Source organism: Mercurialis annua, linkage group LG2 (genome assembly GCF_937616625.2).
Source record: "Mercurialis annua linkage group LG2, ddMerAnnu1.2, whole genome shotgun sequence".
NCBI classification, from domain to species: Eukaryota; Viridiplantae; Streptophyta; class Magnoliopsida; order Malpighiales; family Euphorbiaceae; genus Mercurialis; species Mercurialis annua.
The window spans coordinates 44,881,644-44,953,732 of record NC_065571.1 but is presented as its reverse complement, the minus strand read 5'-3'; the positions used below and the strand labels follow the sequence as shown (position 1 = coordinate 44,953,732).

The 72,089-nt window shown below is 33.2% G+C and overlaps 1 protein-coding gene across 2 annotated transcripts; it reads left to right on the top strand.

The window, feature by feature from the left end:
• The first annotated feature begins 37,391 nt into the window (after positions 1 to 37,391).
• Positions 37,392 to 63,720, top strand: LOC126667025 (protein FORGETTER 1). 2 transcript variants are annotated; one of them, XM_050359969.2, is made up of 32 exons: positions 37,396 to 38,128; positions 39,313 to 39,378; positions 39,554 to 39,727; positions 40,783 to 40,913; positions 41,098 to 41,174; positions 42,189 to 42,370; positions 42,522 to 42,599; positions 46,571 to 46,703; positions 49,656 to 49,716; positions 49,798 to 49,879; positions 50,333 to 50,461; positions 50,603 to 50,746; positions 51,204 to 51,303; positions 51,377 to 51,508; positions 55,184 to 55,254; positions 55,779 to 55,951; positions 56,514 to 56,607; positions 56,946 to 57,043; positions 57,130 to 57,265; positions 57,642 to 57,748; positions 58,521 to 58,616; positions 58,733 to 58,820; positions 58,903 to 59,023; positions 59,449 to 59,548; positions 59,631 to 59,754; positions 59,825 to 59,902; positions 60,033 to 60,151; positions 61,645 to 61,698; positions 61,817 to 61,919; positions 62,596 to 62,724; positions 63,127 to 63,238; positions 63,357 to 63,720. In XM_050359969.2, the coding sequence occupies exons 1-32, from the start codon at positions 37,553 to 37,555 to the stop codon at positions 63,386 to 63,388; spliced, it is 3,900 nt and encodes a 1,299-aa protein (XP_050215926.1). In that variant the 5' UTR covers positions 37,396 to 37,552; the 3' UTR covers positions 63,389 to 63,720. The 2 variants fall into 2 exon arrangements, with proteins under 2 accessions (XP_050215928.1, XP_050215926.1); XM_050359971.2 differs by lacking the exons at positions 61,645 to 61,698; positions 61,817 to 61,919; positions 62,596 to 62,724; positions 63,127 to 63,238; positions 63,357 to 63,720 and having other exon boundaries at positions 37,392 to 38,128; positions 60,015 to 60,124.
• Positions 63,721 to 72,089: the final 8,369 nt, after the last annotated feature.

Genomic DNA, 72,089 nt, shown 5'->3' with positions numbered 1-72,089 from the left:
TCAATAATTTGGGTCGTGACAAAGTTGGTATCAGAGCAGTTGGTCCAGTTACCTCTGCTAATATATGATTTGAGTGCAGTTAGTCCATGATACCACTGCGAGTCTGTGATTGATGTTTGTTTGTTCCTAGGTATTAGGTCATTAGACTAAGCTAGGAACTACTGCAGCTATAGAATTGAGCCATGTCTGATCCAAGTCGTTTGTATTATTTGTTTTAAGATCGAGCTGATTGATTGTGAATTTTTGATTGATTGAGAATTCTTGTTTGTTTCATTATGATAAGTATGATCGATGGATTGTGAAATTTTTGTTTGTTTCTTTGCGAAATACGTATATGACGTATAGATGGTATCGAAATCGAATTATCGAAATGTCGAGATGTGCATGAAGAAGAAGTATGAAGTTACAGAAGTGGAAGAACCTACCGTGTACAGAGTTTAAAGGTCTAGAGAACTTACAAAACTCGAAGTTTAAAACTTTTTGAAAGATGTTTGTGTAAACGATTTTGAAAACATAGTTGTGCCTAGACCCGCGATAGTCATCGATAAGTGCCACGACATTGATAGAAGTGCATCACTACATATATCTGTACATACATCAATAGGACATGCATCATATGCATTATGTTCAGACAAAGAGGTGAGATGTGGCAACTCTATGGGGATGAGAGACGTCATCACCCTAGTGCACAATTTTGTTAAAATGAAAATGAAGTTTGATTTAAAGTTCAAGATGAATTGTTTTATCGAAAGAGTTTTGAAAGAGTTTTGTTTTCATGTAAGTATACCTAGACCAGAACTCTGTAACGGAAGTGAAGTGCTCGCGAGCAAGCTGCGATCAAGACCAAGAAGCGAATGAATACGTATAGTTGCGAAAACATAGACGTTATGCTTCTAGGATATGAACTTAGTTTCAAGTTAACGAGCTAGTATATAGTTAAGATCGTGAATACGTTGGACAGTGATATGTACCCGATTAGTGATGTGTTAGAAAGTAAGTATCTCTTTGACGGGATGTCAAAGATCTTAAACAAGGATATAAGAGAAGAAGTGGATATGAAGGATGAAGTTTGTATAAGAGAAGTGAATGATAGATGTACGTGAATAGCGGAATGAAAATGATTGGACGGTGAACTAGGACGTTCATATTGTATGATAGGAGTATGAAAAGAGGATAGTTGAGTATAGGAATCGATTTATAGTTTATGCTTTGAAGATAGAAGATTGCCCTTATGATAAGATGAGGTGGATATTGTGTGATATTAGAAAGACGTCGGATTTAATAAGGATATCGACGATGGATGTACAAGGATAGGAGCGACGAGTCAAGAAAGCGTGTGATGGAATACAAAGTATATAGTATTGAATGTTAAACAAGGAACAAATGAAAAGGGTCAAGGGTTTAAGATAAGTAAAAAGGTTGTATGAAAATTCGAGGACGAATTTTTATAAGGGGGGAAGAATGTAATACCCCGTAAGTTCAGGTGCCGTTTAGTACAACGTGTCCGGTAGAGAAGGACCGGAGTTACAGAAATAAAGATATTGGATATTAAAGAAAAGGATAATATGGAGTAAGACGTATATGTTTGAGGATTAGAATAAGAAAATAAGGAAAAATATCAAGAAAAGTCACAAACTTTAGATCAGGGACTAAAGTGGTAATTTAACCAGTTAAGTCCGAAATTGGAATTATTTCGCCAAGGTCCGCGAAATGTTTTATAGTATTGGTGGTAAAAGTTTCAGGTCAATCGGAGACCTTTTAAAATTTGGACGCGGATTCATTTTGGGCTAAATTGTCAATTTTGAAGAATTCAAGGATCAAAGTACAAATTAGCCAATTTAGCCTCGAGAATAGTAATTGGAAGATTATCGACGAGAATAATTATATTTGGAGTAGTATTGTTTATTAGATATAAATAATACGTATACAAATTGGTTAAAAGGTAAATTGATTAAGCGAAGGACTAAATTGAACAAAAGAAAAGTTCAAAGGATAAATTGTAATAAAGGAAGAAAAGAAAGATCAAAGCTAACCTTTAGCCATGTTATATATATAAGAAAATGATTATGATTAAGGATCAGAAGAAGGATCCAGAAATCATTCGTTCTTACCGATCAAAACATCGTCACTCCGCCGTTTCTCCGTCCGGCGTCCGTTTCGGACGATTTTTGCGTCGATCTCTTCGGAATTCAAGCCTCTACCTATCCCAAGCATCAAAACAAGGTTAGTTACACGTTTTTACCACGAAAAATGAAGAATATGGGGCTGTTTTTCCGTGTATATCGTAATTATATGGAATTCGACGTTTTGAGGCGTTTATGGTTGATTCCGGAGTGATTAAAGTGTTTATAACATGTTTAAATGAATTGGATATGAATTGGTATAAGTTTTGGGGTATTTGGAGCTTCGGAAATGGTCCAGAAGCATCAAAAAACGCTGCCCCCAAAGTGCGCACGACGTGCTGCACTTCAGCACGTCGTGCTGGTGCGCGACGTGCACCAGAAGGGTGCACGACGTGCACCACAAGGGTGCACGACGTGCACCAGTGAAGGGCACGTCGTGCCCTTCATGAAAAATGAAGGGCACGAGGTGCCAAGCTAGCACGACGTGCCCTACTTCGATCGTGACCTCCGGGGGACTTCCGGGAGCGAAAATTGGCCTCTGATGGCATGATATGGGCGTAGAACTCTGACAAATGTCTTAAAATGAATATTAATAAGACATTATAGCAATGAACATTAACATGATGAGTAATAGAGATATGAATAGAGATCTATAGAGAAAGATACGTTTAGAACACGACGATTATATTTCGTGCTTTTGTCGTGTTAGGTACCTAGTGCAGTTTTTAAGAACAAGATTCTCTAAGTATATATTTTAACGATGGAATCCTGTGATAGATGTGACGGACTATCGATCTACGAGTATGACGAACCAAGAAGCTCGACGAGGATTGACGGACCAGTCTCCTGGAGCTTACGTTTGGATATAAGGAATAGCGATCGTTGTGAGTTAAACTTTACTTTGAGTATTATTACGCAATAGATAGTTTTTATATTATAAATATAATATTAAACTACATCGCATGCTATAGTATTTTATCGATAGAAATGAATTTGTGCATCGTATTATCGAATATATATAGATTGTGAAAACTAGTATATGATCCGGGGGAAACAAGCTACCTATTGGGTGTCAATAGGCTGTGTGATCACCAGCGTCCGGGTAAGTCATAGATAGAGATTTCATGGGTCGTCTATCATACTTGTTTGTACATGCGATACAGAGCCTATCTGGTTGAACTATCCCGGGGCCTGTATCTGCGAGTCGGCTGGTTGAACTATCCCGGACTCATATCGATCGATCGTTAGATGTTGTGATAATGTTCAATATGCATACTAAGATATTAGGGTTTCGATCGGATCAAATGCTTGAAGTATAATATGTTTGTATATATGTGTTTGTTTTAAATGCGATGTTATTTTCTATAATACCCTAGTAATGTGTTTTCTCACTCAGTATTTCCCCAAATACTGACCCCTCACATTGATGTTTTCAGGTGTTTAGAGTCGGATCAGACAGACCGTCTTTGGTGTGCTGAGTACGAGTCCCCTTGGTGCTGCAGTAGTATACGTATGGCGAGTCTTAGCATAGAATAGTCAGGTCTTATAGGTTGTGTACATATTTAATGTTTGTTTGATGTGACGTCTTTTGGTTGTCAGTTTTGTATTGATCGATAGACGGGCTAGTACGTACAAGTTACGGAAGTGAGATGCCCACTATGGTTGTATCGATGATGTGATATATATGATGTACGTTATGATTGTAAACGTGTCTTCTTATTACATGTTTATAGGATAGTTGTGTTTGCGTTTCCGCGAAAAAGTTAGAGTGGTTTTAGGCTTGCTACGGGTTTCAGAGCTACCACTCCCATTCCCTAGCGCCGGTCTCGGCTCAATAATTTGGGTCGTGACAGTGGCACTCATTCATTGGTGAAAAATTACCGTCACCTCAGCGAATCACACTAATGGAGTCGTGACACCTCAGCATCGTGTATGAATTTGAAAAAAAAAATGTTAGTTTGTGCATGAAAATGACAAAATTTAAACTGCGTGATTAAAATGAGAAAACATGTAAAGTTCGTTATTTTTTTTGACATTATCCCTTTTTATTTTAAGGATTGCTACGTAATTCAGAGCAACCACTCCCATTCCCTAGCGCCGGTTTTGATCCGAGAATCAGGTCGTGACATGATCACACAGCCTATTAACGCCCTATAGGTAGCTCGTTTCTTCGGCTCGTTAGACAAAAATCATACTTTACAAACAAACTACTATATAGCACACACAAACTGAATCATATAAAATGCGATGCATTTACTTCTTTCATAACAAAATTATATCGTATGCGATGCATTTACTTTAATCATAACATAAAAATTATTTTAAACAATATATAAAAGCAAATAGTAAACTCAAAAAATTGCTATTCAAAACACTTAATCTCGGCACGTCATTCAAAACTTTGATTGAATAATCCTGTCAAGATCCCTGAGGTCCTTGCCCGGTAGCTAGCTGCCTCACAGAATCTAAAAGGATTCGAATATCAAAATACAACTCGATACGATCTTTAGGTTTACAAAATAAACCTTACGTCTTAAACGTCTAACTCCGTACTTCAAAACCTAACATTACTTATGATCTATGTCCAAATTCCACATTTTTGGAGTCCGTAAGCTTCTACCACTCAAGTTATGTTACGTCAAACTCCCATGTACTGAAACAGGTCAAAAACGACCTAAGAAACCTTGCCTAGGCATTGGCACGTCGTGCCAAAAGGTGTCGCGTCGCGCCCTTGGCTGGCGCGGCGTGTAGACGAGGGCAGCAAGCCCTAACAGCCCTAAAAACCATCAAAACTCATTTTCAGCATGCTTTTGACATTTCCGTACATACCCAACTCCGCAACAACGCTCAAAATCATCAAAATCGCTTAAACAAAGCCTAAAATGAATCGAATACGTGAAATCAACATGGTTTCATCGAAACCCTAACCCTGAAATCGAAAACCCATCAAATATAATCAAACGAATGGCAAAACGACTAGCTCACCTCGATTACCCGTTGAAATACGATCGATTAGAAGCAAGAATCGTCAAATTCGGTTAAGAAACGACAAACCCTAGCCTTGGACGATGAACGGGTGAAAATGAAGAAGAAAGGAGCAAATTTTGGTTTCTTGATTCATTTCTTAATGAAATGAAATCCTTATATAGCTTGGCTAAGATAGAAATTAGCTCAAGTAGCTCAATCTCGTACTTTAACCCAATTCCTTAATAAACATCAGTGTCCAATTTTAAAACAGTCTCAGAACTCCACGAAACTTTACTGATAAATTCTTAAAAATATATCACGGATGATGGCGTAAAAATTATTAGCTCGGGACTTATACTTTATTTTATATTGATTTCCTTAGCATTTCCTTAGTCCCGCTAATATCGCACAAACGAATAATAATTTCCATACTTAATTATTATTTCGCGACTAACACATTACACTCACTTTGGTCTTAATCCAAAATATTTTAATTTATTCTCGACCTTCTTCACTCTAATTATCGGAATTTAGGACACGTGGCACAACTTAATGACCGTAAAAATACGGGGTATTACATTCTCCCCTTCTTATAAAAATTTGTTCTCGAATTTTAAAACCCAACCCCACGTATCTCAAATAACTCATAATACTTTATATGAGAGTCTTATGCTTTAACCTTAAAGCGTTCTACTTACCGTAAACTTAGCTCCTCGATTTCATCTTTATGCAACTTCACATATGTCACGCTCCACTATGACATAAACGTAACATTCTATCCTTCATATTTTACCTTCGATACACATTTTCTGTCTAATGACATAGTGTAGTTTCTATGTTTGTCCCACCATACACGTTCTATCAATTTTCTGTCTGAAACTTCTTTCCTTTTCTCTTACTTTATATTTTCATCGCTCGCACACTTATCTTCAAAAACAACTATTGTCTAACTCTCCGTTTGACGATCGTAATGGTTAAACTCTAGATAATCGTCTTAGGAATATCATATTCCAAAATTTTATCGATCCAACGGTTCAATCCAAAAATATTACTGCCTTACTAGTACTTGACGGTCCACTAAAACGCTTTAAACTCGATTCTGCTCATATATCTTCCATCTGCCTTGATTCGCAAGTCGATTCATAAGTTCTATCCTATTCTTTCACACTATACGTACTTTAGGGTATAATACCCTAGACATATCGTCTAGACGATGCTTCATACTAGCATATCACTACTCGAACACTTATCGCTATCCGATCACACAAATCTTAAAATCCCGTCCTCATACATTTTCATTGGCTCTTCACGAATCGCTTGCAGCTTGATCTCGAACACCTTACTTTCGTTACCGAATTCTGGTTTATCATTAGTCAGCCATCTTAACTAAATCGTATAACATTACATACAAATCTAATCATATCTCAATGCAAAAGCAACAATACGCGCACACACATCTCATCATATACTATCAAACAAACATACACAACGACTCAATATCCGAAAGAGGAAAACTAAAAGTTATGAAAATGAGCTTAAAACATTTTGATGACATGATTCGAATCCTATGTGCTGCAGTAGTTCCTAGGTACTTAAACCACATAGCATACAAAACATCTTACATATTAGCAATGGTAACCTGGACCATTGTTCTGATACCAACTTTTTCACGACACAAAATCGTGGGCCGCGACCGGCGATAGGGAACATGAGTGGTTTCTCCGGAACCCGTAGCAAGCCTAAAACCATTCTAACCTTTTTGCGATAACATAAGCATAGAAACGATCAAACATCTATCATAAGCGCAATTTAAAACCATATACGATATATACAAACTTATATTATCATAGGATTACCAAAACATTATAGTATATGCGATACAATAAAACCGTTCGTCTGACACAACACATCACTAGGACTCGACTACTGCAGCTCTATCGATTGAAATCTTCTTTTCTTTACATACTTCAAAGGTATGGACTTCTGGAATAAGAATAGAAGTCCGTCATACCAAAACTCTATTTACCTAAAAGGAAAACACTATGGGGGGGGGGGTTATTCGATACTGGGTGAATTCATATTTACTTACGGTAGTATACAAAATAAATTGTATAAACATATATCAAAATATATAACAAAACAATCCAAAGATCAGATCCGATCGAAACCCTAATCTTAAACTTATAACATAAACAAACTAAACTACTTCAAACCTATCATCATAAAACTTTTTTAATCCGAATGGTATGGTCCCGAGATAATTCCACCGAGTTAACTAATACCACATGGCATAGTCCCGAGATAGTTCTACCGAGTTAACTCATGCCACTTCTCAAATACAAACGATCGATATAAGTCTCGGGATAATTCCACTGAGTTAACTCTAGATACAGGTCCCGAGAAAATTTCACCAAGTTCAACCTCGTATCTAATCAAACAAGACGAGTACTTTACAATGCAATCAAGACTTATTTTATGACTTACCCGGACACTGGTGATCACACAGCCTATTGACGCCCAATAGGTAGCTTGTTCCTTCGGATCATTAGACCAAAACCATACTTTACAAACAAACTACTATATAGCACACACAAATTGAATCATATCAAATGCGATGCATTTACTTTTTTCATAACAAAATCATATCGTATGCGATGCATTTACTTTAATCATAACATAGAAATAATTTTAAACAATAGACAAAAGTAAATAGTAAGCTCACAAGAATCGATATCCAAAACACTTAAGCTCGGCACGTCATTCAAAACTTCGATCGAACAATTGCGTCAAGCTCCCTGAGCTCCGTGTCCGGTAACTAGCCGCCTCGCCGAATCTAAAAGGATTCGAATATCAAAACACAACTCTATACGATCTTTAGGTTAACAAAACAAACCTTACGTCTTAAACGTCTAACTCCGTATTTCAAAACCCTAATCACATCACTTATGATCTATGTCCAAATTCCATATTTTTAGAGTCTGTAAGCTCCTATCGACTCAAGTTATGTTATGTCAAATTCATGTGTACTGAAACGGGTCGAAAACGTGAAATCGATACGGTTTCATCGAATTAAATACGTGAAATCATCAAAAACGCTTAAATAAAGCCTAAAACGAATCAAATATGTGAAATCGGTACGGTTTCATCGAATCAAATACGTGAAATCATAAAAAACGCTTAAACAAAGCCTAAAACTAATCGAATATGTGAAATCGATACGGTTTCATCGGAACCCTAACCCTAGAATCAAAACCCATCAAATATAATCAAACAAACGGCAAAACAACTAGCTCATCTCGATTACCGTTGAGATACGATCAATTAGAAGCAAGAATCATCAAATTCGGTTTAAAACGTCAAACCCTAGCCTTGGACGATGAACGGGTGAAGATGAAGAAGAAAGGAGCAAATTTTGATTTCCTGATTCATTTCTTAATGAAATCATATCCATATATAGCTTGGCTAAAATACAACTTAGCTCAAGTAGCTCAATCTTGTACTTTAATCCAATTTTTTAATAAACATCTGCGTCCAATTTTAATACAGTCTCAGAACTCCACGAAACTTAACTGATAAATTCTTAAAAATATATCACGGACGATTGCATAAAAATTATTAGCTCGGACTTATACTTTATTTTATATTAATTTTCTTAACTTTTCCTTAGTCCCGCTAATACTCGCACAAATGAATAATAATTTCCAAACTTAATTATTATTTCGTGACTAATACATTAGACCCACTTATGTCTTAATTCAAAATATTTTAATTTATTCTCGACATTCTTGACTCTAATTATCGCAATTTATGACACGTGGCACCACTTAATGACCGTAATAATACGGGGCATTACAACACTTAAAGCCCCATAGATCCGCGACTTCTCCTCTGTGCTAACGTTGCAACTAAAGAGAATGACGAACTTTTGGAAATTGACCTTTTGCACGGAAAGAAGTTCATAGCAATGCACAATATCCTTAACCACTCCAACCAGGGCCGGCCTTAGATAAAATGAGGCCGTAGGCGATAAAATATCTAGAAATTAAATATTATTTTTTTAGTGATAATTGATAATATTTATATCATGAATAATAAAATTACATAATATAAAAATTGATACATTGTCTTAATGTAAATCTTGAAATGAAGTTGTTTGTGTGTCGAAATCCAACTTTTTATCAACTACTTGTAATACAGTAAAAATACTTTATAAAAAATCTATTTTTCTTGCCTTTTGAGATTCAAAATCATTAATTAAATTTTTATATTCAAATTCTGAAACTAAATTTTTTTCTATAGAAATAATTGTTAATCCATTTAATCTTTATTGTGACATAGTTGATCGTAAAAATAATTTTATTAATTTCGAAGTTTGAAAAACTTTTCTCAGCCGAAACAAATGTTATAAGTATAGTCAACAATATTCTATAAACAAGGAAAAATTACACAAAAATTCTAAAAAAGGCAAAAGTTAACAAAAATGCTAACCTTACTTATTATTTTCATTAACTGCTAAGCTTGCCATTTCACTTAATGTCTAATAACGGTAATTTCTTACATAAATTACGTACTTCATCCCTGCCCTACATGTGGCACAAGATTGGAAAAAAAATGCTAAGAATAACACGTGCTCCTCTCTTCCTCTTTCTTCTCCATTTTTCTCTCTCCATGTCTTCTCTCTCTCTGCGATAAACTTCCATTTTCAGAGCTTAATTTCTGAACTTCTTTTAAAATCTACCAATTTTCTTCGTCTGCATTAATTCTCCATAAATTGTAGGCACGATTTTATCAGTTACGTACTTTCCTTAAATATTTTTTATAAATAGTACCATGGTAGTTGTTACAAGATCAACACCTAAAGCTGAGAAAGAAAAAAAAGAAAAAATCTAAATTGAAGTGGAAGTTAACTAAAAAGGAAAATGCAAGTGGTGCTGCTGGTGAAGAAGAATCAGATTCTAATTTTGAAACGAAGGTCAAGGCTGTTGAGACTGGGGTTTCCAAAAAGAAAAAGCTAATCTTTGATGCGGGTTCTGCTAGGAAGTTGGAGGAGAAATCGGTTGTTTTTAAAGATCCTACCCATTTACTGAAGGTATTTTTATTATAAAACTACAGAAACTTGCATGTTCTTCATTTTTAGAGTTATGGGTTTTAGTTTATTTTTTGATTATAAATATATGTTATTTTTTATGTATATGATGCCGTGTTTTTTTAAATTAAATGGGTTATTTTCATTTGTTGTTTTACGTATTTTTGAGGTATCATCTATTGAAACCTGATTTTGTATGTATTCTTGTTTTTTATGTATTGTTTATGTATTTATATATATGATGCACTTGATTTGCCTTTTGATGTCTGTCTGCCGCTTCAAGAGTACAAGTATGTCACTTTTTTTTATAATTTGCTATTTGATTTTTTAAGTCTATTAAATTCTGATTATGTTACTTTTTACTATTCAGTGATTGTGGTATCTTTGTATATTATTTTGCTGAATACGTTGCTTATGGAAAAGAGGACGAAATGGTGAATGAATATCAAATCAATGATCATCGAAGGCGTCTTAAATTTGGTCTGCGCAACTATGGCAACTGGAAAAATAACTTTAATGTTGAAAGTTCTTCAAAGAGATGTGAGGTGATCAGAAGAGGAAAAGCAAAGGCGAAACATGCTTCCGAACATGTCAAGGCGAAAGTAAAGGCGAAATGAAGAATTAGTGTTTATTTATTATAGGAAGAATCAACAATTTAATACTTTTTTAGTTCATGATACAGTTTATGTTGTTTGTGTGTGAATCTGTTATCTGTTTTTAATCAGTTATGACATTTTAATTTTAATTTTAGTTTTTATCAATACATAGTTTATGTATCTGTTATGTATAAAAGATGTATCTTGAAATTTTTTATACTTTTGAAACATCAAAAACATCTCAGATGTCTGGAATAAACAACTAAGATGTATCAAAGATGTATAATATATGTATTTGACATAAACACATATTCAGTGAAGTGATCACAGTGTTGAAAGATATATCTGGCATAAAACATCAAATGTGTAAAATAAATGTATCATTTATGTATATAGCTTAAACATATAAAAAGGATTTAATGATAATAGAGCTAAAAACTATACTGAAACAAAACTATTTAATAAGAAAATATATTTTCTGTCTACAATTTGTATTTAGTGTTTTTTAGACAAATTTCTACATGTCTTTCGATTGTGTCCACCTTCGCCACACCGAGTACTTTTCCATTTTTCAGTTTTTCCCAAGGAGATTTAAACCTTTGCGTCTTTGGCCTTCCGCTTTTTGTTTTATGTTGCGGCGGTAATACAATGAAGTCTTTTACTTGTTGCGTTACATCCCATTCATCTTCTTTCGCCATCGGAAAAACTGTTTCACTATACGTTGCTAGCATAGTTTCTTTCATGTAGTAGATTGAACAATACTGATATGGATCTCGGTTCATTTCATTGATAATTGCTACTGCATGTTAACACGGTATTTCATTAATTTCGAATCTCTTGCAAGTGCATGTTCTATCTTTCATATCGACTGTGTATTTGATGCCACCATTCAACACTTTGATCACTTCAGTTGTGGAATGTTTTACCTGTAAATAGTTTTTTGAAGATAAAGGTTAGTCAATACATAATAGATACATCTATGATACAACGTTTTTAATAACAGTAAATACATGTTTTGACATTTGGGATTTTACTTGTCAAAGATACCTGTCATATACATGTTTTATACATAAAAGATACATCTCTTATAATAGTTTTAAAAGAAGATAGATTTTCATACCTGTAATTTGAGTGAATTAACATAATTCTTTGCTAGCACATCTTCATGCCTTTTTGTCATTTTTGTCATAGTGTACATGGCAATGTTTTTATGTTTGTAGGAGTACTCTTGTTGGAAGTCATGTAAATACATAAGGAGCATTATGACCGACATCTCTTGCATGCTTTATTGTTGCGTTTAATGACTCGGCTGGGTTCGAAGTCATTGTCTTATATCTGTTGCATTCTGAGTGGTATCTTGACCATCTTTTGTATCACATGTATCATTGATACATCTCAGTAGAAGTTGCTTTTGACAAGATTTGACAGTCTTGTGCTGATAATGATGATTAATTCCGTGAAATCTCATGCATGTTTGAAGAACTCCTTTATTTTTGAAAGATTGACCAAATTTTAATTGTATCTCTTGCACTGGTTCATTCACAGCTGTGCACTTTTCTCTTATGTTACCATTTCTTTTTCCTTCATACTGTTTGTTTCAACATTGTCCTTCGCAAGTAGAGTAGCATATTTTCTTATTTTTGAAAAGGTATCACCACTGTATGGTAGATGTATCGTAGATGTATTTGATTCCATCTCTGTAAATTGATGATTGTTGGTATAATCTGAATATGAAATACCTGTAGATATACTTCTTGAACTCTGTTGGGTTGCTTGTATCAGTAGTGTATCACTATGAACATCTATGCACAGAGGGTACATGGTAAAATCTGTTTGCATTTTCTTATTTTCCATGTAAAATTTGAAACTCGAATCATCAGTAATCGTTAACGGGGATACTGATTCTTAACTTGATACATGACGTCAATACTCTGTTCTTGTAGATTCAATTTCAGGTCATTTGATATTTGATCCAGCAGATCCAAATATGAGGTATCATGATTCCAATAACTTGAAAATCTGCATATGTATTTGCTTCTATCCATTGTCCACTATGTTGGATCATAACAAGTAGAGATTCCATCTATATACAAATGAGATATAGATCTGTTAGTGTTATGAGATACAAATGAGATTCCATCTATATACAAATTAAAATAGTTGTAAGAACTTGCCAGTTTTCGAGGTCTGAGATTTCTTTGTTCATAATCAATGGTGGTTCATACTTGTAGAAGATTGTAAATGTGAAGAAGGTAAAAAAATCACGTGTTTTTTGATTCAGATTTGAGAAAATTTTTTTGTTTTGATTTGAGAGAATCAAATCTTTTTGGTTGTTAGACATTTGTATATGTGGCATCTGTTGGTTGGACAAATAATTAGAATTATGAAAGTCATGTGATTCTCTCCATTTTTTTCTAAGCTGTGGTCCCTCTCTCTTTCCTTGCGACGTGGCAAGCTGAGGTTGAGTACGTACATCTTGTAATATGTCATTCCTATTAGGTGCTGATGTAATGTTTTAGGAATTTTAGCATTTTTGTTATAATCTTCCGTTTTATATATAGTTATGTAATTTTCTCTATAAACAATGCATCTTTTTGAAATGAGTTTAATTTTTGTATAAAATTAAGAAGTTCTAGTAATTCATTTATTTCATCATGAATAAGTTCCTTTAAAAGTTTTGATTCAAAAAATAAATCCAAACCATTTAAATCTAATGATGTATCATGCTTTATAAAAATTTCAAATTTAAGTTAACATGTTTGTATAAAAATTATAGTCTAAAGACTTTAAATTTTTAAAATTATATAAAAATCCAAAATTATCTTCATATATTTTAAATTGTTCAAATTTGCTATCAAAAGAAGATATTGCTTGATCAACAATACACATAAAAAATTATTATAAAATCTTCTTGTGCTAAATGCACTACCTCGTTAGTAGAATTTTTATCAAACTGTCTATTTCTAGGAATAATTCGTTTTTCATGAAAAACCGGCTCTATATTCATTTGAATAGCTATTTCTTTTGCGGAAATTAATGCTGACGTAAATTCATTTTCTCTATATTTTTTAAGAAACGTAAGAAAACTTTTTAATTGATCAATCACAATATTAATTTACATATCTTTAGCTTGTAAAGTCTTATTAACAACATTCACAGCGAATAACAAACTATACTAAAGTATCATACTCACTAAAAATTCAAAATTTTCAAGTTCATAAGAAGCTAAACAATTAGCTTTCTTACGTATTTTAGAATCATCACAACATTGTATTAAGTCAAGTAATGCATCTCTTATTTCTTGAGTTTGAAATCTAATTGCTTTAACACTTTCAATACGAATTTCCCAATTTGTGATAATGGTTTAACAGTTAAACTAGAAATATAATTTTTTAAAATTTTCCATCTTTTAATAGAAAAAGAAAACAATAAATATATATGTTGTACTGCTCCATAAAAAGGTAATAGCTTTAGAGCAACAATTAGCCATATCAGAAAGCAATAAATTAAGAGAATGAAAACCACGCGGTGTATAAGATGCTCTAGACTTTATATCAAGTTATCGTTTTTGGACTTTTAGTCCTCTCACATCATCAACATTCAAATTAAAATATTTTATTATATTCATAAGTACTTCAAAAATTCTTTGTCCTGATGTATCATCCACTTGTAAAAATTCGATAAAAGATTTTTCTACTTTTATTGACACCGACGAAATATCTACACATCTTAATATAAGCGACATTTGTTCTTGATGGCTAACATCAGGAATACAATCAAGTATAACAAAAAAGTATGTTGCTTGTTTATTTTTTTTAGCAATTGTACTTTTTATTTCTTTTGCCAACAAGACAATTAACTCATTTTGTATTCTATGCCTAAAATAATGATCATGTATTTCACTAGTCTAAATACGTCTAAAATGTTCTTGCATTACTCGAACAAATTCTGAAATCATTTCAACTATACTTCAAAAATTTCCATAGCTATTCTCATAAATCTTTTAATTGGACCCGCGAAATGCTAAATTATTTTTTACAAGCATTTTTACAATTGGAGTTATTCTCAACAAAACATTTTTTTCTCTTTATTGATTTGATCTAACAATTCTTTATCAATAGTTTTGACTTTTAGCAATCAAAATTCCAATTCCTTCAAATTAAACTTATTGGTGATGTGTTCGCTACTTATTTCATGAGATTTAAGTTTAGCACTAATATTTTTTTCAAATCTATACAACCATCTTTAACTAGTTGAGAAAATAAGTGCGATTTTGAAAATAACTTGCAACAAAAGCAGAAATATTATCTAAGTGTTCTGAACAAATTAACCATATTCTATCATGTTTTTCTCCATTTGGTAATATCTTAGTGTAATGAATACTAGATAAGTGTTTACAATTCTCATTTATTGGATAATCTACGTCATTAGAAGTATTTCTACTGGCCCCCTTTTCAATAATTAAATCTCTCAAATTAGAATCAATATTTTTCCATTTTCTCGGATCACATAAATGTAATTCTATTGTTGAGTCGACTTCATTGTGACCATCTAAACTTTCTACTTAGACCACTGTTGACCCATACACTTTGGCCCATAAAATAAATTGGGCTTAATATTATTGGACTTTCAAATATATTTAATAATTTAAAATTAATTATTAAATAAAGTCTATATAATATTAAATGAATCATTTTGGGTAAGTCAATAAATCATACTTACCTAATATTAAAGAATATACTATTTTTTCTATTAGTTAAGTGAATATTCTCATTTAACTAATTAGAATAAATTAATTATTCCTTCCAAATATAGAGATATGTGCATAAATACATATTCTCTACACTCCTATAAATAGGAGTGTCTTCACAAAACAAAGGGACAGAGACATAATTTTCTAACCGCCGGAATTCTGCAAACAAAGCAACATAGAAGCTCTGCATAATTTCTTCAAGCGACTACACACATAATTCTCTAGCCGCCGGAATTCTGCAAACAAAGCAACATAGAAGCTCTGCATAATTTCTTCAAGCGACTACACACACAAAACTTTCAAGTCGTCGAAATTCTGCAAATAAAGCAACAAAGAAGCTCAGCATAATTTCTCCAAACGACTACAACAAATCAAGTCTCCAAATCAAATCTTCATACGTTGTGTTCATCAACTGTCAAGGATTCAAGTCTACATATCAAATCAAGTCTACACACACACATAATTCTATAGCCGCCGGAATTCTGCAAACAAAGCAACATAGAAGCTCTGCATAATTTCTTCAAGCGACTACACCAAATCAAGCCTCCATATTCGAATCTTCATACGCCGTGTTCATTACCCGTCGAGAATTCAACCAAGTGACTACATATCAAATCAAGTTTTCAAATTAAATCTTCATACGGCGTGTTCGTCACTCGTTAACGGTTCAACAATTTCTTTCGTCAAATCGAAGGAGAATTTACAACGGATTCAAGAACAAGCTTCATAAGCCCTTGATCCGCAAATATTGAAGGAAAGCATCAAAGGATTTAATTTCTACACGTGTAGAAATTACCCCATAGAGATTGTACTCGCTTTTTGATTAAATTCAATAAAATTGACATTTGTGCATATTTTCTTGTTTTCTAATTTCAGGACAAGAAATTCGTGTTAACAAATTTCTGGCACGCCCAGTGGGACCTCTCTACCTTTCATCTCTTTCATTTGCAAATTCAAAGAATCAATAATCAAGATCCATGGCTTCAAGAAACAACAATTACGGTCGTCAATCCAAGACACCGATTCATTTTACCGTGCGAAATACAACTAACGCTAGTCCGGGAGCAATAATTAAGGAGAGGTTGATTGAGGATATTTATGCCTGCACTCTTCCCATTCTACAAAAGATGCTCGTTTCATCACAATCGGATGAAGAAACTCCATCACCAACTCAATCTCCACCAAAGGCAAAAGGAGATCCTAAGTCGCCGACAAGCAAGGATTTGCCATCCACTCCATACACGCCAACATTGTCATAGAGTTCTTCTGATGTAATGAGTGTTATGATGACTAGCACTACTTCCTTGGAAGAACAAGTTGCTAAGATGAGCAAGGTGTTGGAGGCTCTTTCTGACTCCATTAAGGAAAAGGATGAGCAAATCTCCTTTTTAATGAAGAAGGTAGATAATTTAACTGATAAAGCGGTTGTCGTTCCTAAAACTCCACAATCACAAGAAGGTGATGATATTGCAAATATCTTTTCTTCTACTACTATGGGTGGTACTTCTTCTGGTGATGCTTCAAAAGATCCACATATTTCAAATCACCAATGGTTCTATTCATGGAGACCAATTGAAGAATCTCATCAAGGACGCTGTTAAAGATCAAGTTGAGAGTGGTACACAACCATCATATTCATATGCCAAACCCTATTCTCATAGGATTGACCTTAAAAAGATGCCCACAAGCTATCAACCTCCAAAGTTTCAACAGTTTGATGGCAAAGGAAACCCAAGACAACATGTAGCTCATTTTGTTGAGACATGCAACAACGCTGGTACTTATGGAGACTTGATGGTCAAGCAATTTGTTCGCTCCTTGAAAGGAAATGCTTTTGATTGGTACACAGACTTAGAGTCTGGCACAATTGATAGTTGGGAATAGTTGGAACGTGAGTTTCTAAATCGCTTCTATAGCACTCGTCGAATTGTTAGCATGATAGAGCTAACGAGTACACGTCAATGGAAAGATGAGGCTGTTAGTGACTACATTCATAGATGGAGAAACTTGAGCCTTAACTGCAAAGATCGTCTTTCGGAAGCATCCGCTTTAGATATGTGCATTCAAGGAATGCACTTTCAATTGCTCTATATTCTGCAAGGTATCAAGCCTAGAAGCTTCGAGGAGTTGGCAACTCGTGCACATGACATGGAGCTAACTATCGCCGCTGCGGGAACTCAAGGTTCAATGATAGAAGATCCCCAAAAGGGAAAAGAAAGACAAGAAGCTCGTAAAGTGGTCAAAACATCAACAAAGGTTGAAGGGAAACATTCCATGGTTTTAACTACAACACCCTTCAAATTCACCAAGTATGAAAAGAAACAAGAAGGAAAGCCTCCTACCTTCAACCGTCAAGAAGTAAAGAAGAGTACTTTAAAGGAGCGACAAGAAAAAGTCTACCCTTTCAATGACTCTGACGTTTCTAAATGTTGGATGACTTGCTTAAGGCTAATCTTATCCAATTGCCGAAAATGAAGCGTCCCGAAGAGGCTGACAAAGTGAATGACCCAAACTGTTGCAAGTACCATCGACTAATTAGTCATCCACTCCAAAAATGTTTTGTCTTAAAAGATAAAATTATGCGACTACATGAAAGGGGTGATGTAGTCTTTGATGAAGATACTGCAACTTCTAACGTAACCACAATTATGAACGAGAGTTCCTACGTTGTGGCTTTAAAATGTGGAGATTTTGAACCAGTAGAAGCATGGATACAATCTTCATCTCATTCTCTACAAGTATCAAGTGACGACTCACACTTTGCTGGGGGCATCAACATTCAAGACGGGGAGATCAAAGACAATTCTGATGAAGGATGGACTCTTGTTACTCATCCGAGAGGAAGAAAGAAGAAGGCACAACTGCCTAAAGCGGCTCCAATCAGGTCTAAGATGATAAAGACCAAAACTGTTAAAAGATCAACCTCTTCAAATGTAGTGAAGGAAAAGTTGATTTTGACAAAGAATGAAGGCGACGTCTCACACAAGTCAAGAGCGCCCATAACTCTCAAAGAATTTCTGCCAAAGCAATTTCTACAAATCAATGAAGTTTTTCCATGCTATCATGTTGACGAAGAAGATCATGATGGTATTGAAGAAGAGTTAAAAATCTGAGTGCAAAGGACCCGACTTTAGTCCTTGTACGGCCAAGATATGTTTCACTAACGAGGACTTATTTCTTGGTTTTAAGCCTCATAGCCGTCCACTATTTGTTTAAGGTTTTATTCTAAAACAAATGGTCAATAGAATCTTGATAGACGATGGGTCTGCTGTCAATATCTTGCCTCTAAAGACCATGAAAGAGTTAGGCATACCCATGGATGATCTTTTCAAGAGTCGTTTGGTAATTCAAGGCTTCAATCAAGGAGGTCAAAAGACTCTTGGGAAGATTAGGCTTGTAATGACAATGGATGATATGGAGTCAAATGCATTATTCCATGTGATTGATGCAAGGACTACTTACAAAATGTTGTTAGGAAGGCCGTGGATACATGAGAATGGTGTAGTTTCATCCACACTTCATCAATGTTTTAAATATTGCCGAGATGGACAAGTGAAAAGGATAAATGCCGATTCTAAACCTTTTACTATGGCAGAGTCTTACTTTGTTGATGCAAAGTTTTATAATGATTCATCTATAAATGACGATGACTCTTGTAAGAAAGCATATGTAAAAGAAGAATACGGAAAGGAAGCTGATCCCCTGCATGCACATCTTCTCCACCTGTTTGTGCGCCTCATGAAGCATTCAAGAAAGGGGTACAAGCGCCGAATGCACATGAAGTAGAAGAGATGATCAAAGGCCTACAAGATTTAACTCTCCCAGTTACAAGTTTAGCATCTTCTAGTGTTTGCAAGTTTCCTTCAGAAGAAGCTCCAAAGCCATCACAACCTTCTATTGTAAAGCATGGTGTTCTGCCGACTAAAAGAGCGAATGGATTTGATCCAAATGCTTATAAATTGTTGTCTAAACCAGGGTATGGACAAAATAATATATTTCTCCTAGCAAAGGAAGAAACATGTGATGACTATGAAAATGAAGGAAGTATGAAGAAACCTCAAAGGGTGTGGAAAGAGAAAAGCCAGCCTATAGGTTCTAAGGCCGGTCTTGGATACAATGCTTGTCAGCCATTGCGCCTGAAAATTCGCAAGGAAAATGCACAACATATCACCATTGAAGAAATTGAAGAGCAACAAGATAATGAAATGTCTACATCGAAAACTTCAGTTTTTAATCGCCTCGGTAGTCCTCCCAATTCTGTATTTGTTTTTAATAGGATTGGAAACCAAAAATATGTCAATCCGCAAATTCAGAGAACTTCAGTGCACAAAAGGCTTGGAGTTTCAAATAATTGGAAGTCTAAAGAAAATAAAAACTATGTCGTTGATTCAAAGGACATATGCATCAAGTTTCCATCCCGCATGAAAAGATGCACTAAGTGGGTTGTATCAACTGGTCATGTATTAAAAGGTAAACAACAGACGGTAGTTATTACTTGTCAAAAGCCTCATTCAACTATGAGAAATGAAAAAATGGAGAATGCAAGTGTCAACCATGTCACTATAGTGGAAGTAAATGACGACAAAGCACGGCAAAAATTGGAGTGCTATCAAGGCAGAATGTTAAGAGCCTTTAACAAGATGGCACGTCCGCGTTCTTTTCAACCTGGAGATTTAGTTCTTGCAATAAGAAGACCCATAATCATCTCACGCCGAATGGGAAACAAATTCCTTTCAAATTGGGATGGCCCTTATGTGGTTCAAGAAGTTTACTCCAATGGTGCTTACAAGATTGTTGATCAAGATGGATTGCGTGTTGGACCAATCAATGGAAAATTCTTGAAGAGATACTATGCTTAAGGTTCGGTGACGCTCTTGGCCCGCATGAGCTAAAACTGTGCACGGCTCTCCCCTAAAAAAATTATACTTGAACTACGTTTGACTTGATCTTTCGCAAGAAAGTACGTAGGCAACTTGAATCACACCAAGTTCAGTCATAACAAAAAAAATCAATCAAAAAATTCTAAAGTCTTGAACTATGTTTGACTTGATCTTTCGCAAGAAAGTACGTAGGCAACTTGAATCATATCAAGTTCAGTCACAATAACAAAAAAAGTTAAATTCATTCAAAAAAAATTGTTCAAAATACTCCAATATATTAGAAGACATGTGCATTGATAAGATAAATATAAAAGAGAGAATATGAAGAAGGAATTATAAGTCTTATTAAATGATCAAAGGAGTCTTATTACGTAAACATAAGACAAAATAAAGGAAATGCATCAAATGACAAAAATAAAAGAATAAGATCTAAGGTGACCATTGAAAATGGTTAAAATCATCAAAGTTCGCTTCCAATAAGCTTTCAAGCTCTTGTAGCTTAGCTTCATCATTTGGATCATGAACTGAAGCAACCTCAACATGGGAAATCTCATCACAGGTCTTCGAAGCATTTCCTTGATTATCTTGAATCTTCTTCTCGACCACCTCTAAAGATGACTCGAGCTTTTTCAGTTCCTCTTTGGCTTCATCAATCCTGGTTTGCAAAGTGGAACGATCATTGACAGCTTCATTCTCAACTTCGATAAAAGCATCCAGTTTTCCTTGAAGCCTCACAAGTTCTTTATCTCGAACAATCACTGACATGCTAGAATGAAGTTCAAATTTCTTCTTGTTTACTTCTCTAATATTTTGAAGAAGACCATTGAGGCGTTCTTTTAGAATCGATGTGTCAAGACTCTCATACTTCTTCATCATATCAAGAAAAGTAGATATAGCTTCGGCCATTGAAGGAATCTCTGATAAAGGCGTAGTAATGAGTCTATCTTGCAGCGCTTTCCAAGATAAAGTAGCTACTTGACGTTCAAAATAAAGAAACATGTCGGTAGCACATAGTTGAGTCTTCTCAAAAGCGTTACGCTTATCCTTTGGTGCGACCTCCTTTTGTTGTTCCAAAGCATTCTCCTCTAAAGTAGTAGTGTTATCAACTAGAATCGCATGTGAGGGTTGTATGAAGTTTGTTTGATGACCATCTTCTAATGCTCTAGCCACCAACTTGAAAGATTCAGAGCTGAGTGGTGTGTCTTCTATGTCTCCATATTCTTCACAATTGCTTTCGAAGTTTAGATCATGGAGATCGAGCTTCAACATAGAAAAAGGAGAGGTGATGAGTAAAATGGTAATTAAAAAAAAAAGTTTATAAAGACAAAGTTAAATTATAAACATTACCAATTTGTCGCATTGAGGAAATGAACCACTTGGGATGCTACCAAAATCCTTAGGATCCCCAGGAATCCACAACTTAGTCTTCTTTTGCCTATTCCAATGGCGGTCAGAGTCCTCTTGATCAGTTCCTTCGAAATCCAGACGGTCTTGATCCATGTCCTTGATACCATCCTCAAATGTATGAGTAGAATCATTATTCTTCGAAGGAGTCCTCTTTTCTGCTCGACTTCTAGAAGAAACTTCATAAGCCCTTGCTTGTGTTGTGCGCTTCTTTGTTGCTCCTATCGGTGCACAAGTAGACGCAACATCAACAATTTCATCAGTGGCGGCTTCAGAAATCTTCTCTCCTGCATTCTTGGTTTTCAATTTGATGACTAGCCTTGATTCTTTTACTGGTGTCTTTAGCCATTTTCTAGACCACCAATCAAAGTAATCTTTGGTAACAAAAGTTTTCCCATCATTTGGAACTATAGGAAGCTTTATTCTTGCTAGAGTCAACGATCTAGTGCAAGATTGCCAAAGACGAACTATTTGATCCAAATTCAAGCCTTCCAAGTGTTGTTTGAGATCACCAGGAATGTCTTGGCAAAATCCAAATTGTCTACTGAATCGATGAGGACTGTATGGTTCATAAATGTAGACATGATCAAGGCGTGCAACCAAATAACTTGATCTAAGACTAGCAAGGTACTCCCAATAACCAAAGGACAAATCTTCATCATCAGTTAATGTCGTTCTTTTTGTTGAAAGATTGAAAGAAGGAATGATGAGCTGCGGCGGATTTCTAAATAGAGCAAGGGCAGCCGAATCTTCAAAAGTACGCGCCATTCTCTCACCAGCATAAGAGGTCATCCAGGGAAGCCGTTCGGGATTGGAAGTAAAATGCGTCTCAAATCGATGAGCAAGCCATCCATAAACATAATGAGTGGGAAAAGAAACTGCACAAGTCTTGAAGTCAGATGCAGTCGAAATTCCTCGTAGACCATGATAAATACTTGCTAGAACTGGAACTGCTAAACAAAAACGACGAGAAGTTGTCATCATACTTGCAACTTTGAAAGTACTTGGGTGAATTAAGCCCACGTCTCTTCCGGGAAGCACAAACTTACAAAGCCAACAAGATAAGAAAGCGGCCAAGTAAACTTCTTCTCGGTTACTAGCTTTAACATGAAGATTAGAGAATGGCTTGTACCATCCTTTTGCCCGACGTTGGCATTTGTCAATAACACTAGAAGGATTATAGGTCTCCCTTGGTCGTGCACTCCTCTTCTTATTATCTCTTTTTGGAGGCTCTTTATATCTTGAAGGGACACAAAACCAACATTTGATCAAATCGCTGATGGTCATCTCGTAATGATTACCCATTTTCTTGCAGCCTTTATGAAAAGCGAGAAATACGAACTTGCAGCTTATGGGTAGAGAAGGCTTGTCATCACGATCAATCCCATTTAATTCATATGCAGATGGGATGACTTCATCATAAAACGAACTATCTATTGAAAGACCGCCAAACATCTTCAAGTCCCACAAAGAGATAGATTCTTCTCCTTTAGCTGTACAAAGTGTGTTTGTAGAAGAATCCCAATGCTCACAAAAGCCACGCATGACATTCTCCTTAAAATCATAAGTGAAGAGTGAAGCAAAGATAGGTGCATATAGATGAGAAGAAGTCAAATTTTGCTCATTGCTTGCTAATACATCCTCCGCCCATTCCCAATAGCATTCGGTGTAAGTAGCTCCAACGAAGAATGAAGAAGATGACCCCCATGATAGCTCTCCATTTTGGATGCGATGCCTTAGAAGTAGTAGCACGTCATGTGAAGATGAAGTCTTATGAAGAGAAGATTGTAGCAATGTGACCCTTGAAGCTTTGGTGATAGCATTGTCGCAACCATAAGTGTCTCACGCTGTCTCTGGACTCCAAGAAGAAAGATGAAGACCGTCATTTGAAGAAGACCAAGTGGGGGCATGACGACCGATGACGGGTATGTAGACCGCAAGTGTAGTACCCTCCTCCACGTTTGAAGCTTCATTGTCCAAGATATGAAGATTTGTCGAGGTAGAAAATGTAGTCTCCTTGAAGATGGCCATTTTAAAATACAAAATGCAGCTTTTACAAAGTAATGAAGAGTGAGCCAAAAATTGAAGACCCCGTATGTAGCCAAAATTGAAAATGGTGCAGAGCAAATCCTTCAAAGAAAAAAAACACATTGGAAGATAATTTGTTATTCAAATTTGCGCAAAAAAGAAGAAGAGCCGAGTCTTGCATTAATTAGACTGACATGTACATCATGCCAATTACTAATGAATATGGAGCAAAAAGGAAGGCCAACATAGAATTTTAACCATTTAAATATACAATAAGGTCTCCTGTATGTCATCAAATCATTGACTACGCTTATTTCATCTACTTGCAAATTCAAAAGCCATAACCAATTATTCTTCATGCCTTATAGACGGAAACATCTGTCTATTTTTGAGAGTCTCACAAGTGCAAGTACAAACAAAAAAAGGGGTATGATAATTGCTTGCTACATACCGTATGGACAATTAGCAAGTAGAAAGATAAGTTCGAAGGGTATCTCAAAAGTGCACAAACAACTTCAAAAGAGGACGAGCCACCCGATGACCTTAAAAAAGAGAGAGAGAGAGAGAGAGAGAGAGAGAGAGAGAGAGAGAGAGAGAGAGAGAGAGAGAGCAAAAGCAATATTAAAATTTCATGTGTGAATTCAAAGAGTTAAAAAGAAAAAGAAGCAAGATAATCCGAATTTGTTTGGCTCACCGAAATTAAACTTCGAAAGAAAATCCAAGGCAAAGAGAATTGATGAAGTTTTATATTTTCTTTTGGTCATCTAGTTATAGAGATCATATAAAAAATATTGCCTCAATAAAAATGTCATCTATGTTGGAAATATATTTTTCTTTTCCTAAATACATAAGGAAAAAAAATATTACTCCTTAAAAAAAATTTCCTTGAAGAGGAAGTTTCGTTTGATTAAAAAAAAATGTTTCAAAAGAAAAGAAACGAATTTTCTTTAGGAAAAAGGAATCAAACATGTTGGCTCTTTGGAAATGAAGTAAAATAGTTTCCTAACCAATGCAATTTTTGTTGCATTATCTGTGCAGCTTTAGAAAAAAAATACAAACAAAAAGATGCAAAATATTCAATTGAGATTCTCATCTCACGCCAGGCCAATTCAAATTTTATTTTGCTAAAATAAAATAAGAAAATGAGTCTTCAAATTTGCGTGGTGATCTTTCCAAATTAGTTTTGAATTAAATTATTAAAGTGTAAATTACTTTAAATAATTTAATTAAAATTTTTGAGATATGATGGCTAAAAAAAATAGCAAACAAGTCTCAAGGGGGAATTTGTTGACCCATAAATTTTGGCCCATAAAATAAATTGGGCTTAATATTATTGGACTTTCAAATATATTTAATAATTTAAAATTAATTATTAAATAAAGTCCATATAATATTAAATGAATCATTTTGGGTAAGTCAATAAATCATACTTACCTAATATCAAAGAATATACTATTTTTTCTATTAGTTAAGTGAATATTCTCATTTAACTAATTAGAATAAATTAATTATTCCTTCCAAGTATAAAGATATGTGCATAATATTCTCTACACTCCTATAAATATGAGTGTCTTCACAAAACAAAGGGACATAGACATAATTCTCTAACCGCCGGAATTCTGCAAACAAAGCAACATAGAAGCTCTGCATAATTTTTTCAAGCGACTACACACATAATTCACTAGCCGCCGGAATTCTGCAAACAAAGCAACATAGAAGCTCTGCATAATTTCTTCAAGCGACTACACACACAAAACTTTCAAGTCGTCGGAATTCTGCAAATAAAGCAACAAAGAAGCTCAGCATAATTTCTCCAAACGACTACAATAAATCAAGTCTCCAAATCAAATCTGCATACGTTGTGTTCATCAACTGTCAAGGATTCAAGTCTACATATCAAATCAAGTCTACACACACACATAATTCTATAGCCGCCGGAATTCTGCAAACAAAACAACATAGAAGCTCTGCATAATTTCTTCAAGCGACTACACCAAATCAAGCCTCCATATTCGAATCTTCATACGCCGTGTTCATTACCCGTCGAGAATTCAACCAAGTGACTACATATAAAATCAAGTCTTCAAATTAAATCTTCATACGCCGTGTTCGTCACTCGTTAACGGTTCAATAATTTCCTTCAACAAATCGAAGGAGAATCTACAACGGATTCAAGAACAAGCTTCATAAGCCCTTGATTCGCAAATATTGAAGGAAAGCATCAAAGGATTTAATTTCTACACGTGTAGAAATTATCCCATAGAGATTGTACTCGCTTTTTGATTAAATTCAACAAAATTGACATTTGTGCATATTTTCTTGTTTTCTAATTTCAGGAGAAGAAATTCGCGTTAACAACCACATTTTTCCTCACTAGGACTCAAAGCAATTTTATCAACATTATTATCAATTGAGTTTTTTTTCACCTAATTAATATGCTTCAAACTCTCTAAATTATATAGTTTCACTTTCTAAATTTCTATAATTTTTATTTTCAGAAATTTGCTCCTTATTATCAGTTAAAAATTTATCAAGTTCACCTTTTTGAGATTGAATTAATTCTTCCATTCTTTCCTTTTTCTTTCGTTTCTCATATCCAGATTCAAAATTTCTCGAGGACATATTTTTAAAAATAAAATAAGACAATATAATAAATAAAATGAAAAAATATCACCTGAATTTCAAGAAGCAACTAGTGATGAAATTAATCAATTATAGTGTCATCATCATTGCCTACAAAAAAAACAAATTACTGATATAATTAAAAAAATAAAATAATGAAAAATTACAAAAAATAATAAATAAAAAGAAAATTAATTACCTGATTGTTTTTAGAAATTCCATTAATTTAGCTTATAAAAAAATTGAAATAAGCTGAATTAATAATAAAAAAGGGAAGAATAATTATTAACTAGAAATAATGGTTTAGATGAGAAATAATGAGATAAAGAAAAATTATGAGATTTCAAGAATTATTGTAAATCTGGTACTTGCCAATATAAAAAGAATTTATAGAAAATGTTTGAGAAGGTTAAGGTAATTTTTATTTGATTTTTTAAATAAGGTCGTTGTCTAGAATCAGATTTGGTAAAGTTTCAGGTAACCGTTAACCAAATCAGATCTAATTACCGTAAAATATATTTAAAAATCATAATTTGTTGTATGTTTGACTCAGTCAGCAACGTTATGCAGTAATAAATAACTTATGAATTCAAAAGTAAAAGACTTACTATACTAATGTAAGGTCAAAAAAAATTGAGGCCCTCAAAACTATGAGGCCGTAGGCCTAGGACTTAGTGGCCTAGGCCTAAGGCCGGACCTGACTCTAACCTCTTCCAAGTTTGCTCTGGAAAAAAAAAGAAATAATCATCTGTAAAAGAAAAATTGACTTATCGATGGGGAACCTCGACAAATCGTAGCACCATGCAAATGTTCCAAACTTTTCATTTGAGCTAACATCAAACATAAAACCTCTACACAAATAATGAAAAAATACGGGAAGAGCGGATCTCCATGTCTCCTCTACTAGGCACAATAGGAACCATATCAAAATAGTCAACAATGCTAACATATTCAACCAACGAAATACACTTAACCCATCGACTACTAAAGCCCAAAGCAAGCATTATGATCTTAATAAAGCTCCATATTACTTTGTCAAAAATCTTACTTATGTCAATTTTAAGGGTTGTTATACCGTTTCTCCCTCTTGGTTTGCGCCTCAAATAGTGCCCAATTTCATACGCTATAAGGAAATCATCAGTGATAAGCCTATTCTCAACGAGTGGAAGATTTGCTGATATAGAATCCTAGAAAGACAAAGGCAAAGTGAGAAACATACAAGAAGAAAAGGGTGGAAAAACGATATAATGAAGACAGAAGAAAAGAAAAAAGAGAATCTTATTTACCTTATTTTACAAGGACAATGAGCAGTTAAGCACTTGAGTGAGTGATAACGTGGCTCAACTTCGAAGGCAAGGCATTCATTACATAAACGAAGAGACGCGACTTTTTATATTATGAGCAATGTTGTTAAAACCGGACCGGATCGACCGATCGGACCGGGTTAACTGGGAACCGGCAACTTGTCCGGTCCGGTTTTGTATCAAAATCTAAAAGTTAAATAATAGGATTAGAACCGGATTCAACCGAAAAAATCCGGTTAATTGCATAAACCATAGGTATCCGGTTTTTGAAAAATTGCCTAAAACTGCAGAGCAATCTCCAGACTTTCCTCAAAAAAGGTATCTTCAGTCAAATTGTCAGAGACATTTTCTCTTACCTGCTTTTTTCCTTTTTAGTAAAACAAGAGACCCTTCTTTTAAAAAAAGTAAATATATTAATAGTAAAATATTGACCATTATATTTATCAAAATTATAAATTCATGCTAGTGTATCCTACTCTGAAGGTATTTCTCGAATTCTTTTCTTTATCATTATGGTATTTTTCAAACTACATTGTTTTAATTTTAATTATATAACTTTAATTGCTAATGATTTATTTATAAATCTAAATGGTTTATATAATTATTCTCTAAAAAAACTGTTTATATAATTTAAATTTCTTAGTTTATTTATTATATTTTGATTTATAAAATTTTAAATTATAGTATACTTTTATATTTTACTAAAATTAAAAATCCGATCGAACCCGGTTGAACCGGTTGAACCATGAATCCTCGGCGAAGCCGGTTGATCTCCGGTCCGGTTTTAAAAACATTGATTATAAGTAACTGTCAAAACGTTTGAAAGTCAAATAGTTCAAATTTCAAAATTTTAAATTCGAAACGACGAAAAAACAGGCCAAAGTCTTTGACTTGGCTAAACTTTAGGGGGGGAATATCTAATACCGGACTAGAAATATCTGAATCACAAGCTTCGCCCTCTGAACCTATTTCTCCTATCAGAGCTCAAAGAGCGCCCCTCTTTGAGTCCCCCTCAGTTCATATACATGTTTCGCCCCTTTGCTAGTTTGAGTTCTCCAACGAGATAGCGAGGCGCACTGACCCTTCTTCCCCAGTAACCAGATTTATTGAGAAACATAGCCTTATGTCCATGAAAGATCGTGGGTTTGAACCCACGTTCTTCAGCAGGATAACTGGCCAGCAAAGGCACTATAAATGGATGTCCATCGATGTTTGAGGAGGTATTCATTTTTGGCCTTAAATACTTATCACCCACATTCTCTACCTAAAATCATCACTGACTTAAGCATCAGAGTGGCTTTTAAGATACACCAACTTAAGGTCTTTTGAGCTTAATTTGTTCTTTGTACAGAAAACACTCAAGAGGTGCTCTTGGAAATTTCCATTTGTATTAAAAACAATCATTTATATATATTTATATGTATGTATGTATGTATATATATATATATATATATATATATGTATATATATATGTATGTATGTATGTATGTATGTATATAAAACTCAGGTTAAAAAATGATTTTGTTTCCAATTGACTTCAATGAATCATTTTATCAAATACCTTGTGTTCAAATTATTCATAAAACAAAAAATAAGAGTAATACCTTAAATACTACCAATTCGAAAAGAGTATTGTTAATAATGAAGGTAATAGTTAAGAAAATAAGAGTATTAAAAATGACAAAGAAAAAGTATGAAGCAAATTTGAAGGCCAGAAAGGTACCAATTTGAATTTGTTCGCATTATGTTAATCTTCACAAAATTTACCGATAAACAGTTACTTGTTTCACCTAACGGTTCATGTTAAAGATCATGTCATCGATGGACATTAAAAAGTGGCAACAATGGGTTGTAAATACTAAGCGGTAACGAGCGATAATAGCAAGGCGCAACACAATTGGTAGCGGTGGTTACCGCTTCTCAAAATTCTAAAAGTTTTTTTCTTATTTGAAAAAAAGAATTCATGAAATCAATTATAATGTTCTCGTTAAGATTTGATGCTAAGGTTGGAGAAACCCAATACTTGTATCAACCATAATTAAAAACAGAACCAGATATTCCAGTTAGAAAAGAGCAATAAAAAATCTTTATTGAACAATTTGAAAGGAATATGTTGGATTAAAATTCAAAATTCTAATCGACATCGCATCTTTGATACACACTTTTAATACAATTTGATAAAATTGCAGAATACAAAAAATTATCAAACTCTGATGTTACTGCTGAGTCGCGGATTAGGTCACTTTCTTTAAGACGTTTCGTGGCTCTGCCTTTGTTGGTCCAAGCAGTCTGTCAACCACGACCGCCTCCAGGATAAAACAGCCAATCAAATACGGTAGTACCGGACTGCACTATACGCTCTAAACACTCTTTCTGTATTACTCAAAGAAACTCAGTTTTCTTTTCTGTATTTTCTGTGTATTTTGGAGAAAGACAATGCCTCAATTTATAGTGTAAGGGAAATCAAAACTAAAAGGAGAAATAAAGATGAAATTTATTTCTCATGCAAAAACGTGGCTATTAATGAAAGAGTTAAAAGAGTCATAAAACTGAAAGATCTCTTGTATCTAGACAATTTTTGTGTTGCAGATAAAATATTATCAAAAAATAATAATAGAGCCCGAACTAGCCGAGCCGAGCCGAACAGACAGACGGCGCGCGCGCGTGTGGTTTGCTCGATCAATGGGAGGATTGAAAACCACCAGCTACTGACTAAGGTGATTGTAAAATCACTATGGTTAGTAAGTAAGGCTCATATCTGACTATAAAGTAATGTGGCGCCAGATGAAAGAAGAAGATCTTACTCACTCACAAAACTGGGTATGCCTTGGGCTCAAACCCAAATGGCAAACCTTGCCCTTATAAACATATTAGTTGGTTCTCTTCCAAGGAACGTGGAATAAAGCACTTATATTATTTTCCAATTTTCACTTAAATACAACACACACGAACTGTTATTTTTTTTATAATTGTGTTTCACTTGTTACTTATATATTACATGTAATACCCCATACGTTTGGCGTTGCCAAAGTGGGCTATTTGTCTCTTTTCGATAACCCGAATTAGTAGGATGAAGATTATTGAAACTGTATAATAAAAAAAAGACCCGAGTAGGTCAGTTTATAGAATTCTAATACGAAGAATTTGATATTAGAATTTATTCAATGGATGGAATTGGAACTAAAAGAAACAGTGAGAAAAATTATTAAAATAAAGTTTAAGTCTCAAATTGATAAATAATAAGTTAATTCTCGAGAATTGTAAATAAAAGATTATCGACAAAAAATAATAATTACGGATTAGTATTATTTATTTGGTTATAAATAATACGTACGTATTCGAGTTAAAGTGAGCAATTGACCGTTTGATTAAAAGGAAAGTTAAAAGAAAGAATTGTATTGATTAAAGAAGTGAGGGATCAAATAAGTATATTAGCCAAAGTATTTAAACCATTTCATATGAATATGAATTCAAGAATAGAAGAAGTAACACATAGAGGAAAAAAAAGAAAAAACTTGCAATCATTAGGGTTTCATCGTTTCACGTCCGAATCACGTGATTTTCGTTCCGATCTCTTCAAAAATTCGACCTCTATCATCCCCAAGCTTCGTATCAAGGTAAGGATGAGTTCTCGGATTTGAGTTTTAAGATTTTTGTGGCTGTTTTGTGTGATATTATGTATGGTCGAATCGAACTCGCATAAGTCACGTTGTTATGGTCGCTTTTTGATGATTTTAGAGATGAGTTTCGTGCCATATGGGTGTAGAAGCATGTCGGGATGAGTCGGAAGGTTAACAGTGGTAAAAAAATCATGGTTAGGGGGGCTGTTATTGCTGACTCACGATGCAAGACATGGTCTCGTGACGCAAGACAGTCTCTCACTACGTGAGACTATGTCTCACACCGTGAGAGAAGCTGGGCACAATGTGCCCAGCCACCGATGACCCTCCGTGCCGAGGTCCGACACAACGTACCCCAACTCGATAGCATTCCGTGGACTCCGAAAACGTGAAAAAGGATCATTGAACTTGACGTTTTGAGTTAGGTTTTTGAAATGGATACTTTAAGCAAAGCTTAATCGATTAGTTGAATACCACGAATGGTATTAAACAAGTATACGACTATGATTAAAGGTTAACGAATTTACAAACCATACTAGGATCGAAGTGGTATAACCTAAGTTTGTTACTTAGGGTATTAAGTATGAGAGGTTCACGTTTACTTACTAAACGTGTATTTGATTTGAATATGTAACAGACATATCGATAAAGCTACGAGGTCAACGGAATTGGGTTAGCACAAGTTTACTATCATATCAATAACCTAGTAGATTGGATAGCGGTCCATGTGAGTTACATATTACTTTCGTGTATTATTCGTAAAACCTATTTGATATACTATAAGAATATTATCACTTGCATTGCATATTATATGATTTGATTGTATAGTATTGTCTGATTGATTGTTTATAAGTATAAGAATCTGGTGTGCGATCCGAAGGAAAAATCTACCTACTGGGTGTCAATAGGCTGTGTGATCACCAGTGTCGGGTAAGTCTCAACAAATATAATTAAACTAACTTATTTTGCTAAACACAAGGTTGAAACTCAGTCAAACTATCCCGGAACCTATGTCTAGTGGGTTGAACTCGGTCAAACTATCTCGTCACCCACATATCGATCGATCGTTTGGATTGAGTAGTGCTACTGGTAAAACTCGGTTGAACTATCCCGGTCTGTACCACCTGGTAAAAGTTAAAACTCGGTTGAACTATCTCAGAACTTTACCAACAGGAATTGAGAAATCATTATTGCATGTGAATACTAGGAATTACCTAGTTTATGATTGTTATAAGATTAGGGTTTCGATCGGATCAAATATTTGGCTTATATTATACCTTTGTATAAATGTTTGTTTAAATGTGATGTTATTTAAATAATATTGTTAGTAATATGTAATCTCACTCAGCATAGTCTAACTCGTTGTTGTTTAACAATTTCAGGTGCTTAGAGTTTGGACTTGACTAGAGTCCACCTTTTTAGGTCCGGAAGTCTACAGTTGCATGTATAGTTCCTGACTTCCGTAGAGCTGTTGTAGGTTGACAGAGTCGTGGCCTTGACAGCAGTGTATTGCGTTTTTTGTATATTTGGTGTCGTTGTGTATATCTTTTTGTAGGCTACGCCAGTTATTGTATTTTGTGTCACGGAGTCAATTACCCGTGATATGACCTAGATACACTAGTATGTATATAGTATTGTGGGGCTAGTACGTACGTGGTACGGAAGTTAGATACCCATATGTTTGATCAATCGAATACTCTCTCTCTCTCTCTCTCTATATATATATATATATATATATATATATATATATATATATATAACATATATATATATATAACATAAATTTTCTTCCATCTGTATGATTGTTATGTGATTGTTATTTGCAAAAAAGTTTTTATGGTTTTAGGCTTGTTACGGGTTTCGGAGCTACCACTCCCATTCCCTAACGCCAGTCTCGAATCAATAATTTGGGTCGTGACATTACCGTATTTTTGTAAATATAAGAGTTAATTTCGTATTTTTGTAATATCGAAAAGTTAGAAATGCAAATAAAAACAGGGTAATCTACATAATCCTCTAAAAGAGTCTCTTTCTATTGTTTTTACCTCACAAAATAGAAATGTGCATAAATCACTAAAAAAGAACAGTTTTCACAAATCCCATAATACCCCAAATTAAGATAAGTTTATAACAAATAAGACAATTATACTCTTGCATATGTCAATATTGGATATACAAATCTCTACTCTCAATCTACCGGTTCGCTTTGCCCGACCACCAACCACAAACCACTTCCACATGTCTCCGGCCACCGGTTGTACGGCAACAGTTACTTACTCACTTCCAATTTCCTCCAGCAAAGAACTCCAAAAAAAGCAAACAAAAATAATCAAACTTAGAAAAGAAACAGTTACATCAATTTGAAGAAACAACTATAGAAAGCATCTTACCGGTACCGGTCATAGAGATGAACGTATCTAGAAAGCTTGCGAGAAGAGACGCAAATTGAAAAATGAAATGGCGGAGGAACAAGTGAGGAAGAGATTGAGCTTTGACAAGTGCAGGCATGATCGTCAGAGACCTAAGAAGTGCAGTGCATAATATACGGTGGCGGAGAACTAGTTAGTGAAGTTGAGAGCATAGCCATCGTTTTTCTTTTCAGTGACGAGTTTTTGGGGTTTTGGTTTTGAAGCTTGTGTAGAAGATAAGATGGTTTGAAAGTCATGTGGGTGCTGTGTTGCGCGTGAATCATGGTTGAGTAGCAGCGGTAGGTAGGGGTGTGCAAAAACCGTCCGAAACGGAAAAACCAAACTGAACCAAACCAATTTTGGTAATTCGGTTTGGATTTTCGGTTTTTCAGTTCAGTTTTAAAAAATAAAAATTTCGGATTTTTCGTTTTGTTTCAGTTCGAGATGAAAACCGACCGAAATAACTGAATTTTTGAAATTATAAAACTACACCGTTTTTACTGCATTTCACTAAGTAATGATCCCTAATATGTTTGACATAAACAAAACAAACCCAGCCCATTAAAAGAGTTCACTACACAACCTAACCCTAAATCTCCTTATTTCCCATTTTCATTTGTCATTCCATCACTGCAACCTCTTCCGTTCTTCTCAATTTTTGTCAAATCTTACTCTCTAACCTATCTAACAACATCAAAGTTTGATTCAAGTGGAAATTTAAAGTCATTAACTAACAAAATCGAAAAGGTATGTTCTAAATCTCTCTTTCATTTCTTTTATTTTTCTCGACTGGTGTTTTGATTTTAAGTTAAAATAAGACATTAAGTTAGATTTATTTTTTCGTTTCTAAATTAAATACATCTTGATTTTCATCCTTTTATATTTATTTTTTATATTATATGACCTATTTTATTTTACTTTGATACTGCAGGCTGGTTTTTCTTATTTGGTTTCTCTAATTTTTTAAAGACTTGAAGTTACATGGAGTTTAAATTATTGGAGTTTCTTTATTACTCCCTCCGTCCACAAAAGATAGGCTTGTTTCATTTACACACATATTAAGAAAATTAGTTTATTTAGTTAGAATAATACTAACTTCCTATAATACCCTTATTAAATAATTAATGCATTCCTCTTTTCTATGTATTTTTATTGATTAATAATTCAAAATCACCCATAAAGTATATATAAGATTACTTTTAATATTGAAACTATCAAAAATCATTAATTATTGTTGTTATCAAAGCCATTATCACTTTAATTTAGTTGACTAAAGCTAATTCAATTAAGGGTATTTTAGACATTTATCTAGTTAACTACTTTCTAAAAATGGAAACAAGCCTATAATTTGGGACGCCCAAATTAGAAACAAGCCTATCTTTTGTGGACGGAGGGAGTATTTGATTGGTAACATTTATCTTTTGTATATTTTTACGTAAATGTACATAATATGTAAAGCTTCCTTTATATTTGATTTTACATGTTTATATTTGATTTGTTTCAAATAATTTAATATCAGTATATTATTATACATGTTATTCTTTCAAGTTTTAATTCATATGCAGATTTTTCTTATAAATCTTTACAAAATAATTGTGATCTTTAAATGCAAAATCGAATTTTTTTAACCGAATCCAACATGAATTTTCAGTGCGGTTCTTTTAAAATTCGGCTCGGTTTCTTCTAATAAAAATTTGGGTTTGATCGGTTTTGTTGAAATACAAATCGAACTGAACAGACCGATGCACACCCCTAGTGGTAGGTTCACATTAATTTCTTGTGCGTTAAAGCACTATCCAGGTTGTAATTGTTTAAGTAAATCATTATTATCTTTAAATATAGTAACTTTAATCAATTAAAAAAAATTGGCAGAAATAGAATCTTATTTTGGTTAACCATTTCATAAAAAGACCTATAATTTGGAATTAAATTATATTATCAATAAAAATCATAAGTTTGGTTTACATTCAGTTTATACTCATTTACATTTGGTCATCATAACTTTACACTTAATTTATTTTTAACAAATCTAATTTGCTATCTCTTTATTCTATAGTTTAAAATTTTTATTTAATTAACATAATGAAAATTACTTTCAGATTACTATAGTTTATTCGTCACTCTATAAGTTTATTTTTGATAGTGTAACTTTTAAATAAATAGGTTGATTTTTGATAGTGTAAATTTTAAATAAATTAGGTTCACATCCGATTCACATCCGATTAGTTTTTGATTTTATACACTGTCAAATACATTTTACTTAAATGAGATATTCAATTTATATATTACACTAAATCTCAAAATTCTCTCTATATAAAATATCATTTAAGATGGTAAAGTGCAGTCAGACAAAATTTATTAAAAATTGAATTAAGATAGTTCAATTGATATAAGTTCACATCCGGTTTACATTCAGTTCATATAAGTTTGATTTTCGGTTTTATAAACTGTCAAATATATTTCACTTAAAAGAGATATTCAATTTGTGAGTATACTAAATCTCAAAATTCTCTCTATGTAAAATGTCATTTAAGACTGTAAAGAGAAGTAAGACAAATTTTATTAGAAATTGGATTAAGGTAGTTCAATTGATTAGATTCACATAAGGTTCACAACATGGTGATTTTCGGTTTATAGACTGTCAAATATATTTCACTTAAAAGAGATATTCAATTTGCGATTACAGTAAATCCTAAAAATTTCTCTTTATAAAATGTCATTTAAGATTGTAAGGAGCAGCAAGATAAATTTTATTAAAAATTGAATTAAGGTAGTTCAGTTGATATAGGTTCACATCCGGTTAGCATCAGGTTGATTTTCGGTTTTATAAACTGTCAAATACATTTCACTTAAAAAGAGATATTCAATTTGTATATAACACTAAATCTCAAAATTCTGTTTATATAAAATATCATTTAAAAATTATAAAAAACAACAAGACAAATTTTATTCAAAATTGAATTAAATTAGTTCAGTAGGTTTACATCCGGTTTACATCAGGTAGATTTTCAGTTTTATAGACTTCTAATACATTTCACTTAAACTGAAATATTTTATAAAATGCTTTATTGGATTATAAAATGCAGAAACATAAATTTGCTTGCGATTACGCAAAAAAATTCAGATGATATGTATTAAGTCACCTGGTCGTAGGTCAGACACCGATCACCATGGTCGCCGGTCGAATCATCAACCACCGCCGAGCAGACCACCTATGGCAGACACCTATACCCAAACTCTAACTTGTAAACTTTAACTTCCAAGTGAAGGTAAAATAGTATTAAGGTTATATTGAGGTATATGGAAATAAATTTTAAAAAATAAGAGAGAAAAAAATTTATGAGTTGAAAGAAAAAAATTTATGAGTCACTAACATAAAGAATACAGAAATGGAGTCATATGGTGTGATTCTCTCATAAAAATATGACATTGTATTTTTGTATATATTTATAGATTTTCTAGTATATGGTGTAATTTGTTCAATAATTGGTTGGACCCGGCCCGAGCTCGTCCATCCCAGCCCAGCCCATGAATATTTCTACTCGAAATCACACACGATGCACATGATGCATCCCACTCCAAGTGAGTGTCGAAAACACACAGCAAAAGCAAATTAAAATAAATAAAATAAAGCGATAAAGAATCAGAGAGACTGAATTCGAAAGCTACTATTCCAGTACTTCATTTTCATCAAACTCTTGGTTTTAGTTTTATTTATCAATTTAATTAAAGAAAGGAGAAGAAAACAACAGTGAGCGGTTATGACTCAGGCATCGGCGCCACCTCCAGGGCTGCCTGGAATCGGAAGAGGCGGAGTTAAAGTGCGGTGCGCAGGTTGCGATACGGTAACGACGGTGAAACGAGGACGGGTTGAGTTTGAGTGTAAAACTTGTGGCATGCCTCAAATGTTGCCGCCAAAATTAATAACGGAGATGGAATATTCCGAACAACAATCTCAAGTGCCGGCTCACGGAATCGATCCATCTAAGATGCAAATTCCCTGTGTTCATTGCCGGGCTTTGCTGAATGTTCCTCATGGATTATCTAGGTTTTCTTGTCCTCAGTGTTTCCAGGATCTCTCTCTGTCTTCGTGCCTGGGCAAATACCCCGTGTTTCTTCCTCCGCCAACATTATCAGCAACCGCCGCCATGCCAGCGCCTCTTAATATTCTTCTTCCTCCTCCTCCTCCGGCTCCGGCTCCTCTTCCTCTTACTCCTCCGCCTCATCTAACTCTTCCTCCTCCGGCTCCTCATCCTAGTCTTCCTCCTCCGGCTCCTCATCTTACTCTTCCTCCTCCTCCTCCTCCTCCTCCTCCGCCCCTTGAGGAAGTCAACGAGGTTTTTTTTCTTTTCATTATTGTTTTATGTCAATTATAGTCTTGTTTATTTTCCATTAATGTAGCTGCAGTAGTAGTGTTGTTCTTGTATATAGCCATTAGCGGTGTAAAATTATTTACAATCATGGAGAATTTTACTAAAACTGTTTGAGTATTGATTGATTAATAGATATTATACCAGATAGGTTAATACATTTATTTATGTGGCATACCATAGTGTTCTTCATGCCTGTGTTTTTGTATCTAAATCTATATAATAGTAGTAAGCATGATCAAGCAACTTAAAAGAGGAAACTAATAAAATGGACCGGGTTAACTACTTAGCTTAGAGAGATAAAGAATCGCTGTTTGGATTTCTTATATTTGTTGTAGTTGCGAGTGACTAAGTTGTTGTTATGCGTCGACTTGATTCTTATAGTCAATTGATTATAATGGTATGTTTGCTTTAATCAGAAAAAGAATAAGAATGGAGTTGACCAACTTACAGCTCTGTGAGTAATGGTTTTAGAAAGAAAAGAGGAGAATTTTCAAACATTTACTGTATCAAGCATTAGTAGATGTTGAGGTAGGTGATGAAGAAGTACTGTATCAAGCTCTGATGCCTTGCTTTTGTCTAAAATTTGGGTTCCGTACGCTGTTGTTGCATAAATATATACCAAACCCCTTTTTATTGCGTATGAATGTGTCACTGAGTGAATGCTTGCGTGGGGTCTCATAAATATTCATGCTTCAATACTTTGAACAGTTTCCAGGGAGAGACCAGAATTTTATTTAGACACGTGCTTTACTAGAGATTTGAGATACTAACATTGGTGTGGAGTAGAAACCTACCAGAGCATGTTAGCTTGCATAATTTATAAACTCTTACAAAATTCTGGTTATTTTATTACTAGAATAGTCTAATTAATTAATGCTCATGATAGTAATATATATGCTATAGAGATACAGATTTGTGGCTCCATTTTCCATATTTTCTGAAATTCAATCTTAAGGTTAGGATATATTTGTTATACATGTAATATACTTTTATCGTTTGATCTGCAATGTAATGATAAGATGCAGTGGAGGAGAATGTTATGTTTTTTTTTTTGGAATGTGCCTACTGTTTTAAATCAGGCTTTAAGCATGTTTTGATATCACTACTCATTAACATGTCATGTAACCTCTTTTGATGAAATTCCTTAGGTAGCTATTGAAGTGGAACAGGAAGAAGATGAAGGTGGCACCGTGGGAGAAACATTTACTGATTATGTGAGTGCTTTATCTAAAGTAGCTTCACTTTTACTTAAAGGATGGCTCTGTTTTTTTTTTTTTTTTTCAAATATCTATTAAGTTTTACGTCTTGAACATGTTTTATTTATTTTTATAGCTTTTGGAATTGAACTTGATTTTAGGCTTACATGTTTTATGCTCTTTTTTCATGCAGCGACCTCCCAAGCTATCTATCGGACCTCCTCATCCTGATCCTATTGTGGAAACATCATCTTTATCTGCAGTGCAGCCGCCTGAGCCCACTTATGATTTGAAAATCAAGGAAGATTTGGAGAAGACAATGGCTCTGTCATGCTTGCAGATTGAGACTTTGGTCTATGCTTGCCAGGTTGTTTTCCTTTGTAGAACTTATGATCTATAAGCACACAAACTTCGAAAAAGTTGCATTTTCAAAATGTTCCCGAAACTAAAATTCTCAAAAACTAATAGGAAATGTTGTGGGTCGTCTCGGAAAATAACAAAAATTAGACACCATTTACTATTAACAAAACCTAAAAACTACCTAATACTACCTAATACCTACAAATAAAAAATATTTAATCAATTATCCACAATTATATTATTCACATTGCCAAGAATAAATTTCATCTTTCTTATTTTTTGTTGGATTATATTATATTTTTATAACATTTGTTAAATTTTAAAATTTTAATGTAAATTTTAAAATGTTAATTTAAATTATGATAATAAAATTTGTAGATAAGACCAAAGAAATTTCATAAGAGACCATTTAAGCGGCAGATCGGAATAAGGATAAGAAAAGAGGCACAAAACTTAATTTAAGGACGCTATTATTTGATATGAACTTAGATTTTTAGTATATTTAAAGGGAAAATCACAAAACTATTCAAAAAATCTCATAAGTTTTAAAAATACATTTTAAATTCAAAACTTTCATCTTTACCTAAAAAACACACATGTTTTCACTTTTAGCGCTTTTATTCTTGCATACAAAAGGTACGGTATCGGAACCATATAGTTGTTGGTACATCTCCGGCACATCTCTTATACAATGCGTAAAAAGTGAAACTATTTTGGTATAAAGTGAACAAAATTTAGATGTAAAAGTTTTTTCATCAAAAAAGCGTATTCTTGAAAATTCTATTGGTTTTAGACCATTTTTTTTTGTAAATTTTCCATATTTATTCATTATCTCATTAATTGTCATAAATGTAAATAAAATTCTATATTTTTTTTAATATAAATATATTCCTATATTCTTGTCATTTATAGGTTCCCCCACTTTGTGTGTCCTTTATTTTTGAAAAATACCGGTTCTCAGCGTTCTATCGTATCTGTTTTTTGTTCCCTTTTCGTGCAACGTAACTTATGATTTATGCTCTCAATTTCTCATTTCCTGACTTATAAGTTATTACTTGACAGAGGCATCTCCAACACCTTCCAAGTGGTGCTAGGGCTGGATTTTTTGTTGGAGATGGAGCTGGTGTGGGGAAAGGTCGAACAATTGCAGGGCTTATATTGGAAAATTGGGTCCATGAGAGGAGGAGAATATTGTAAGTTTTGGGTTCAAATTCTGCATTTGACGCTTATCTTGTTCCTTCTTTTTTTACTTTTATGGTTTGGTATTGCTATAATTTTCACCTGTATGTTATCAGTTTGCTCTGTTTTTGGGGAGGATCTCATGTTTCCACACTGTAAATTGTAATGTTCTTTGGCCATTCTCTACTGATCTTACAGGTGGATTTCTGTTGGTTCAGACTTGAAGTTTGACGCAAGAAGAGACTTGGATGATGTGGGTGCAACATATATTGAAGGTAAGCCAAAAATAATCTTTTATGTTTCCACAGATTGGATAATGATTAAAGAAGATAATGAAATTTGTTATTATTTGTTCAAGTATGGTTGGTTACGGGGTTGCTTTATTATGTAGTGAGGTACACTTGTTTGGCCAATACCTAAGAAGCATGAAAACTTTGACAATGCTGCGTTTCCCCTTTTTGAAATGTTTCAAAAACTCTTGGAAACTCGTACAAAATGTTTCCGTAAAAATTAAAGTTATGCACTCATTTTCAGTAAAAAAAACTTAAAATTATCCGCAAATAAAAAAATGGTCTAATCAATTACCCACAAATTTTATTGCTCACACTACCTCCAATGGATCTTATCTTTTTATTTTTATTTAATATTCTTACTAAATTTTTGTGATATGACATGCCTCATGTATATTTATTTTGACATGAAAATTATTTGATATATTATGAATTTCTATATTGTAAATTTTCATTGTTTGATATGCTTCTCTCAGTCACTTATTCCATTCATTTTTTAAAGTTGAAATATGATAAGTAGATACTTTCATAGTAATTTATTAATCTGAATTTAGCTGGAACTCCTGATATAAAACTTTATTAATGGGCTGATTGCATTGATTAAGCTTTCCAACATAGCAAAGACATAATTTGATAGATTTTCCATTGGTGATAATGCAACACAAACTCTTTAGTTCCTATCATAATAGATAAATTATAAGTTCTATTCTAAGTTTTTTTTTTTACTTTTTTTTTGAAGTTAATAGATGTTAGCACAATCATTAAAATATGCTTCGTGTATAAAAAATTTCAAAGTCTATATTTAATTTTCTTACTAAACTAGTTATTTCCTTATCTCTTAATTATATGCTCAATTTATGAATGATGAGTTTTGACTAGAAATAATTAATTTGTCATTGTTTGACACAAGTATAGCAAATATTAGCACAGCGAATATCTAATTTGATTGTTGTGAAATCAGAAATTTAGTTGTTTTTTAATGTTCACTTATCTATGCAGTGCATGCTTTGAATAAGCTTTCCTATGCCAAACTTGATGCAAAATCTGTCGGTGTCAGGGAGGGAGTTGTATTTTCAACTTATAGTAGCCTTATTGCATCTTCTGAAAAGGGCCGTTCTCGTTTACAGCAGCTTGTTCAGTGGTGTGGACCTGGATTCGATGGTCTTGTCATATTTGATGAGGTACATATCTTTTTGTCCTTTGGAGGTTTGTCAAACATGATTTGGTTTGAATGTTCAATTCTTCAAAAGGCTCTCTTGTTGGATGAGCAAGTGCTTGGCGTTTTCATCATATTCTACTTCTTATTGCTAAGGACCAATGGCTTCATTGTAGTGTCACAAAGCAAAAAATTTGGTACCTGAAGCCGGAAGTCAGCCAACACGAACAGGTCGAGCAGTTCTTGAAATTCAGGTTTGTCGTTGAATGTGAACTCTACATGCATGAACTTCAATCTCTGTAGTCACTTTTTTTTTATGACAAGCAGAAGGTTCAAACACAAAAAACACAGGTTTGAATATAAGATCCCCACTAATAGGCTGTGTCCTTGGAGACATCTATGTGGTTATTTGTTTTTGTTAAAGTGGGAAATCCCACATTGGTTGTGTGTGTGAGTGGACATGTGTTTATATATTGGTTGGGCACCTCCACTTAACACCAATTGGTTTTAAGATGGAATCTAACATGGTATCAGAGCCTTGTCCATTCACACAATTTGAGTTTGGCCCGGCCCACGTGAGATTTACGTGAGGGGGGACTTTGTTGCTTGGCCCGTACACGCTACGCGTGAGGGGGAGTGTTAAAGTGGGAAATCCCACATTGGTTGTGTGTGTGAGTGGACATGTGTTTATATATTGGTTGGGCACCTCCACTTAACACCAATTGGTTTTAAGATGGAATCTAACAGTTTTCATAGTTATGTCTGCATGTGCTTGATTTTTCTCCTCATCTCAACATGGATACTTTGAAGTAGAACCTTGATAAAATAATCTCGATGAAATAATAACCTCATTAAATAGTATTTTTAGCCAGATAGGCAGATACTACCTGGAACCAATGTGCTACATTTATAAGATTACAGAATTTAGAAAAATCATCCTAAAAGGCCCACTTAATGGACACATTCACAATTTCTTAGTTTATCAGTTTATATGTATGATATTATTACTATATGTTTAAGATGAGTACACTGTTGCTTTCACTTTGGATTGAAATTTACATTGAATGAAATATGATCGTTTAATTTTCATCAGTGAATTTTGAAAAAATCATATTGCATTCATATGTTGTTTGTAGAGTTACTAGTTCTATTTATATACAATAAAACAAAGCTAGACAAATATGACATAACAATTAGGTATTTTTCTATTTATACACTTTTAACACTCTAATATTTTAATTAGTAAATAGAAGTTAATGACTAGTATAAATAGACAAAGATCAGCTAAATTAAAAGTATATTATGTAAATTTGAACAAAAATGTAATATTATTATAAGGTATATAAAATTATTATACATGACGATTTTATAAACTTTTAATTGTTAATTTATTAATTGATTTATCCAAAAAAAATTTATTGATTAATTGATCTCGCTTTAGTAATAGGTTTTCTTGGTTCCAGGCATATTATTTTATAGAGACCTTATTGTAATATATTTTGCAATCTCATTTCAGCTAAAAGATACCTATCAGTATGTAAAACTTAAGTTACAGCAGACAAATTAGTTCAGGTATCATGCTTACTGATGATTGTGGAACAAGGTCGGGCTTGTAGGCGTTTATTTTGGAATCCAGGGGTTCAAGTTCAATTATGTGGGTGATAATGGCGCCCTAGCAGTAGTGATAAGTGGGCAAAGGTGTTCCTTGAATGTGATGCATCTTGCCGAGTCTTGGATGTGGTGCTAAACAAGAAAGGGTTCTCATATCAAGGACGGATGTGGGTAAGAAGCTAGTCTGGAAACCAAATATTTTAGACAATATAGGATCTTTAGAGGGTAGCAGGCTATTATGGAAAGAGAAATAGGAAAACGTAGAAAGTAAAAATAAGATAGGCACTTGGAATATTTGGATCTCTTACAGATAAGCTAATGGAGTTAGTGGACACCATGGGGAGGAGAAGAATTAAAATTGGTTAGGGCATCTCCAATAGTTTAAGCTAAAATAGTGTGAATTTCTCACCAAAACTCCACTGCTAGAGTGTTTCATTTCCAATTGTTGACTCTATTTTTTTACACCAACAGAATATTCTCAGCATATTCCTACCCAATAAATTATTTAAACATTTTACACTTACACCTGTAAATTATTCAATACTTACAAAACATATTTATATATTTATTTATAATAAACTATATTTTTGATTTTAATAATTTATTTTCTAAATATGTTCATATATTTTTAAATATATAAAATATATATATTTATTCATAAAAGGGTTAATGTCAAAAAAAATCACGAACTTTACACGTTTTCTCCTTTTAATCACGCAATTTAAACTTTCTCATTTTCATGCACGAACTACCACTTTTTCTCAAATTTCATGCACGGTGCTGAGGTGGCACTCATTCATTGGTGCAAAATGACCTCCACCTCAGCGAATTACACCAATGGAGCCTTGACACCTCAACACCGTGCATGAATTTGAGAAAAAGTGGTAGTTCGTGCATGAAAATGAGAAAATTCAAACTGTGTGATTAAAATGATTAAACGTGTAAAGTTGGTGAATTTTTATGACATTAACCCTTAATAAAATAAAATATAAATATTTATCAAATAATAAAATAACATTAATATATATTTTATTTATAAATTGTTGAATTAATAAATGTAAATCCATTTTATTAATGTTAAATATTTAGATTTCCGATAAAATTGAACATATTTATTTGGACTATATTGTAATAAAAAATAACCAATGTTTAATAGTGAAATTTATAATAAAGGTACACTATCTCCAATAGTACTCTATTCTATTTTATGTTTCACTATAATAGAGTGACTCGAAATATAGAGTAAAAGAATTATGTACACTATAATAGAGTTGGATATAGAGTACTATTGGAGAGAATTTGCACACCAAATTGACAAGTCGGTGTGCTATTGGAGATGGCCTTATGTTCAAGAGACCAAATGGATAGGAAAGAGAAGTAGAAAAATAGAAAATATAGGGTATATATACAAAAGGACATGAAATTAAGAATAAAGTTGTAATAGTTTGGATAGATATCTTGAGAAAGTTGTAGTGGCTGTAAAGAGTATAGGAGATAGAATCATTTTACTTAAGTTAGTCGTACGAGGAGAGACGATCAATGTGGTGAGTGCTTATGCCCCTTAAGTTCTCTTGGATGAAGAATGTAAACAGAAGTTTTGGGAGGACATGGATGACTTAATGCAAAGCATATCAAATGGGGAGAATCTGTTTATTGAATGAGACTTGAATGGACTTGTAGGAAGAGATAACCTTGGATATGGTGGGGATGCTCGGAGGTTTTGAATTCGGATGCAGAAATATGGAGGAGATGAGCATCCTTGCTTTTGCCTTGCCTTACAGCAGCAAACATAATTGAGTACAAATTTATGCAGGAAACATTGAGAATTTACACTTTGTTTTTGAAGGTGGAATTAGATGAGAAAATAATAGAGTAAAGATATGCAGGGAGGAAATGTGACTTCCCCCTCTTTGGAAGTGAAGGCAAAATAATGTGACCTGACTTTAATGTTGATTTGTCTCCTGGACGAATGATTGGACCTTTTATTAATTTAGAGAGAAAGATGAGCTTTATTCGCAAAATGCTCAATTTTTATTCTCTAACTCTCTTGTTTTTTTTTATTTGTCTTCTCAATCTTTAATTTTGACTTTTGATTGCACGCTCAAGTGCTGGTTTACTTGCAAAGGACAAAGTTGTAGCTGGACATAGAAAATTTATTTTCCTCTCATCGTAATTTATTATTCAAACAAAAGAAGACAACTGGTTTTCTATCACTTATTTAACTCCTAACCAAAAATAGGGTAAATTACAATTCTTTAGTGCAAGTAAATACCAGTTCTTTAATACTACTTCTTTTCAATGCACTTTGCCCCTCTATATTCTTTCCTGACTACATTTAGGGTTAAAAAGAGGCAAGATTTCTCTCCTTACTGTAATTTTTTTTAATCCTGTTATTCCTCTATATTTGGATTTTGTATGTTTAACTGATTATAAGAGATATATTAGTGGCTGTCCATGAAGGCCTTTATGGAAACACATTGTACTGCTATACACTAGCATTCTACAGTGCTATGAATGCTTTCATCGTCATCGTACAAATAATCATTTACAGTTCTTTTTGTTATCTTGTAATTGCATATAATAGTATGCTTAAAATTTAAATGTTCTGAAACAGTCTCTACTTCCTGAAGCACGTGTTATTTATTGCTCAGCAACTGGTGCATCCGAGCCTCGTAATATGGGTTATATGGTCAGGCTTGGTCTCTGGGGAGCTGGAACATCCTTTGATGAATTTCCGAAGTTTTTAGGTGTGATAACTTTTACACATCCTATTTATATTTTTTGGTCTTTCAACTTCATCATTTTCACCAAATTATTTTTATCTCTCATATTATTCATGCTGAATTATTTATTTTAATTTTATTATGTTTGTGTGAAAACTTAAAGCAACAAAGCAGCAAATGAATGGGCAAATTTACAAGACGATGATCTTAACATTTTCCAACCAAGAGATTTTGTTTTGATGGCTGTCAAAGTGCATGTTAGTAATTTTATCACTAGGTTTAAAGAACTATGATCTAAATATGACTGTTATTACTTGATCGATTTTTTTTGATGATGTGAGTCTGCTGTTCTTTTATAAGTAACTACTCCTTCGGCATCCTTAACAAAAGTTTGATGTCACTCTCTTGTTCTCCCTCTCATGCACAATACACACACATCCACATGTGATGAATGACGGCCAGTCATGCATTTTTTGCACAAGCAAGTACATTTTTTTTATTGTGCAATTGTTTTAAAAACTCCCATGTATTTTCTGTATATTTATACTTTTAGTTCTATCTTAGGCACTATCTTTATCAAAGCAGCAAAATTATTTATCTAGCAATTATAAAGAGTTTTGTAGCTAAAACTGTAAGTAAATCTGTCAGTTCATGATTCTGAACCTTTTGAGTCTATGTTAGTTGATAAATTTACCTAGTAACATCTGGGAATTGTTTTTGTGTAATGGAGAAACTGATCTGTTTATCATCAGGCTGAAAGGTTAATAATCCAGATAACTTGTAAGTTGCTGCTCTTATCAAATTTCAAGAGCTTTTATGTTCAAAATAATCTTTTGAATGATAATGTAACTCAAGTTCTTTAGATTGGAAGGCTCTACTGAGTTATGCTATTTTGATAAGATGGATGATTTAAGAGTAATGACTGATATGCAGAATATTGTGGTTAAGAGGGTATCCTAGTGCCTAAGCGGGTCAAAGAATGCCTTTTGCTTTGAGAGGGTGCACCACCATATTCAAAATTGTGCTGAGTGTGCCCCTAGTTGACAGAGTTCTGCCAGTTCCCAATAAGTTTCTGTTTTGAATTTTGTTTGGACCCGATTTCAATTTTTTTTCTTTATTTAAAATTCCTTTTTAGATGTTCTTTTTTTCCTAAAAGCAGAAAAACAAAAATTGAAAAAAAATTAAAATCAGAGTTTTATAAAGCTAGGAATCAAACAGTAATATCAAGCTAATATATCAGAGAAGATGTCTTCGCATGTGTAGCCACCTTTTGCTATTCATTGTGCACCTATCCCAAGCATCTAACTATGTTCCTCATTTTGATGTTGGTTTCCATACCGTAAGGCATGTCTCCAACATATTGGTTGTTGCAATATTAATTTTAGATGAAACTAAACAAATGCCTAAGAGTCCATCCACAAGTGGAGTAGTTAGCAGCATTTGATGTTTCAAATCTTTCTGTTTTTTTTTAAATTGTTTTTTTTTTATATTGGTCTCTTCTTTGTACTGGTCAATCTGTCCAATTGTCATTGTCTCCATGGTTGTTAAAGGCGTGCCTCCATAAAGTCTAAAAGTTCATGCACAAGTGGACTAGTTTGCAGCATTTGATGTTTCAAATCTTTCTGTTTTTAAAAACTTTTTTTCATTTTTATGCGTCTTTCCTCTGTACAATCTGTCAAATTTTCATAGTTTGATTTGTTTCCATCTCTTAAACCAATACCATTAATACCATTTCTTCTTATTATTTTAATTTTGGTTTTTTAGGCCTTTTATCTTTTCTCCTCACTATTATGTGCATCATCTTGTTTTCTAATTACTGTAATCTAATTCCTACTATAGGTCAAATCATTTTACTTTCTTTCTACAGCTTTCGTTTTGGGTATTTTTCTATAGTTTCTTGTATTCTTGTCTCCATTCTTTTCTGCATTAATGTTTTTTTACTTTTGGTCCCTTGTTTTGGCGCACACGCAGACAGAGACATTAGTAGAACGTCTCATGCTGAAGATGATGAAAGAACCATTTCCATCTGTCCTTTTGATTTTGACTACCCAGTCATACATACTAATAGAAAATCGCTCTCAATTCTGTCATCCCAGTAATATTTCCTTGTTGATAAGGTTCCTGATTGTGATGGTAGTTGAGAAAAACCACAGAATGTGGACAGGAGAGCTAGATGACCATCTACTTAGTTGGGGATATGTTCTGTCAGACTAGTTGTGTAGACAACAGGGATGTAGTCTTTGTAACCTCGAATGTACATATTTTCTTTTGGTTTTTATGTAAAAGTAGGTTTGCCAGTTTCTTTAGAGGAGCCAGATTACTTGTATTATCATTTAGTTTCAAAAACTAGATAACATTTTTGTTTCTTGGAAAATAATTGTGTGAAGACTAGAACTTACATCGCATAACAGCTTGGAATTGTTTTTCTAGGTTTCTAGTTACACAACTTCTGCCTTCAGACCCTCTGTAGGTAATTTTTAAAGCTCTTGTATGGGAGAAATTAAGCTGTATTAGTAATTTTAGAAATTGTGAATTCAAACTCATATATACACTTTGTCCTCCACTATTATCTACTGAACACTGAAGGACTTCCTTAACCCTGCACTGGTTGTATAAATTAGCCATATGTTGAACAGTATGGCTGGTTTTTGTAAGGATTATGAATATAACATGGTCAACATTTGTTTGACTTCAACGATTGCAAGTTTGCTGTTCACTCAAAATGTTTATACTGCTAATCTATCTCTATCTCTAAAGATTCATATTTTCTTATAATCTCTGACTTCTGCATTTCTTTCCTCCATGTGCATATATGTTCTTTAATCTTTTCTTGTTTTCTTTTCCATATACTGCATTCTGAATTTTTATATGGATCTTTTTCTCTCTTCATCCTATTTGCTTCTCCATTTTTTATGTTAATTTTCGAATACAATGCTCAGCAGTAATATAGTTAACCTATTTTGGGAAAAATTGCAGATGCTCTTGAAAAAGGTGGTGTAGGGGCACTGGAACTTGTTGCTATGGATATGAAAGCAAGGTTTTTCATTTAACTAATACTATGTATACTGTTTCATTATTATTTCTATTATTATTATTTGTTAATTTGTCCCATTTTTAGGGGAATGTATGTATGTCGTACCCTTAGCTACAAAGGGGCTGAGTTTGAAGTTGTTGAAGCGCCTTTAGATACTGAAATGGTGGTAAGAGACAGAATTTTTTCTCCTATTGTCATGCACATAAATTATGCTTAAAAATTGCTGTTACCTTGTCTTGCTTAATACCGGGAATATGCTGATACATTACTCATTCCTCAATAGCTGCCTTCATATTCTCTCTGTTCTACTGTTAGTTTATTTCTCCTTATTTTTTCCATATCAACCTTCATTATTTTGGATTGAGTTATTTGCCAGTTTCAGTATTGATAAGTTTTTGGTTAACTAGTCCTTTTGGCATTAGTAAGATGCTTCTTGAGGGTACATAGTCATTTTTCCTCAAGAACTTGTTTTGTGAGGATTAAAATCAAAATTTATTTGCTCATTTACATGAGCAATCAAGTTTTGGTGATCCGAGAAAAGGAAAAGCTTTAAATATTTGTATGTAGTCTTTTCTTCAGGTATTTTGTGTTTCCTCATGTTACTTTGTAAGTTTCTTAGGAGATGTACAAAAAGGCAGCACAGTTTTGGGGAGAGTTGCGTGTTGAATTGCTATCTGCAAGTGCTTTTCATGATAATGACAAAACTATTTCTAGTCAATTGTGGAGATTGTATTGGTCGAGCCATCAGGTAAAGGGTTACCTAGCTCCTAGCTGCTTGATGTTTGGCTGTTCCCTAATTGCTTTACACTTTCATTTAAGTAATTTCTTTCATATGTTTCAATATATCTTTTTCAGTTAATACAGAACATCCATTTGCTCTCTTTTACAGCGTTTCTTTAGACATTTGTGCATGTCAGCAAAGGTTCCTGCTGCTGTAAGATTAGCTAAGCAAGCATTGACTGAAGACAAATGCGTGGTTATTGGCCTCCAGAGTACTGGAGAGGCTCGAACAGAAGAAGCTGTGACTAAATATGTATGTGTTGTCTATGATGCATTATCTTCATTTTGTGTGTGGTTATATGGTGTCTATTATATGTGTCCTTTTAGTTTGTTTTATTTTACTTTTTTGTTTTTTGTTAAACAAAGATGAAACTTCATTGAGATAGTGATACATTCGTACATGGAGGATAAGGCATTCATCAAAAAAGAGTAATATAAAATAAATGCAACTCAATCCTACCGAAGTTAGCCAAAGAGATTCTTTAATTCTTTGAATGCAACCAACTTAAGTGGCTAAAATGACTTCTCTATGACATCATAGTTACAATGACAACTGATTATTCTTAGGCGTCTTTTCTGATAATTTGAAATAACATTTTCATGCATTTTGAGTAGCAATAGAGTAAAGCAAACATGCAATGGCTACTGATTAACCTTTGAAAACATTTCTGTTCTTAGTATTGACTTTTGAATGCGATATTAATTTGTAGGGTCTTGAGCTTGAGGATTTTATCTCTGGACCTCGAGAGCTTTTGCTGAAATTTGTGGAAGAAAATTATCCTGTGCCAGATAAGCCTGAATCTCTATCAGGTAATTTTGGGATTTATGCTCTTCTGTTATTTATATTTTTTGTACTTTAGTAAAGCTAGAGTTGGTTGTATAGGAGATGAAGGTGTCAAGGAACTTCAACGGAAGAGGCACTCAGCAACACCTGGTGTTTCATTTAATGGGAGAGTTAGGAAAGCTGCAAGATTGGAGCCTGCAAGTGACGTTGAAAGTGATGACGATTATGCAAGTGAGTTACTCCATACTAGATTTTAAATGAATCCAATCTGTTGAGTGCTGAAGTTGTATACTCAAATGACTTAAGCAATGGTCTCAGTTTAGGCTCTGTTTGTTTTAAGGAAAATAACTTCCCCATTCTCTGGTCTTGGTTCGCTTAGGGAAATTGATCAATGGAAACATTTTCCTGGTCAGAGGAAAATTTTGCCGTTTGAAGTCATTTTGTGGAATTGTCCATTTGGATTTATAGCAAGGAACTAATACAGAAACTAAACGGATCTGAACTAATTTCCATAATAATTCCTGAGAATAGCTTCAGCTTCCATAAGTAGAGAAAACTATTACAATGGTTATTGTTTTATGCATATCTGTCTCTTAACATTTATTTTCAAATTATGAATTTTGTGGTTTCAATGAGTTTGAATATTATAGCAGTCTTTTTAATTGAAAGAAAAGTATTTTTTCCAATTTGCTATGAACATATTAAAATGACAATATGATAAATTTATTATATTTAACAATCGAAAATACGTCATTATGATGGAAAACGAGTTTTTTCCGCTAAAAAATGCGGCCTAGTTAGTTGGACTAATTATATAGATACACATACATTTTAGCCTAGCACTTCAGTTTTAGAAAGGATATTTCCACTAGCTCGCCTCATATCATCTTTGTTCTTCTTGCTGTCTTCACATTATTGAGCTGATACGAATGTTACTTTTGGATTCATTCATTTATTTTATATTTGGTAGGTAAAGCCACGTAAAGTTCTCTTTCTTGAAGTTATCATTGCATGACTCGTTTTACATCTATATGAATCAAATCATTCTTATGCTGTCACATCTATAGTATTTCTACGCATACACTCTGCCATCTTTCTCTCAGCCATACTAGTATTCTAGAAATATCTCTTCATTGTCCAGCATGCACGGTTAAATTGTGGTCTTATTGGACTTCTATTTCTACTTATGTTAATGCTTATTCATGTAAAAGACACGGTGTCTATCAGTTGTATTCATAGTACATTCATCTTGTCAGCGATTTCATTCCCTGTCGTGTCTTCCCAACTTTTGTATGTGTGGTATTTTGATAATCATTTAAGTTTATCCCACTTCTTGCTCTTTCTAATATTGCTAGAACTTTAATATGTTGTTTCCTTATAGTTCTACGTAATATATATTGCTTGGACCCTGTATTGCTCTGTTGCTTTCTTTTGGCAAGTCAATCTCAGTTTGCATCAATCAGAGTTGTCATTAGCAATTGGTATGCCGCATGGAATATCTTGCTCATGTCTTGTTTGCTCATTCATGAGAACAGCTTAGTATTGGCTTCTGTTTCAATTCCACTGTGATAGTGACTTAATTTTTGTGAAGCTGATCAGTGATTGCAGTAATACCCTTCGGCATGTTGTGTATCTAAGAACAATGCACCATTACATGACTGTGCTCATTATATCTCATAAAACCCTTTAATTTCTCTTCTATAGATCTACAAATGCCACATAGAGGTCTTTGTTTAGGAAAACAAATTATTTTGATCTCTTACCATGCTAACTCTTTGAAAGAAAGTCAATATCTTTCAGACCCTCATATTAAAGCAGATTTTAAACATCAAACGGGAGCTAATTATGTTTTATGTGCTTAGCCCTTGATTCCTAATGTTATTTTAATGTGTTGAGATATTAATTTTTAGTATTGAAACTTTAAGCCAGTATTGGAATTTTATTTCATTTAAATAAGGGGATTCCTTTTGAGCATTTTCACTTGCAAACAAACAAGCCGTCTTTTATGTTGAAATTGACAGTAGTGACATGTGATTTAAAGTGACCAGCTTTAGCTCAAAGTTTGACTGCATGGTTGGTAGAGTTGTCATTTGCTCTTATATTTTATTTGAGCTATGAAAAAATATTCTTTAATTTGGTGTCCTTCTATTTAAATATTCATCTTTTTTGAAATATGGGTTCTCTTCTCTTCATATGCAAGTCTTATTTGTTAGTTATCATTTCTAAAACTTAATTTTGTAACTAGTTTTTAACCCCAGCTCTCAAAGCAAGTTTGCTCTAAGAGATTCTTGTGTTACATCTGACCTTATCATCCATAAATTTGTTCTAGCATTTGGATTTTATCTTTTTTGTTCATAAGGATACCGTGAGAGGTGGTGATCCTAGGTATTATTTTGTGCGTAATGAGAGCAAGAGCTATGCTGCTCCTCCAGTTCTTAGTGTATTTAGGGTGTCCAGGCCATGCAGAGGACATTCTAAAATTAGGCAAGAGCAGAGTTCATCAGGAATTCAATATCAGATGACCTGATGAAAATCAGACTTGATATGTGACGATTTGTTTTGCTATTTTAAACCATAATAATTGGATCCTTAAGATTCAAACTCAGAATCTGACAATAATTTCGGGCGATGAACCATATACCTGGTCCGAGTCATTGCTTGTGATTATATGTATAAGTGATGTATTTGCAGGATTCATGAGTCCAAATCCTGTTAATAGCGTTTTCCATTAATTTTTTAATGAAAGTTATTAATCAACTCCATTTTAGTAGGGTAAGGAGAAGCCTCACCATGCATGATATTTTCTTATTTCTCAACTCAACAATGGAAATTACAAAAAATTGTATTATTGTTATATTGAATTACATTCTGAGTGTTCATATAGAGTACATATGAAATGGCAGATTCCATAGTTAATATGATAATAGAGCTTATAAAATGGTACATCACTTGAAATTAGTTGGTAATAAGTTCAATAATTTTCAAGTTCTTTTTTCTTATGAACTTATTGTTTTATCAACATATGTTATCTGTTATTATTGATGTACTGTATCATGGTGAAAATGCAATTTAAATGGAGATATTTATAAGTAATTCAAGATGTTAAAAGAGAAGTCAATATCTGAAGAAGATATAGAAGTTATATAGAGATGTTAGGTATAAAGGTATAAATCACATTGATGTAACTATAGGATATTTCTCTAGTTATTACCTAAATTTCTGGATTAATATTCTCTACAGTACATGTAAAATGGGCTTAGGAAATCAAACTCAATTATTTTGTTGAAAATCATAATTCAAAAGCAGTTACAGAATATTAGTGTTTTCAAATGTAAAAATCTCATGATTGACATCATCAGTTCAAGGCACATGCGCGAGTATTATTTTCATTCTTCACTTTGGAGGTACCTTTTTAGGCCTCCTCTGTATATGTGGTTTTTTTCTTGTCTTATTTGGGTTGACCTTCCTTCTTTTAAATAGGACATAAAAGTTAATTTGTCTCACTTGCATATGAATCGTGATGCAAGGGAAAAAACAAGCAACTGGCATACAACTTTAATGTGTTTATATTATGCAGGCGACTTCTGCTAGTTAATATTTTTTTTATTTGCTTTCTTTGTGCTTATCTTTATCTTATTTCTAGGAAGGTGCGAAAACTACACTCATCAGCTCATACTGCTGTTATGTAGATTTTTTCCCTGTAACCTTACGGTGACTAGGATCAATTTCTTGCCTTATCATTGACTGCATAACTTAACTAGATGAACCTGTTGCCTTGCTTGAATTCAGCCATTTACTTTATGCCTATTAATGCAAAGAGGGGTTGGGGGGTTGGTATACCTTCATTAATAGTACACCTCTATACACGGTTCAAATTCTAAAGTACATTTTGTTTGGCCAATGTAGCTGACTCTGCAAATGAATCAACTGATTCTGATGATGAGTTCCAGATCTGTGCCATATGCAATGCAGAATCGGTAAAGTCTTAATTCTTTCTGAGTATTGTTTTATATTCAGTGGGTGAGAAATGTATCGAATCCGTTTAACCAACTGATATGAAGGCTATCAAAGTGCAGGATATGGGCACCTACTCTTAATTTGTTTTTTTTCCACATCGACCGAGCATTCATATATTTTAAGATGGTGCTTGTATGGTTCATTTGTTTGGTCACTTTACTTAACTATATTTTTTTTTTGGCTTAAGGGTTTTTCCTCTTTTCTTATTTTCTGATCTTTTCATCTTTTAACTCAGAGAACACAGTTGAAGATTATTAGGCTTGAATAATTTTATAAATCTTTCTATGTGAAAAATGTGAAAAGACTTTTAATGTGGTTAAGTAGGTATCAACACCCATTAAATTGTACGTTGTTCATAAATGGATAAATGGGTGATGTGCAACCAAGCCCATATTGACCCCAACTGATGCCCACTAGTAACCACTGTTATTTTTGGTGTAATCATTTTCCAGTGTATTATTTTTTGCTAAATTGTCAAATGCAGGAAATGAAGAAATTAATCAGATGTTCTTGCTGTGAGCAACTGGTCCATCCGGCATGTTTAGTCCCACCGATTACTGATTTAGTATCTGAGGACTGGTCGTGTGACTCATGTAAGATAAAAACTGATGAATATCTCCAAAAAAAGCTATTGTATGATGCTGAACTCCTGAAGAGGTAATAAGAGAAATACTACGTTCTCTGTGTCCTGCTATTTTGTTTTTGAAATAAATATTGGACCTTTCTATTGGAAAGGATCAATGAGTACAATAGACAAATAAATTTATCCATTTTTAAGAAATATATATAGATCATACTACAAAGACGAGTTTCTCTTTTAACCTTCATCAATTTTGTTGATGGAATAATTGTATATAGCTTAGTAGCTGTGATTGGCATATCGGCAAGAAATGTATCCCACTCGTTGACCATACAGAGCCACATATCGACTTTATTGTCATTCAACGAGTCATTAAACGAGTCCGACTTGTAGATCAAAATCCAACTCTTCTTAACTTTCATGAACGAAGACAAATCCACTATCATAAACAAAGACAAACAACTTCCATGAAGGAATACATAGAAAAAGCTCATAATATTTAATCCAAAAATTAATAACCAAACTAAATCTACTATTAAAAATTAAATGCATCTCTATCCTGCTATACTCTTAGTTTTCGTCTCCTTGGTACTACTTTGTTGGCATGTTAGGTACTAAACATTTATAAACTTGTTTCAGGTATGAAGCCTCTTTGCAGCGGAAGTCAAAAATATTGGAGATAATTCGGTCGTTGGATCTTCCAAATAATCCTTTGGATGACCTTATCGATCAGGTAGTACCGACATATTTTTATCTGATTTTTCTATGTCTTTAAGATGGGTAAATTGGGATAGTTTTGTGCCATTAGATACTAACCGCAGATAAGTCTAGTTAAAGCTTGAGCCATTTATGACCAGGTAATGGAGAGAGGTTCATACTGTAAACCTTAATCTGAGGAAAATGTATATCAAAGTCACTTGATATAAATATTTTTTTTCCTCCTTATATTTGATGGTCTATGCTGCAATATTCTTTTGGGTAAATAATTTGTTATGTAGCGAATGAAGTTGAGTAATAGAGCATGTAGCATGTTTTGGTACTTCTTTAACTATGGATTTAATACTCTTGTAGCTTGGAGGCCCTGATAAAGTTGCAGAAATGACTGGGAGGAGAGGCATGCTTGTAAGGGCTTCTAGTGGAAAAGGTGTAACTTATCAGGCACGGAACACGTGAGTCCTTGTCCCTCTTTGTTATCTGTTTTTTTAAGTTTGTTTCTCATATTTGACTATCCTTATTTTATATTTTGTTGCTTTAGAAAGGATGTCAGTATGGAAATGGTCAACATGCATGAGAAGCAGCTATTCATGGATGGTAAAAAGTTGGTTGCGATCATTTCTGAGGCTGGATCAGCTGGTGTCTCTTTGCAAGCTGACAGAAGAGCAATAAATCAGGTATACAATACATGTTAGTTTGGATTTAAAAATTAGAATATATAAATGAAGGCACTGTAACATAGAAACCAGGTTCCCAAACACATTGTTATTAATTTATTTATGTCTAACTGAAGCCAGCCTCAATTATAATCTAGTTTTTTTGTTTGACAATAATTATAACCTAGTTGGTTGGCTGCACGGATTGTTTTGCAATAAGTGGACTAAGAACATAAGTGACCAGGAAAAAGAAGAAATCATCCAGTTGTTACGTGTCTAACAACATTTTTCTAGAGGATTCCTTCCTTTTCAAAATGACAAAATATTTGGAATTTTTCTTGCTGACAACTCTAAAGTCAGATTCTTTCCTACTTTCATTTGGCAATTTTATCAACAGAGAAGAAGGGTTCATCTGACATTGGAACTTCCTTGGAGTGCTGATCGAGCAATTCAACAGTTTGGAAGAACGCATCGGTCAAATCAAGCTTCTGCACCAGAGTACAGGTAGGATATGTTATTGTTTCAACTCATGTTCATCTATTAGCATAAAGCAGTCAGAGTGGATAATCAGCTGATCCGTATAGTAAATTGGTTTTGATTTGTATGCACATCAATATTTTATTTTTCTTAATTTATTTGGTATGCCGATTACTGAACAATTAGACACATTTGCATGTGTTTATGGAATTTGATTTAGGAGGCAGTAAAGGTAATCAGTATACCATCATTGTATGAGGATGGTGGGTTGAAGTCTTTGAAAAGAAGCGTTATCAAATTTTACATTTGATTAAGCCTTTGTTTGGTAGCATAGGCATGCACTTTTGGAGGTTGGCGATGTTACTGTCTTGTGAAAATCGGTGAAATTTAGTTGATCTTTGCAATCTTTCATACTATTTTTTTTAATTGAAATCAGTTATAGGACTTTAGTCAAATCAAAACAGTTCAGTTTTAACTTGTAGATGCTGAGTTGCCATTACAGCTTTATTGATTTTGCCAACAAACCTTTTACTTTTAAATGTATTTTTCTGATGTTTGGGGTGTGTAGGTAAACTAACTGATAACCATTTTCTTGAACTCTAAAATATTTTAGGATGCTTCATTTTAAATAACTTTCATTAATGTATTAAGTACTCCAAAAGTCCAGAAAATAAGTTCTGCTAATTTTAGTGCTGCTATGAATAATGTAAAATAGTGTAATCTTCTTGTGATATGTATTAATGGAAAAATCTCTACCAAATGTATTAGCATCCAAAAGGGACTCACATTCTCTTTCCAGGCTATTGTTCACTAACCTTGGTGGAGAGCGTCGATTCGCATCTATAGTAGCCAAGAGATTGGAATCTCTTGGGGCTTTAACTCAGGGAGACCGCAGGTAATCTGAACTGTGTAAAATAGTACTACTAGCATTGAGCACAGATGTAATAATTGTCAGTTAACTATGACTTTGGGTTTGATTATGCATCTCTTCGAAATTTTATTGCTCTGCAGGGCTGGACCATCTTTGAGCGCTTATAACTATGATAGTGCTTATGGGAAAAAGGCTTTGATGGTGATGTATAGAGGAATAATGGAGCAGGTTCAATTACTTTTTTCTGTTTCATTTCTTAACAAGAGATATATACCAGGAAATATGGGAAATAACTAAATAGAGTTTTCAGGATGCCCTTCCAGTTGTACCTCCTGGGTGTTTGTCTGAAAAGCCAGAGACCATTCAGGATTTTATCGTCAAGGCAAAAGCTGCTCTTGTGGCTGTTGGAATAGTTAGGGACTCTGTCCTTGGTAATTTTCTTTTTCATTTCTGGAATAATTTCTTTCAACTCTTGATATGAATAAAATTGTCAAATTTAGCGACTAGGCAGTTAGCAAAGTACCAAATCTCTGAAACTGAAATTATATGGAGAGGAAATACATTCAAGTCTCCTGACGGTCATATGGATGAGTTTCTCTTATTTAGTTGGTCTGGCCCTGTTTTGGAGCAGTGCATCTCTCCCTTCTCTGTTTTCTAAGTAATTACTCAGGTGTTGTAATTATGAATAAGGAAAAGGAAAGTCATAAATCTTAGTACATTTTCGTGCTTTTCTGGTCAAATATTATTTATGCTTGTTGATTATATTCTTTTCTCTTTTGTTCTCATTATGTCTCTTGCATTATTGCCGTACTTATTTTTCATGCTGGTCATTAATTTGAAGTTCCTTTAAATATAGGTAACGGAAAGTTATCTGGCCGTATTATTGATTCAGACATGCATGATGTCGGTCGTTTTCTCAATCGACTCTTAGGACTACCACCTGAGATTCAAAATAGGTAGCTTGGTTGTTGATTAAAATTGATATGTTCACCAGAGTCATATGGAGCTGAGAAGTGCTATAATTTCGCCAATATACAGGCTGTTTGAATTGTTTGTCAGCATCTTAGATCTTCGTGTACAGAATGCACGTATTGAAGGAAATCTTGATTCTGGGATTGTTGATATGAAAGCTAACATCATTGGATTGCAAGGAACTCCAAAGGTAAACTATTGTGGTATTCTTGCTGGAACAATACCATCATCCACTTATTTTGACTTTGCATATCTTGCAGACAGTTCATGTGGATCAAATGTCTGGAGCATCAACAGTTCTTTTTACTTTCACTATTGATCGAGGAATAACATGGGAGGTATTCTTAATTTATTTGGTTATTTATAATGTTGCTTGTAAAGAAAAGAACTTAGACTATGCATCATAGTAGATAAGATTTTCTTCTGATAAATGACCATAAAAGTTTCTAGCTGTTTTATTATTGCTAGTCTGCAAGTAATATGCTCGAGGAGAAGCAAAAAGATGGGCTTGGCTCTTCCAGTGATGGATTCTATGAGTCAAAAAGGGAATGGTTGGGAAGACGTCACTTTATGTTAGCATTTGAAAGGTATTGCTGAATTTGACGAATCTGGATAGTCAGTGTCAGTCTGATATTTCTAAGTGAGTATTATGCTATTTTTGACTGTATCAAGATCCATTATACAATTTGATGGAATCAAGCGACCTATAGTGCCTATTGAAAATCAGATCTGCTATTTAAGTATGGATTGCAATAGCACACACACTCAGCAATCTGGACTTTTTTTAAGGTTATGGAAAATTATGTTCTTGTATGGATTGTGATATATTTATTTTTAATTTAAGCTGTTAGAGAACGGAACCCCAATTCTCTATGGCTGGAAATGTTCATACTGTTTCTTTTCTTTATTTTGTTTGGTTAAGATGCATACTCTAGAGGTGTTAAACATTTATTTTTAACCAATTCACCCCATGTCATCCTCGGTCACATCATCATACTTAGTGCTGTAGTAGATGTTGAATTGCTCTGTACATGGCCTAATTATTTCAATAGCTCACATTTCTTATCTTCAATTGCTGCATCTTCCTTGAAGTATATTTTCTCATTTTGCAGAAAATCCTTTAATGCCTTATTGTAACTACCATACATCATTCTTTTTTTGTTTCACCTTCAATTTTATTAAAGATTTGATGATTATTAGGAGATATGTTTACCTTTTCCTTATCAAATAGCTGTTTTTTTGCTGCACTGGGAATACAATCCTCTTTTTCCAATTATTTTGTGCTGTAGAACCACGGTACTATCATAAATAAACAACATAAAGTTTTCTTGCTTTTTAGGAATTTTTTTATCTTCACTTGGCTTTTCTTCATCAGCTACTAGAAAGATTTTTGTATTGGAGCTGTATTCCTTGTTTAAATAAAAAAAATTAGTCCATAAGTATCCATGTAGCTTATTATTCTCTTTGGCTTTCAATATCAGATTTCAGTACTTTGATCTTGTAGAACATTTTCATTATTCAAATTTGCAGTTTATTCCTTTTCATTTGTTCAAATTTGCAGTTTTTTCCTTTTCATTCTTCCTTTCCGTCCCTCTACTTTTCCTTTCACATTCTTTCTTTTTGCCACTATCGTTTGCTTGTGCGTCTCATAGAAACAGGAAGGGATGAAGTTTTTTTTGCTGTGTACCGTTTTCAGTCTCACCTGAGACATGAATTAAAAATTATTATACTCGCATGCTTCAAATGCTACGATACTATATGCTGGAAACTTGCAAAGTGAAATTTTCTGGTGAAGAAGATTTTCATGCTATGAGTAGTTGCTGTTGGGATCTGTAACATTATCTCCAAATTAGATTGAAATGAACTTTTTGTAGTATATGCTGCTTGACTTCAGTTTTTGTCAGACATTTGGTAACAATTTCTGCTGGAAGCACCATTTATCTGTTTTTTTGGGTTACTTGGTTACTTTGCATGATTGTTCACTTTTATTATTGTTTGCTTTTAATTCAGTTACATGCTTCAAGAAGTTAGATGCTTATTTCAGAATATTTATTTTTGTTCTCATTGAATTTTGATTCAGTCGTTCTTCTGGAATGTTTAAGATTGTTAGGCCTACTGTTGGGGAGTCAGTGAGGTATCGTGTACTATTTAGCTTAATCTAAAGTTTGTATTACATTTATTTTTGATCTTTTTGTTTTTGCTTTCATTGTACTGGGTCTGTTTTGTTAACTGATTCCTTTACATTCCTTTAGGGAAATGACTCTGAAAGAGTTAAAATTTAAATACAGAAAATTATCTTCTTTAGACAAAGCACAAAGTGGCTGGGAAGATGAATTTGAAGTTTCATCAAAACAGGTACGTTAGGCAGAACATGTAACTGTATGTCATCTTAGTTCAGGAGCTGTAAATGTTATGTATTATGTAACTGTTTGAGCTAGGAAGTTGCAAAACTGGACATGACTATCAAAGTTAAAATTGGTATATGTGAACCGAGTTTTTTTTTTTCTCAATCCTACATCCTTTTGTTTTCGAGACCTTAATTGATGTGGCTTGCTGTGCGTCTATATGTTTCAAAGGGTCTATGAAAATAATTGTTTAGAACTTATACAATCTGTACCACCCTCAAATGCTTGTTGGTTTTTTTTGTTGTCCTGCAAAGACTTTCTTTTTACCTTCATCCCCTGGTGGAAAATCTATTTTGACAACTGGAGAAGTATCTTGGAGAAACTCGGGTGAAATTTATTCCTGAGATTGATTTTATAATTGCTATCAAGATATTGATAAAGGAAACATAGTAATTTCCAACTGAAAGAGTCTTGATTAATTTACATGTCTTAATTCACTTTAGCTTCTAGCGTGTCCGAATGGGATTTTGGAGTATAGCTTCACAAATCCAATTTGGATAAATTGGATTCGTGTCTGGACTGGCTTGTTATTATTTAGTTAACCAAAGTTTACGTTGACTGTGAGAATGTAGTAATTTTTTTCTTTATCGTCTTTTAGTTATGCCTTATTGTTAATTCATGTGCAGTGCATGCATGGACCCAAGTGTAAGCTCGGGGACTTCTGTACCGTTGGCAGAAGAATACAGGAAGTGAATGTTTTGGGTGGCCTCATTCTTCCTGTTTGGGGTACTATTGAGAAGGCTTTATCTAAGCAGGTAGCGTATAATTGCTTAATATCTCCCAGGTTTCCTTGAGTGAACATGTTGAGATTTTGGAAATTAGAAGCCACCGCAGGCATACGGTTGAAATGAGCACTCCCTCTATCCAATTTCAAATGGGATTTTTTTATTTTTGTAATTGTTCCATTCTAAATGCCATATTTCTCTTTTATCTCTTATAATGTTTTGCTAATATATTACTACTACTATAAACAATTACAAGACAAATTATTAATAAGGACATAAAATAACTGGATATTATTTTATGTTATTTTAAAATGTGTTTAAAAACACAAGCTCTTCAGAAGTGAGGGAGTGAAAAAAGGATTAGACATGGTGGTTATCGGTTTATATTCTCGGTTATGGAAAAAAATAAAACCAACTACTTTTCTTTGATAGGTACGTCAAAGCCATAAAAGAATCCGTGTTGTGCGTTTAGAAACTACAACAGATAGCAAGCGCATAGTTGGTTTGCTCGTCCCAAATGCTGCAGTGGAAAGTGTGCTTCAAGGTCTAAATTTCTCCCAATCAACACACCAAACATGTTTATATTTATAGTATACAATCTCTGTTTATTTAGAAATTAAATGTAATTTAGGTGAAATCATGACTTTAAATATCGGGTGCAGGTCTAGCATGGGTTCAAGATATTGACGATTGATGTTGGCCAGATTTTTGGAAAAGCTGCATTTATATGGTAAGAAGCATGAGAGCACACTCGGAAAATCAAACAGAGATTAATCTCCTGCACCATCTCATGGAATTGTGTTTTCTCACTGTTTCTCACAGCTTCATTTTTTTATCTCCATTTTTCAGCATATAATTTTGTATATTTATATCACCCACGCCGATTGCAAGTAAAGAGAAACAGCTGATGGGTGATTGAACTATATTGTTTATAAATCAGCTTCAACTAGTTTGTACAAACAGGGTTTGACCCCATCAGTAAATTTACTGCTGAAATATAATTTATATTATTGTTATTAATATTTAGCCTAAGAGCAGAACTTGAGAAACCCCTATTGACATTTGAAGTTATTGACGTCATTTAAATAGTCATGTAGCACTAAACAGTGCTCTAAAAATTTCAGTTTCTAACTGAAGCAATCTTAAAAACTGTGAATGAGATCTATTTTTACAAGGCTTAATGCCTCAAAAAAATTTGACCTTTTAGCCCCTTTTTGGTCCTATTTTGATGTTGAAAACTGTTCAATTATGTCCTATTATGCATTTTTGTGTTTCAATTTTATCCTGAAATATTAAATTAACGTTTTTCCGTTTTGAAAAATTAAAAAACATTCTCCATGTCTAGCATATATAAATTGTATATATTGAAAATTTATTTAAATTTAATTAAATTAATTACAAATTTAAATTAGTTTTAATTTGATTATGGTTTTTAGTTAGTTTTTAAAAATAAAAAATATATTTGTATTTTTTAAATGGAAATAAATTTAATTTTATCTTTAAATTTAGTTAATTAAATGATTTCATCATTTAAATAAAAAATTGTGAAAATTAAAAAATTAGATTACAATTGAAACGAGAAAATTCGTTATACAGTAAAATTGACCAGTTTTTAACATCAAGGTAGAATTGAAAAGGGGTTAAAAGGTCGGGTTTTTTGAGGTATTAGGCCCTTTTAGAATAATTATTTGAAATGGTTTATTTTCAATTTTCATAGCTTTTTTTGTCAAAGGCTAAAATTTCTATAAATAATAACGAAAATTACATAAATGAATGGTTTTTCAAAGAGTTAAAAAACTATTCTAAAATAGTGATGAGAGCTGTAAATACGGCAGTACATACATTCATCGATAAGAATTTTACAAACTACTAAATGGATTACCCAATACATTATTGATTTGTATTCAAATACGATTTTAAAATCGCGATGTCCTTAAAATTTCAAGTTTTTCAAGCCTCATCTTCAACATGAATCCAAAAGAGTAGATCTAGTAAGAAGCAAGCATAACATCAAAGACCATTTTTCAATTCTTAGATCTGTAAGAAGATAGATCTAAAGTTTGAAAACTAAAGAATCTTGAACTATCTAAAATATCGGATCAAAACTTTGTGAAGACCTTAAAAATTTATTCAATTAAAATAAAATCCAAATGAACAAACACCTTAAAATAGAATTTATTGAAGCAAAAAAAGTAGATCTATAAGTAGTGTTATGGGCAGAGAGAAGATGGTTTTCCAGTTAACCGGAAAATCAGTTGATTGTTTTTGGTTAAATGAAAAAAAGTTTATTTTTAAATGTCAAACTCAACAAGGAGAGAAATCTTGGACCTCTGTATTTGTATACTCTATTATTTTGATTTTGACAATTAACTTTGAGTGTTCTAATAATCTTTGTAAGTGTATAGAAACATCCGGAAACACTCGCGGGTCAATGCGGAGTCTTCTAGCGAAAAATAAATTTTCTCATTTTGGAGAAATGGATTATTTTTCGCGCCCACGACAGACTAAAGTTACGGGCGTGACATGTCTCTCGTGGGGACAATTATCACTTTCACGGGAGTTACATTGATAGTGATAAAAATCATAACTTTCTAAATAGGATCACGGGCGCGACAACTGGGGTCACGAGCGTGATAATAAAATCCGTTGAAGATTCAACATATATATTTGAAAATCCCCAAGACATATGACAATATACGTTGAAAGAATCTGTCATATTAGTATGTCGCCGGCGCAACACACCTGTTTCCTGCAAAAAGTTGTTTTATCTTCTTCTTTATAAGAGGTGTTGCAAAGGGTATGTATGAATATAAATCCATTTGCATTGTTTCAACGTTAGACATTCTCAACAATTCTTTTACTAAAGCATTCAATTTCATCTCTTTCTTATCAATTGTCATCAATTTGTATTGATTGCTTCTTGTTGTTGGTAATTATTTATTGATTGACCATTAATGTTGGAGATTTGTGATTAGCTTTGAAAAATTATTTTTGTGAGTTTGAGTTTATCTTTATAAAAACTCTTTGTATTAGTTTGGTTTTAAACTCAAAACACGCCCATTAGTGTCTCTTCAATTGAGTAGTAGAGTAAAATCGGTTTGTAATTCGACTACTATAAATTCTCTTGTGTTCTTTTTATAAACTCTTAAAATCTTAAATTTTAAACAATTTTTAAATTATTAAAACTACATTATTCACCCTTCTTCTAAGGTGTTATTTGGGATTCAATTGATATTAAAATTTAGTGCTCTTTTTTGTGCTTAATTGCAAGAGTATTTCAATCAAAAATGGCAATCAATTTTTTTTAATCACTCTCAAATCGTTTCTTGATGGTTCAAATTACATCAGTTGAAAATATAGAATGGAGAATTTTCTTGATATGCATAGGGTAGATCTTTTGAATGTTTTTCTCTATTGATGGAAGTATCCGGTTAAAATTGTCAAAGGAGTTGAAGTTCCTTTGCTAAGAAGTGAGAGATCCAAAGATCAACTGAAGGAGAATGCTCAAAATAGAAAAGACATCACAACTGTCATCTTCTCAATCTTAAGAGAAGAAATAGGTAGAATTCAACATTTGACATGTGCCAAGCAACTGTAAAGGACATTGTAATTACCAGAAGGCACTACCCAAGTCAAGGAGAAGAAGCTTGAGTTGCTTTTTGGAGAGTATGGAGCTTCAAGTGCTTGCCTCATGAAGATGTATCCACAATGACTACAAGGTTTTTTTAGATTGTTGCAAGTCTGGAGCAACTTGGGAAGTTCTTCAAGTTATGGAAAATCAGTGAAAAAATCTTAAGATCCATTCCTCTTCTATCGTGGCAACCTAAGGTGACTGTCATTGAAGAAGCTCATGACTTGCCCACCTTGAGAACCGATGAGATAATTGGCAAATTACTCCTCCATGAGATGTCTTACATCAAGATCATTCAAAAGGAGAGGCCAAAGGAAATTGGCATGCTTTAAAGGCCTCAATAAGTGATCTTTGTCATGAAGAAAACAAGAAGGACAGCAATGAGCAAGAGATCATGAGGCTCACCTAAGTGAATGAGCTTAAGAGCAAAAGTGCCAATGAAAAGGCAACCATAGGTGACCCTCCTCTTCAAGAAGAAGTGATAAAGTGGGAACCAAGGCTTCATGGGATGATGACTCACAATCCGACAATAAAAACCAATATGATGTCAACCTATGCTTCATGACATTTGAAAATGATTTAACACTTGAGGTAAACCCCCAACTTTCTTATTTTGGGATGGTACTAGTGTTAAATCACATAATGCACGTTTAAATATTGATAATGATATTGTTAATGATGATGCATAAGATGATGATATTTATCCTATGCTTGATGAACTACTGTTAAAATATGGTGATTATAGTGCCAGTATCTTTCTTTTCAAAATAAAATTTCAAAAGCTAAAAATGAAATGTTTTTTTATGGAATGAATTTCATGAGCTTACATTTTCTAATGAAACTCTCAAGTAATCTTTAAAATCTATTCCGAAGTATCATTTAAATGTTGATAACTTGTTTAAGGAAAATGATAAACTAAAGAATGAAATTCTTGATTTAAAAGATTCAATTTCAAGATTTCAAAAAGGGAAGGAGTCTTTAGATACAATTCTTGTATCGCAAAGAAAACCAACCATAAAATTTGAACTTGGCTATAATCAAAATACTTTTAGTCCTAATGTGATTAAATTTGTTAATCCCACTTTGCCTCCACCTTTTTCTATGAAAGTTCCTCCTAAATTGGTCAAACCAATTACGGCAAAGAAGGCTCATGTACATTCTAGAAAACCTACACTATTCTTGGTTTAAAAGGCTAAGAGTAACAAAGATACAATACCTTTTAGATATGTCTATGCTTCTCAATATAGTCACAAGGGGAACAAGAAAGCACATAAGAACTCACATGTTCAAGCATTTTCATATGCCAATACTTGTTCACATGAGACCTTTAGAACCAATCCACCCCAAATGCAATCTCATGTGAACTATAGAATTCAATGCGTCTATTTTATGAAATATGGTTACAAAAGTTTTAATTGCTATGTGAGAAAGGTCTAATTAAGATTGATTTTATTGGACTATTCAAGCATTAACTTTTAAGGACCCAAAATTACTTGGTTACCTAAGTGATTTGCTTTGTAGGTATATTGGATGTCCACTAAACCAAATTCTTAAATCATATGGTGGATGATCAAAGATCAAGGACTATTCAAGCATCAACTATAATGGCAAGATAAATAACTTTAAATCGTATTAATAATCTATATATTTTTAAATGTTTTAAATATAGATTATTTTTATGTCATGTTTTCAAAAAAAAAATTATTAAAGGGAGCAATTTCTAATCGTATTCTCCCTAAATTTTTGAATATGTTTTTTCATGCTTTCAAATGCTCAAATGATTGGACTTTATATTGGTCTAATTCAATTTGATTAATTAGTGCCTAATTTTTTTATCATTTAAATCAATATAGTTCAATGAGTTTTAAACTTCATATGCATATCAAAGTTGTGCCTTGAGCCACAATTAAATGAGAAACTAATATTTCAAAATCTCTTTAAAATTATTTCTTAAATTTTCCCTTATTCCTTTTATTTTTGACAAAAGGGGAGAAGTTTCCATATGCTTAAATGCCAAGTATTTTCAAAAATTTCTTACTTAAGCCTTAGATTTGTTTTTATCTTATGTGCATAAATTGATTGAGAGCCAAAATCAATCTTATCTTGCTTAACTTAATTTTTTAACACGTTGATTGTCAAACTCAAAAAAGGGGATGATGTTAGACCTTTGTCTTTTCATACTTCTTTGTGTTGACTTTGACAATCAATTTTGAGCGTTCTAATCATCTTCATACGTGTATAGGAACGTCCCTAAACACTCACGGGTCAATTTAAATCTTATTCTTCTAAAATTTTAATATGATGTAAACCCGTTTTAATGATTGGACTTTTCTTTAGTATTATTCAATTTGATGAATAAATACCTATTTTTATTATTTAAATAAATAAGTTCAATTAATTGAAATTTAGACTTGATATGCATATTAAATTAGTGCCTTGCGCCTCAATTGAATGAGAAACTTATATTTGATTTATTTTCAAAATCTCTTTCAATTATGCCTTTTATTTGTTTTGTGCTTGACAAAGGGGGACTTCATGCTCAATTTGCTAAGTATTTTCAATTTTTTTTACTTATGCCTTACATATTGTGTTTTTTTATGTGCATAAAATGAAGGGGAGTCAAAATCAATTTGTCTCTTATTTAACTTCGCCATTTGACTTGTTGATTGTCAAATTCAAGAAGGATGAGAATGTTGGACCTTTGTCTTTTCATACTCATTTGTTTTGACTTTTAAAATCAACTTTGAGTATTCTAATATTGTTTATAAGTGTGTAGGAACATATAAGAACACTTGGGAGTCAATTCAGATCTTTCTAGTGACAAATCGAGATTTTGATTTTGGAGTTGTCAAATGGGTTTCTGCGGGCGCGACCTCCCAACCTCTCGGGCACGACATCATCCTTCACGGGCGTGACTCATGAATTGATGAAACCTTAATCAACCATTAGAGGAATCACGGGCGTGAAGAACATGTCACAGGCACGACACTTAGAGCCGTTGAAGACTCAACATATATATTTCTGAAGCCTCAATGAAGAGATGACATATGACACTAGCCGTTGCAAGAATTTGTCATCTTGCAAGTTCGCGGGCGCGACAATCGGTTTGACATCAAAAGCTTTTTTGTTTGTTTGTGTTTTGTTTGTGGTTTGCAATGGGTGTACATATAAACCCATTTGCAATGTTTCAAGGTTCATGATTTATAAATCTTGAAACAACAAACACACAACTTTAAATTTCATTTTGTTTGTTATAGTTTTGGAGTAATCTTGTAAAATCGTAATCATTATAAGTTAGAGTTTAGCGTTGAGAAAACTCAACCCTTGTAAGTTAGAAATGAGCTTTGAAAAATCTCATAGTTAATGTTTAATTAAAAAGAACTAAGTTTGAAGTTAGTTTAGAAAACTTATTGTGATCTCATTTAGTGGATTCCAAATCTTCAACTTTATTTGAGTAGTGGAGTATGATCAATTTGTAATTTGAATCACTCTAAATCTCTTGTCTCAATCCTCTATCCCTTAAACTCTTTCTAAATTCTTTATTCTGCATTAAAAGAATTTAATCTTTCGATTCACAACCTAAAAACCCGATTTTCCATACCACGTAGGGAATTACATTCATAACCAAGTCTTCAATTTGAAACTTTTTTGCCTTTACTGTATTGTTATGGTACCTCGCAGCCCATCGCGTATAGGCTTCGACCTTGATTCTCACATGGTTTCTTATTTCTTCTAGTAGATCTAGGTATAGTCTTACTTTTTCTTCATTTGTTTTTTTCCATCAATACTTGGCATTGCTCCTCAGAAATGACTACTTCTAGCTCATAAAATGAGTCTAAAAGGGGTGATTTTGTAGATGTTGTTATGGAAGGCCTAAGAAAGTGATACAAATGTTTTTGTTCAATTTTTTTTCGAGTCGTCAAGTCTTTTCCTCAAACCTTGAGGAGTTTAACTATGTTTATTACTTCAACCATTTCATTAGTTTGAGTATGTTATGAAGTTAAACTTTAATTATATGTTTAGGTTTCTACAAAAGATTAAGGGTCTAGAACGATCAAATAGTATTTCATTGTCGGTCACTTTATGAGGTATGCTGCATATCACTTCATTCTATAGGAATTTTGGATTTTTATTTATGAGCTGGTTGAAACGGCTTCCACCTCTATCAATTTAGTAAAGTGGTTGATTGCCAACATTAATAATTATTTTTACCGCTTTGCTGTTAGGAAGCGTCCAAGAAAGTCCACCTATGGGTGATAATCGACTAGTTAACTGGTCCATAAGCGTTATATGTAAACTAATTCATAATAATATGATTTTTGAAGTTAAAATTTAGATTTAAAATTAAAAATTGTTAACCATTTAACCACTTAACTATCTATAATAATTTGAATTTTTAGTTTTGATTTCTATATAATCAAATTTTAGGTGTAATCTAATACGAAACTACTAGTCTATTTTATTTTTTCAACAAATAAGAATATATTAATGATATTGTCCATTATTTATAACATTTATGTGTTTATATTTCCATTTTGTAAATAATTTATTAAAAAAATACTTATTTTTAATATATCTCTTTTGCCTATCCGCAATTTTCTATCTTTTAAAAAAAAAATGGGTGCATCCCTTAGCAAAGACCATTCTCCCATTATATTAATTTCTTTCATTATCGAAAGTATGTGGTCTATACTTCAATTAGAGTTTTGTAGGAAGTGATAACTGATAGAGAATATTAAGCAATGTTTTGAAAACGGACCGGACCAACCGGTTGGACTGGGTTAACCGAGAACTAGCTGCATGTCCGGTCCTGTTACAAAGAAAAATTCCACAAATAAAAAATCGGTCATAAACCGAGTAAAGGTAAAACCTGGTTTCTGACCAAATCCAGAGAAATTCGGTTTTTGATAAAATGAGTCAAAAGTGTTTCTTTTTTCAAATCAAATTTTTATGGTCCCCTATACATGTGTCAATTACTTACACCACATTTATTTTTTCTTTTTCTTACATAATATTCATTTTTTCTCTCTCTTACACACAAAATATACTCTCTCTTTCTTTCACTCTCTCTCTGTCTCTCTGTCTCTCTCTCTCTCTCTCTTAAATAGAATACATCTTCTTTCTCTTTCTCTCTCTAAAATACATATTAATTATTCTACATACTTTTAAAATATTAATTATTAATATATTTAACACAATATAATTTAATATATATTTTTTATTTAAATATATTATTATATTTTTTATCTATTAATTTGACTTTTAAAATTAATAATTATTATATTTAAAAATTTAAAAATTATTTTTTCATATAAAATAATCATTTTATATACATATAAATATTGATTAATTATAATTGTACTTCACAAAGTTAATAATTAATTTTAATTAAATGTTCCATCATATGTTTTATTTATCAATTTTAATTGTATAAATTTAATTTAAGAATAATGATTATTAAAATGAAAAAAATCATTTTCCCCATAAAAAGTAATTATTCTATATATTTTTAAGTTGGTCAATTATAATTATATTTTACATAATGATACTTTAAAAATAGTTAATATAAATTTTTAATATAAATATTTTATCATATTTTTTTTATAAAACTAATTAGTTTTAATTTAAATAATTTATATTTATTAAAATTAAAACATTTGGTCGAACTCGGTTGAACCGGTCCAACAATGAACTCCCGATGAAGTCGGTTCGTTTTCCGGTCCGGTTCTGAAAACATTGCTATTAAGTGATTGCTGTCAAGAAC

Excerpts from the sequence above, each read along its gene's own strand:
- LOC126667025 (XM_050359969.2), top strand. The coding sequence starts at position 37,553 with ATGACTCAGGCATCGGCGCCACCTCCAGGGCTGCCTGGAATCGGAAGA. Across the intron at positions 56,608-56,945 it reads TGGATGACCTTATCGATCAG|CTTGGAGGCCCTGATAAAGT; the intron begins GTAGTACCGACA and ends ATACTCTTGTAG. Across the intron at positions 61,920-62,595 it reads TTGAAGTTTCATCAAAACAG|TGCATGCATGGACCCAAGTG; the intron begins GTACGTTAGGCA and ends ATTCATGTGCAG.